The sequence below is a fragment of the Rhinolophus hipposideros genome (assembly GCF_964194185.1).
Source record: "Rhinolophus hipposideros genome assembly, chromosome: 14".
In the NCBI taxonomy this organism is placed as follows: domain Eukaryota; kingdom Metazoa; phylum Chordata; class Mammalia; order Chiroptera; family Rhinolophidae; genus Rhinolophus; species Rhinolophus hipposideros.
In genome coordinates, this window is record NC_138060.1 from 31954032 (window position 1) to 32014979 (window position 60948).

The 60948-nt window shown below is 42.2% G+C and overlaps 1 protein-coding gene across 1 annotated transcript; it reads right to left on the reverse strand.

Moving 5' to 3' along the window:
* Nucleotides 1-23864: 23864 nt before the first annotated feature.
* On the reverse strand, nt 23865-60038 carry IL20RB (interleukin 20 receptor subunit beta). Its single transcript, XM_081071822.1, has 7 exons — nt 59827-60038; nt 40671-40797; nt 38896-39086; nt 34886-35010; nt 32359-32509; nt 28865-29007; nt 23865-26100 (listed from the first exon to the last, which is right to left on the reverse strand). The coding sequence occupies exons 1-7, from the start codon at nt 59897-59899 to the stop codon at nt 26014-26016; spliced, it is 897 nt and encodes a 298-aa protein (XP_080927948.1). The 5' UTR covers nt 59900-60038; the 3' UTR covers nt 23865-26013.
* Between the last annotated feature and the right edge of the window lie 910 nt (nt 60039-60948).

The following is a 60948-nucleotide window of genomic DNA, read 5'->3' on the forward strand; positions in this document are numbered from 1 at the left end:
ATCGTTGCCAAAATTTATGGCTGGCAGGAGAATGAAGAGAAATAACAATGACCAGAAAAATACCAACAGAGCATAAAATGAGGCCCACTTAAATGCTAAAGAGCTCTGCTTAAGGTTTTTAGAACACAAGGGGAAGAGACTTTTAAGAAAGAGGCTCCCTGTCCAGAGGCAAGGCTGCGGTATAAAGTGTGGAGAACCATCCTCTGGAGGAGCAGAGAGAGGCAGTACCTGAGGGAGCCCTGCTGGGACATGCTTCATTAGAAGGGGACCCCACACTTTTGGCAAGTGGCCTACTCCCCATAGCTGCAACCTTCTTTTCTTCTGTCTGTCATTTAAGAGCATGGTCTAGGAACTTAAAAAGTCAACTTTGACTTTTGATGAGCCTAATAATACCCCCTCGAAAACAGCAAGACTCTAGATTTCTATACATACCTAAAGTGCACCCAGTTATTTCTGGGGGTCCTCAAAGGAGAGCCTGCCATGTATTCATAAATTGGTCTATGCAACTGCCACCAAGCATCAGCCCTCCCTTCCTCTCAAACCCATATCTCATTTGTCCATATCCTCTGCTCATAAAGCCACTTGCAGGAGCCTCAACTGCAGCACATGGATGAATGGCTCCATTGATGCCATGGGTGCTCTGAAGGGTGTGCTCAGAAAACCACCCTCAGGTGCCATCACAGTGCTGGGTCCCATGCAGAAGTGGGAAGTGGTCTCCTCCCCAGATCTGTGCTTCACCTCATCACCTAGGTCCCAAAGCAGCTCGGCCAGTACTCAGAGTCTCATCAAGTGTCCCCATCAACTCCTAGAACACTGCCCACCCCAGACCGGGGCAACCTGGAGAAACTTGGGTGCCAGTATCTCTGTGTCCTCCAGGGTCCCCCACCACCCAGCCCACAGGGCCTCACACCCAGTCCACTAAGCTGAACCTTGAGCCAATACCATACCACCTACCCAATTTCCTCCTCTTCTTCTTTACCCTCTTCTACAACCGAAAAATCCTTGATGCTCTTCCAATTGCAAAGCAAGAATTCCCACATATTGATGTGTCTGAGAGAGAAAAACAGAGTGCTGTCTACATCAGTACCCAACAGAAGACCTTAAGGGATGCTTGGCAGAAGGGGAAAAGGTCTCTCTTCATCAGGGGACAGCATATGAAGGGATTGTGCAGAGTTAAAGGAAATATTGGTGGAGTTGGCAGACACACTTACTGCCTCCTGTTTGACCTCCAGGCCTGTAGGTGGCACAGCAGCAATTTCCTGGAACCGTGGGAACCCTTGCCCATCCTGGAGAGGCAGACAGTCTCTATGTGGAGACAGGGGTTTGGGCCATCAGTACTGTCCCCTCTCTGCTCTCATCTCACCTTTCCTTCTCCCTCCTCCATTCCCTTCTCTTCATTTTCACCTGCCTCTCCCTCCTGCTCCTTAGCTTTTAATTCCTTATTTCTCCTCTACCTCTCCCCTTGTTCCTCTTTCTCTCCAATACCACTTGTAGATAGAGCATTTTTTCACATGCTATCAGAGGCGGGGAAAAAATGGGAGACACTGACCCCACCCTTAGAGTTTAGTGTGATAAAACAAAATACTTGCTTGCAGAGACAAGCAAAAGGGTAAGGCTGAGTCAAAGATGGCTTTGACCCTCCGAAATGTTTCTTCTACATTCACCTGTTAAGGCAGCCTTTGGAGAAGACGTAGCCCAAAGAGATAACCCCATGGGACCCATCTGGATCTGTTCAGAAGATAAAGGAAAGGTTTTGGAACCCTTGATGATGTCTGCTTAGTAATACAACTGAATTTATCTAATGAAAAATAAAAAGCAAGGAATTTTCTATGAAGAATTCACCTATTTCTTTTTTAAAATATTACGTTCTGTTTGACTATGTTTTTAAAGAAAAGTCTTTTTAAAAGCCTCACGCACATTATTGTGAAAAATCCTATCAGATACAAGGCCAGGAAACTGTAAGGAGAACCATAAATACCATAAATAGGAGTTTAAAAATTCATCCAACAAATGTGATCAACTCAATGTTTGTATTCAGATAGAAGGGAGTGAGGCAGAAGAAAATTACTCCTTTCTAACTGGGAAAAGCCCATCCAAAGGTTTCTGGGGTTGACATACAGGAATGTTTCCCTTTTGTGCCAGGAAAGACAGACTTGGGCCTGTGGAGCTTCATCATTTTCTCCCTTGTACAAAGACTCTTGGGGAAAGCTAACTGCTGTCTGAGAGCACAAAACTTCCCACGATGTCTTAAGTGCTACGGCAACCAATATTCTGGCACATTCCAGACAGGGCAAGTAAAAGTCAATATCATCTATTTCTGGGAGGAGGAACCAGTGGTGGGTAAGCAGAAGCTAGTTGGTTCTTCCTATGGTTTTCATGATTCTTTAAATCTTACCCAAAACACAGTAGTCTATCTAACATACATGATAATAATAAGAGTCGACTCTGTAGTGTTTGGGATTTTAATAGAGCTTTGGAAAAGGGAGCTAAATTCTCTTTCAGCTTCCCATGGTTATGGGAAGCCGAGTTGTGAACCCCTGTGACCCCTAACATACCTGAACTGCAAACACTCTGTTTAGGGGGACACCTAGAGATAAGTCAGCTAACCCGAGAAGAGGTAACATCAGATAGCACAACTCCTATCTAATCAAGGAATGGGGTAGGGGTCAAGAAAATAGCTATCTAATCAGACCAGTGACTTAGACAAAGAAAAGGGGAAGTGGAAAACACCGCACATTTTCCCATTGATATCCCATAGCTGCTTCCATCATGCCTTTGGATTAAGAATGATGGACAGGAGAACTACCTTCTGCCAATTAATTCCAGAGTATAATTTGTAGCCTGGGCCCATCCTGGAAGATCCTGGGCTGCTAACAAACCATGACACTGCTTTAATTTCTCCTTTGCCCCCACACTTTATTAAAACCTGGAGTGGGTGCCATCAAATATCCCTTCAAGGGAAAAACAGAGAGAGGCAGAGAAATGGAGCAACATTTGTCTCAATGCAATATGAAAGATTAGAGTTTGCTGGATAAAGAGGGAGAAAGGAGGGGGGTAGGAATTCTTGTGAAACACACACACGCACAGGGACACACACCCACACAATTTCTCTTTTGCAATGACCTCCTTATGCCCCATCCATCAGCCTGGGGTTGGCTTATTCTAACTAGCAGATTCCTTTATTCTGTATAACAGGCCCATCAGACACAATCTGCATGCCAATTACTGGCACAGACCCCTTGATACCAAAAAATGGAAATTAGCTGTCAAGGAAAGGCTTCAGCCAGCCAGGTCTCTTTCTCGCTCTCTATTTCCAGCTCATATCCACACTCACTCTGCTCAGCGCCTGGCTCTCACCAGGGAGTCCCCAGTGGAAAAAGTCATCTAAAAAATACAAACATATTTTATTGTTATTAGTATTAGTTGCTGACTTTCTCAGTACAATGTGAAATTCACCAGTGGGCAAAAGCTGCTTAGGGCAGAAACGGGTGAGAGAGGTTGATTTCTGATAATTGCATTTCTTTGGGAGCAGATCAAGGCGTCCCATGAAAGGACATTCAAAGAAATGTGAGGATAAGGGCAAAAGAAAACAGACAAGGAATGGGATTCTGTAACCAAGATAATAATCAGAACTTTCACACTTAGGAATGGGCCTAGCCAGAGTTGAGGGGACAGAGGTGAGACAAGCGCCATGAACAAGCCTGCATTACTGCTTTGCATCCTAATCAGCGTTCACAAAGCCAGGCTGCAGCCAACCTGGAGGGCTTCCTATGGACACAGAAACACTCTGGTGTGTTTTCAACCTAACCTAAGCATGCTACCCATGGGTTTCTATCCTGCTGCTCCCAGAATCTCCAAAGAGCACATTTTATTATGTAATTCCCCTCCGTTTTTTTTTCCCCAAAATGAGTCACAGAAGTAGGGAGTTTATTTTCCACTGTCAAAGGTCCAGGGGTCATGTTGAATCTCATTGGGTGGGACAAAGGAATCCATATGGATCAGTGTGACTTCAAAGTGCTGCCCTGGAAAATTCAGGACATCTCCTTCATGCAGAGACACATCCAACTCAACGCGAGAGAGGCCCTCATCCTTAAATTTTTTAGTGAGGGATATCGCTGTATTAACAATTTCAGTTACATGGATCCATCCAACAACAAATTTTTTTTCATTAAATATTTTCATGATCACATAATGCTCAAAATTTGGATTCCTTCATTGGCAAGTACAAAATATCTTTTCTTCTAAACAAACTGTTTCTTCTTCCCATGCATTCTGAGAGCTAAAATTGGTCAACAAAGCAAATCTGGAATTTTTTAGATGCGCAATTTTTGAAACATGATGTAAAAATAGCTTAATCATACAACTGAATGCCTGCTATGTTCCTGGCATTTAAATGTGAAACAAAGATTTGTGGGAAGAATAAATGAATGCCAGGAGCTACGCTAGGTACTACAAATAGCTTGGTGAATAAGACACACACCTTGACCTTGAGGAGCTCAAGGTCAGACCTAATTGTAATCACCCATCACTCATTTCTTGTCCCTGAATGTATTTTGTAGTTAGTGTTAACTGACAAGTCTCCTTGGCTTCCACTGGAGAGTGGCTTACATGTTCCCTCACCCAAATGCTCTTCCTCAAGCTCCCAGTCTTGACTTACTAGATTTTCAAAAAGATATTTACTTTCTCTTCACGCAGAATTGCTCCAGAGGTAAAAACAAAAGCAATTCGGTTTAGGATCTGATGACATTTCATGCTTCTAACCATTCCTCCCTTTGTTTTAGGGATGCTTCAGAATATATTCCTAGTTCTCCTCCTACTCCTCCAACTTCTCCTCATTTTCCTTTGAAGATTCTTCTTCTCCTTAAATATTGGTATTCCTCAATATCTGTCCCAGATTTCCCTCCTTCTTGCATATTCAGGCTCCAGAACAGCAGAGAAGACAAGGAGAGTCAAAGCTGACCATCAAGTTACTGGCTTAAGCAACTGGACAAAAATAGATCATTCCAGTTAGGCATCTGGTTGCAAGGAACAGAAGTCCACTCAAACTAGCTCAAGTCAAAAAGGAATTTTGTGATGACACAAAGTACCTCAGAGAAATTCAGAAAACTCCCAGACCTAGTGAAGGCAAAACCAAGGCCACTCCAAGACACAGAGAGTCTCCCCTCCTCCCCAGTGGCTCCTCAGCTTCTCTGGTTACCTTTGCTCCCTTCCCATCCTCTAATCAGCTACTTCTGAGTTTCCACTCTTCCTGAACTTCACCTAACCCTTAATGGCCATCCAGACACAACTCTATCACAGTCTTTCCACCCTAGTGCCTACCGTGAACTTAAACTTTCCTTGGTATCACTTAGACTCCCCAGAGAGGGCCTCTGATCAGCCCAGCTCACCTTTTCTGCACCAGGCCAGTGCAGCTCTCCTCAGTGAGCTCCCCTCAGATGAGGTACACACCCCTGTGCCAATCAGCTATGACTGGATTGGGATCAGATGGCCTGCTGTCTATGCAACAGGGTCTGTAGATGGAGGAAGATTCTGTAAGGAGAGAGTGTGGGTGAGAGTGCAGGTATCCCCAAATGTGCCACATACAGTGATATTATTAAACAGAGACTAATCCTACAAATATTCATAGTGAAAATGCTGAATACATGGCAAGAGAAGATGAGGCTTGTGGCGGCTGGTTAGCTCAGCTGGTTAGAGCACAGCACTCTCAGCAACAAGGTTGCCGGTTCGATCCCCACATGGGCCACTGTGAGCAGTGCCCTCCACAATTAGATTGAAACAATTACTTGACTTGGAGCTGATGGGTCCTGGAAAAAAACACTTAAAATAAATAAAAGTTTAAAAAAAAAAAAAAAACCACAGAGGTTGAGGCTTAAAGCTCCCCCATTTTGAAGGACACAGAAAGAAAAGGACCAGCAGAAGAAAAAGTTGCCATGACTTTGGAAGTGACAATCTAGGAAGAAGAGAGTTTTGAGAAGTGTATTAGTTTCCTATTGCTTTGGTCACAAATTATCACAAATCTAGTGGCTTAAAGCGAAAATGTGAATTTACTCTCTGTCCTAGAGGTCAGAAGCCTGAAATAGGTCTTATGGGGCTAAAATTAAGGTTTTGCAGAGCTGTATTCCTTGTGAAGTCTCTACAGGAAAATCCATGTCTTGCCTTTTCCAGCCTTAGAGACTGCCGGCATTCCTTGGCTCCTGGCCCCATGCCTCTCTGACCTCTGTTTCTGTCATCACAGCTCCTTCCCTGAATTAGAATCTCCTGTCACCCTCTTTACCTTGAAAAAAGATTTTTTTTATTACATTGGGCCCAGATAATCCAGGATAATCTTCCCATATCAAGATTCTTAACTTAATTACATCTGCAAAGTTGGGTTTTTTTCCATGTAAGGTAATATTAGGTCAGTGCAAATGTAATTGTGGTTGAAAAGGTTAAAAATAATTGCAAAAATTGCAATTACTTTTGCACCGACCTAATATATTCACAGGTTCCCAAGATCAGGACACGAGTATTTGGAGGGTCATTATTCTGTCTACAATAAGCAGGACGTGAGGGTCATCACAGGACAAACCTGCCACCAATCTGAGGAAAAACCACTCAGTCTAGACCCAGACTCACCTATGTCTTTCAAAATAACCATTTTCACAAAGGGGAAGGAGTGGAAATTGAGTGTCAGGAAATTAGAAATGTGCAGGTGATAAAGAAAAGGAAGCAGAAATGTTGATCATTCTTTGCAAACGTCCAGCAATGGAAGATGAGGAGAAGACTGTAGCCTGAAGAGGAATCAGGCTAATGAAAAATAAGGAATGACAGAGTCATTGAAGTATAAACATTGGAAGTGAAGACCCCCTGAGCCTTAGTGTTTATTCGTAAGTGAGGTTAGGTGTTAACTGCACTTCCCTGACTCTCCTGAGCAGACCTTGAGGATGTCATGAGGAGCAAGAAGACAAACAGTGGAGTCAGTTGGGTTGCAGGTTCAGGCAGTTGGTTTCATGGAGGCTCTGGGAAGTGAGCGAAGCCAGGCTGCTAGCGAGAGGAACAAGGTTGAGCAGGCAGACAAGCCAGGGAACACTGGGAACAGAGAATTGAAGCGGGGTGAGGCAGGGGGACATAGAAGCACGAAGAATGGACAGCCAGTCCGTGGTCACAGTGCTGCTGGCCTGCTGAGTGTGACGCAGGGTGTGGGGCTGAAGAGGAGGCAGTTGTGATCAGATGGCGGAGGCTGGAGATGAAGTGTCACATCACGAATCATGCCACACGCCTACAGCTCACAGAGTTGCAGAAAGTTACCAGCTTCCTTGGATGATCCATCTGGTTACCACAATCTAGTGAGCCTGTGGCCATCAGGAAGGAAAGGACTCAAGATTATTACAGCAGCTTCAACCAAGTGTTCTATCATTGTTTAGCCCTATAGCTTGTTGTTTTTTTGCGGGGAGGGAGGTTATAAAAGACATCTTGAATGGCTATACTCAAGTAAACCTTAAATACACTGAATCCACTTGCCATTCAAATGTTTCTCCAGATGGATACTGGAGATGTTTCTTTTCAGATGGATACTGGAAGAAAGCACACTTCTCCCCCAGAGAGAACAAAGATGTCACTGAAATTATCCTGGGTTCCATAGGTGACATTAGTACAGCCAGACTGCAAAGCATCAAGTGCCCATTTACATGCTAGCTTCTATTGGGCGAAATGGAAATCCTACCTTTATTGTGTCAATTATGTAGGTGAGAAAACCCCCCCTGCCATGGGTCCACGCTGGGCTGAACGTGGGCCCAGGGGCCACTTATCTGCTTGTGTAGGTGGATTCTTTGCTGCTTGGCTCTAGAGGAAAATGCATCTTACATAAGGTGCTGCTCCATAGATAAGTCTGTTGTTAACATGTCTCAGACTACCTTTGCCATGGCTATTATCACAGACACATGTGACGTACATCTTTTTTATCGGTGTGCATTGTACTTGTGGTAAAAAGAAAAATTAAAAAGGAAAAGAGACTACAGGATGTCATTTATTTTTTTAAAAATGAAAAATATATTTTTGCTACAGATTCAATCCATACCACATATTTTCTCCAATGAATAAAACTAGAACATCAAACTTGCATTAGTCAAATTTGTGAGTTTTCCAAATGGACTTTTCCATAGTTTAGTGTGACTCAGCAGCACTTCTCGGGCATTAGGCCTGAGCTGAATGAACTTGTTAAATACTGCCTGCTATGATTCTGCTTCATCATATAAAATATATTGAATTCCCCCCACTCCCCAAAAAGAAGAGGATTTGGTAATGAACTCTTTTAGCTGAGGTAATGGATGAAAAGTGGGGGCCCAGTGTGAACCCGGGCCATTTCTTCTTTAATATCCAGGAACTGATCAGTCTAGAAAAACTGAGGCTGCTCAACTTGATGTTTGTCCCAATAAAAGCCGACTATGCAACAGAGTGAGCCCTAGTTACATTACTGGGGAACTCCTGTCCTGCCTTTGAAGATACTCACCTGCCTGGGAGGTCCAGAGTTGTGGGAAACTACTTGGGGTGTTTAGGCAGTAATAGGACAAGAATATATTTCCCCATTTTCCTGGAACCTGGAAGGCAGAAACTTAAATGACCAGTGATGAAACTACCCAGGGCAGCCAGGTCTAGGCTCAGGAGTCCATGGGGTTGAAGAAACCCAGGTGTCTGTCTCTTGTCCTTGTGTCCCCATCTGTGAGAGACCTGGAGTAGACTAAATGACCAATGATGTCCTCCATGCTGACTATATGTATACACATCTAGTGGACAAGTTTCACCATCATGCTAGTCTGTGCTCTCTATACATTTCCAGCCTCCCTTCCTCATCAGGGAGCAACTGAGACACTCACTAGGTATCCCACTTGAGCCCTGGCTGAGCCCCCATCACTGAAAAAAGCCCAGATCCCAGGCTAGAGATGGTACTAGGAAGGGATTGTCCATGAGGCATAGAAAGGTGGGTCTGAGCACATAGATGGAGACTCCAAATGGAATGTGAATCTTCAGTCAAAGCCAGAGAGAGTTTTGTTCATCATCTGCCCCAAGAGGACATGTGCTGACAGCTCCAAATTCAAACAACATGTGTAAGGGCTGAGGGAAGACATGTGGCGAAGTCACTCTCAATATTCTACCAGACCCCTTGGATCTCTTTCATCATTTCTTTGTGCTCTTCTCCTGGCTTCTCTGTGCTTTTGCCCACTTCTGGAATTCAGACCCTTCAAAGGGAAGTCGGTTTATGAATCCTGAACAGGACTAGATGTTAAGAAAGAGTCTTAGATACTTCTAGAGCTTGATCCAGACCACCAAAATTCTCTCCCACCTGTAACATGTATTCCCATCATCACTCCTTAATCCCTCTCACTTTTTTTGCTGATCCTATGCCCCAAGTGACCACCTGCCAATCAGCAAACCATATTTATATTGCCTTCTACATGACCCTGAACAGCAAATGATCAAATCAGGAACCCCAATACTATCCTCCACCTCTAACCCCCCCCCCCAATACACACCTTCTTTCATATCCTCAGCCACTAGAGCCTGAAGGCAGGTGTCACACAGGAAGTGCCAGGGTGCCTGTGTTTTGTTCTAAACCCAAGAGAAGACTCTTCTACCCAACATAGTTTAAAATGCTCTCCTATTATAGATTGCAGTAGTCAAGAACACTAAGCAAGACAGGAAACTCAACATGTAGACCCCAGAAACAGGCTGAGTGCTCAGGTTTAGGGAGGGAGGAGAGACCAGGGAATGGGAGAGAGCCAGCATAGCACACATAGCCCCTTCATCCCCCCTGCCCCGTCAAGCTAACAGGCAGTCATTCCACAGAGGCCAGAAGCAAGAACCCTGTCTGTATTCACTCATTGAAAAATAGAGAATAATTGCCTATATGTTTATCCATAGAAATCAAGGAACAAAGAGTCAATATTTACAGATTTACTTTGAGTATCTACAGATACAAAGATGAAGAGCTCTCCGTCAACAATAAAAGTAGGTCCAAAGTGAATCCAAAATTGAACAAATTAGGCTGGCTGCCTCTTGGTCCATCGGATAAGGATAGCAAGTCATCTTGGGGCCCTTGGGGAATCCTGCTTAGTTATACAAATTAAGGCCTTATATTATATATGTTACATTTATATGTACTATGTAATGTGTATACTATATTTATATTTTCAGAGAGGCTAAGACCCTGTGAGGATATAATGTATCTAATACCTTATTGTTGATGCGTTGGAGGAATATAACAGGTTTGTGTGGTGCTATGAAGGCATGCCCCTGCCTGAGACTCTTAGATCTGCTGAGCTCAGAAGAAAGGTGCATAGTCTGCAGTGGGAACCAGGATCTTCTGGGAATAAGGGATCTGAGATCCAAACCTGAAGCTAAAAGAAGCCAACAGGTCTACGGAAAGGGAAGCGGAATCTGGAGTGGGGACTCACGCTCTAAGCAAAGGTCTGAGGTCTGGGGTCTGAGGGTTTGGGAGGGGAGAGCTGGATCTGGCAGAGTACTTGGCTGGGTAACAACTGAGCATATGAGCGAAAACTGAGTAAATAACTTTGAAGCCAGGTGAGAATTCACTCTGCTGAGGACAGACATCCATCTGTCTAGGACTAGACTTTGGCAGGGGTGCCCTGTGGCAGTGACCATAGTTTGGTGCCCATCTGTGGCCCTGGAACAGCATGGAGGTCAGATGTGGAGTCCTTAAGAGGGGATTCTCATCACCCTTAATAAGAAGCTGTGGGGACTCCCCAGGGTAAGTAGAAATATTGTAGCAAGCGCATAGAATTTCTATTTTAAGCTGATGATGTGTCTCAAACACAACAATTTTAAAGCAAAAGGAAAAACAATGTTCTAGTCTAAATAGAGTGGTCCCTGGATGGTGCTTGGCATAAGTTGGAAGAAGAGAAAAAAGGCTAGTGTCAACCACATCTAGGGGGCTACCAGCTCCCTAGGGAACCTCCTACCAGCGCCATCCCCATTGTCCACGAAGGTAACTGTGGAGGAATGTCTACCGAGACCTCACTGCAGAGCACCAGCCCAGTTTTTCATTTATTTACTCTTTTGTCACCTTCATAAAGTCCTGGATTGATGAGCTCCTCTACATAAGTTTAACACTGATTCAGTGAAGATTCTGGAGTCCAGAGGAACAACCACTGTGGCAGCCCCTCTGGCTGTCTCCCCAAGGCACTGACTGCCTGGGGGTGCCCTGTGCCTTCCACCACAGGACTGAGGGGAAATGCTCATCCACGTCTGGCCTCCTCTTGCACCCTGAGAAAGAGGCGCAACCAGCTGCTGCTGAGAACAAACAGAGACTGCCTGGCCCTCCGTGGCGGTCCCCATTGCACCTCTCCTGTCCCCTCCATTGTCGCTGTGAAGTGACCATCTCTGCGGCACCGAGCCTCACAATTCACACAGGAATCCACATACACAGCCTACCGTAGAGCGCCACTTGGCCTGCATTACCTCTCCATAATAATCTCATATATCAAAGCTGGGAGGGAGCTCTGCTCTGCCTGTGAGCGACACCGTTAGACGTTGAATATCATTATCAGAAGCCCCTCGCTCCCTCGGCTTCATATGCAAACTCCTGAGCTCCCTGGAGTCCTTCCTGAAGAAAGTGCCCTGCACGACGGGCATTTGTTATTTTGCAGGAGAGGACGCTAAGGCTCCGCAGGGACTGAACCAAATCAAAGGCGGCTCCGAGTTGGCACGAACCAAGACCTACATTGACACCTAGTGGTGTCTCTAGGAACTACAACTAGCTAGGCGGATTCCTTGGGAAGCCACACTCGGAAAAGCACGTGTAAAACAAGGCCAGTGACCGAATCATTTACAAATGTCCGGAAGAAGACAGAGTGGGAAATAAATGTTCACTTTTCAACACCGTTGGTGATAGACAAACCCACACCTCATGTTTAAATATCCTAATTTGGCAGGAAACTGGATAAATTGAAGCCATAACTCTTTCATCCCATTTCAGGATAAAGCCAGGTCATGGAGAAAGGAAAATAGGGGAATAGAATCAAAAGCCTAAGTGGAATCCAACTTTACAGCGTACACACCCTCTGACTTAAGAATATGTCCTATACGTATTGGCTATTGTTGCATAATTCAATTTTACTTTATTAGTCTCCATTCCTCCTGATGGCAGAAAATGTAATCGTGGTCAATCCTAAATAAAGCCAGGCATTTTTATATTTAAACTTAGCCAATGCCGAATTTTTCTCTCCTTACCTTGGCCCTTAAGTTTAGCACCCTACCTTGGATCACATTTTAAGGGGAAGTTATCTGCTCCCCAAATCTCCAAATGGATGTTTATTACTGACCCCTCTGCTCCTCTGATCCTGAGGCCCCAAACTTTATATGGAGAGGTCTATAACACCCTGATATGATGTATCTAATCCCCAGGGGACGGCGAGGAGCCTCCCTTTGGGAGACTCTGACTGTTTCTCCATTACTTCATCCCTATCTGCCCTCTTCCATCTATTCAGTTTGTTCTAGACTGGGGTTGGGAAAAGAGGAAAACACTGCCAGTATATAATCTACTCGATCTTTTTTATCTTATATCTAGGATGAAAGGTCAATAATTTGGCATATTTTTTCTCTGATTCCACTGTGACAGCTTCCTTACAGCAATGAGTATCTTCCGTCTACCTTCCAAAATCGAGAGCAGAGGAGTGACCCATGGTAAAGGGAGTGCGGGATGGGAGAACCATTACTGGTGATAATTCACATATTATCCCATCCCAGAGAGAGAGAGAGAGAGAGAAGGATCAGGAAGGAGACACGCCAATATTAACAGAGCTCACACTTCGGGTGAAGGAGGAAGGGAAAGAAGGCAGGAGCTTTTTGTTTCATATCCTTCCGCATCGCTTGAACTTTTTACATTAAGTATGTATTCCTAATTAGTCTAAAGATTAAGGGTTAAGAGGCTAGCGAGATCTTGTTATTTCCTTTTCTCTTCAGTACAGCCTTTGAAAACATTTCCTGTGGAATAGCAATTAGAATGTGTCACAGGAGATGAGGCACTGCTGTTTTCACACTTGCCAACCTTGTTCCCATCATCGCCTCTTCTAGAAGACCTGAATCAGATGGGACCCAATCACAGAGCCAACTTTCAACACTTAGAAAAACTCCTGGAGTAAGTCTCTACTGTGTGCTGTACCATGTTTCTGAGCCCTAAATAACACGTGCCTCGAGCTGCATGTGGACCAGAAGCAGCAGAAAGTTTTTTGTTTTTCATGATGAATCAAGAGTCTGTTTAATCAGTTTGTGGGGAAAGAAGTAAGTAAAATTGTGGCGACTCCAGACATGTCCTTTAGTCTCCTACCCTGGGTCCGGGTAAGGCAGGAGAAATTCATGACCCAGGTGTTTCCTTTATAGGAATGTGATTGGGTGTGACATTGGCTCACAACTTCACTGCTGCTGCATCTCCTTCTTCTGTCCCCAGTGAGGCATGGTGGTGTTCAGGAGGGATTTTTTGGTTTTTTATTATTTTACCCTCATCACAATCAGTGCACTTTTCTAAAATGGAATTTTATTCAATTATAGAAAATTTTCAACTATTCCCTCTCCTGTTCTCACTAGTTTTCTCATTCAGGAATTCCTGTTGGATGTAGTTGGAATTTCTCAATCTAACTTCCATGACTCTCAACTTCTTATTCATATTTTTCATTTCTTCATCCTTTGGTGCTGAATCATATGTAATTTCTTTTTTCTTTTAATTCACTCATCTCTCATCAGCTATTCTAGCCTGCTATTTCTCCTAGTTATTGTAGTCTTTATATTTCCAATAGCAATATTTTCCGTAACTACCTGTTCGTGCTTAATAATTTCCTGGTCTTGTTGCAATAATGCTATTTCCTCCTTACCTCTTCAACATTTAACATGTTAAACCTAAAAGTAATAAAGTACTTGTCACTCACTGACAGGGTATAGAAAGGACTGAGCTGTTGAACAGTTCAAAGGATTTGTGAAGAGGATGTATTTGGAGAGAGCTGTTGGAGTGCTCCGAGTTTCTTTGCCCCCAGGAAAAGGATGGAAGGGGGGTGATTTATCTCTAAATCCCAACCTTAGGATTCCATGCAGAGAGCTTGATGTGTGTTCCTTACTGTTGGGAAACAAAGAGGGTAGGTGCCTGGCTCACTTGGCAGATGCCAAAATGACCGTGAATGCAGAATAAACAGCAGTGTCTGAGAAACCCAGACACTAAGAAGGAAAGCTACTGCTGTGTACTGATCTGGGTTCTCCAGAGAAATAGAACCAGATATATATATCGGGAGGAGGGCAGGTGGAGGGGTTATAAGGAATTGGTTCACATGATTTTGCAGACTAAGAATTCCCAAATCTGCAGTCATCCTGGAGACCCAGGAAGAAGAACAAGTGGGTCCTAGAGCAAATGAAGCCTGAAACATTTCTAGAGGTGAAAATGACAAACTGAAGCGGTCCTATTTCAGAGACATCATGAGAAGGCGGGGTTCTTTGGAAAAAAACAATAATGCTGGGGAAAATAGAAGGAAGCAGGAAAAGAGGAAGCCCAAATATGAGATGGATTGACTCTATAAAATAAGCCACAGGCATGAGTCGACAGGAGCCGAGCAGGGCTGTTGAAGACAGGACATTGTGGACGTCACTCATTCATAGGGTCACCAGGAGTTGGAGCTGAATCAATGGCATGAAACACACACACACACCAGCGTCCTTCCTGAAGGGGACTTAGCTTCCTTTCATTCAAGGGGTTCTGGGTCTGTAAACTAGCTCAAGTCTGGGAATTGATTGAAGGGCCATGACTGTCTGTTTTTATGATTCAAGTTAGACTTTTGTTCACTTGATCTAGAACTTTTCTGCCTACACAGAGTAAAAATTTAGCAGGCTTCTAGGAACACCATGACCTACTAGCCAATGCCATGTGTCTGCATGAGTCAGACTATGCTGACCACTGCTTTGACTTGGCCATCCATTACGCTACCCATGTCTACCTTGCCTTTGGAGGTCGAATACCACCACTAGATCCCTGTCACTCCAGAGTCAATTACTCCCATTGCATTTGGGTTTCTCAATTCAATGACTGCATCTCCCACTCTACGGTCTGGACTGCAGAGAAGAGTGATCACAGAGTTCTTCAGAGATGTTGGGACTCCCCTCACAAATTTATTTTTCACAGTATTGGTGAAAGGTATGCCTTGTGGACCCTCCCATTGTGGGTGAGTAGGTCTTAAATGACACATCCACTCTGACATTCCAATCTCCCTAAGCCTTTGAATCCCTTCCTACATATTAAACCAAGGCAGGTCATTTTTAATTTGCTCACTGTGGGCTTCCTTTTTGTGCATGTTTAAGTCAACCAAACAAACTTTTAGAACCCTTCCGGACTCTTGAGCTGCAACATAAATGCAGAATCTCTGCTTGGTATCAACATCAATAAATTTGACTCGATCTAACTTTATGTTTCTCCTACCATCATCTCACACCCTCAAGATCCGTTCCCACACATGTTCCCCAGATTTCTGTCTGTATAAATTAGAAAATTCTTTTGGAATTTTCTAATAAAATTAGTATTTCTTTTAGTAGTTCTTTTGGAGTATAGCATAGCTATACTTAGTATAGTAGTGTACTATACTATACTAATAGTATACTACGTTAGTAGTTCTTTTGGAGTATAGCATAGCTCCTCATGGGCAACACTTCTGTAGTTCAGCTTTAGGGGCCTCCTGGGACTTGAGTCTAGTTATCGGTCTAGAAGCCCAGAGGGGCATTAGGGGTGGGTCCTGAGGAGAATCAGCATTGTCTTGCATAACAACAGCCTCAGAGGAAGCTATTACAGTTTCCTCAGTCAATGCAGGGTTAATTCCTTCACTGGGAATTGCTACTACTGAGGGTGGGAAGATTGCTTCCAAAGAGAATGGGGAGGTCTTACACTAACAAAAAGGACTCCTCAGAATTTAGGGCCTCAATGACCCCAGCTCCATCAGGGTCCTCCCAGACATCCCCACTCCAACTTACAAGATCCCATTCTTTTCCAATCAGTGCCCTCTCTTTAACAGTAGATACCCTGCAAGATGGGGAGTTCAATCTGTATTGTGTTTCAGTAATCACAGGATGAGATTCTGCATCTGATTTTCAGCAATCTCAGCCCTACAAGCTACAGAAGATGAAAGTTCTCACCAGGACACATAGGAGTTTTCAGGTCATTTAGGCAGTATTTGAGCTGAGAATTTAAATCCTGAACCCATCCTTTCCTTTTGCCACTTTATCCAGCAACATTAGTAGCAACCAGCCAACGTTATATTCATTCGTTTTCCAAAAATGTTTGAAAGTATCATATACACAGTCACCCAGCCAGCTCCTTGCTTCTTATAAGTAAGGAGATTGATTAGGAGTATCTAATGTCAGTTTGGCTCAAATAAACTCTTATAAAAATTCAAAACCAGGAGTATATAATGGAGATATTTTGCATATCTATATTGCCAAATCATGCCATGGACTATTAGTGCTCTCTTTACTGCAGGAAATCGAGTCATCAGCATCTTTAAATCTAATCAGATTAGAGAACCAATTCCAGAAACCCCAGAACCAATTCAGAAACTTCATTCTTAAAATTCTGTTCCTCTAGAACCACTCTCAATACTAAAATCAGTATTAGTCTGATTTAGGTAGGATATGTGTATATATACAGAGGGTGCCAAAAAAATGTATACACATTTTAAGAAAGGAAAACTGTATTAAAATTGTAATACTCAACATATACCAATAACAAAAGATGAATACAAGTCATGTTTGACTTCTGCAATTACAAGAGGTGCTCAAAGTGGTTACCATCAGCATCCAGACACTTTCAATTACAGCGAACTACTGCTTGAGCAACATTGACCAAAGTATCCATTTGAATACATTTTTTGGCACCCCCAGTATATTCTGTTTCTCTGGAGAAACAGAATAAACAGAAAGCAAGATTTATTATAAGGAATTGGCTCACGTGATTACAGAGACATTTCTGGAGTGGTTTTAGTCCCAAGACTTGCAGTTGGCAACCTGGAAACAGGAGAGTTAATGACATAGTTCCAGTCTGAGCCTAAAGGCCTGAGAATCAGAAGAGTTAATAGTGTAAATCTAGTCCAAGGCCAGTCTGAAGGCAGGAGAAGACTGATGTCCCAGCTCGAAGACAGTCTTGCGGAGAGAAAGAATTCTTTCTTACTCAGCCTTTTTATTCTATTCAGGTCTTCATGGAATTGGATGAGGTCCACTCATACCGGGGAGGGCAATCTGCTTTACTCATTCTACCAACTCAAATATTAAGCTCATTTAGAAACACCCTCTTAGGCACACCCAGAATAACGTTTATCCAAATATCTGGGCATTCATGGCCCAGTCAAGTAGACACACAAAGTTAACCATCACAAGCTGGAAAAATAAAATTTGTTGCCTACATGGGAGGTACAGTCTGAGAGTTTCAGCAGGAAAACTTACAGAGAACTCACAGGAGTGCGCATAGGAAAAAGGATCAGCTTTAAACCTCAGCCCATGCCAGGGGGCCTGAAACCAGCTTTCACCTGTTCCAATCAAGTAAGACCTTTCATGATGCCCTCCTTCCCTTTTCCTTTCTTACTCCAATCTCAGGTGTGTCTACAATGGCAGCAAGTGAAGAGGGAGGAGGTTAGAAAAAGAGAGAGAGAGAGAGTGGAAACTGACTGCACCCTTCCTTGAAGAAAGGAAGCCCACCTGCTAAAGAAAAAAAGCTTTTTCTCTTATAAGAGTTCAAAATTTTTATTACTATCTTGGAGTAGGCAATTTTAATTATGAATTGAAACCTTGAGTTAAAGTGACTATAGAACTTTCTACTACCCAGACATGGCAAAAGAAAAGTCATCCATTGGTAGAAATAAAAAAAAAAATTGCCCCTACTAGGTAAATTTTAAGGGAAGGTGAGAGACATTTTATCAGTCAGTAGATTTTCAAATTATCTATTATTTCCATCTCTTCTGTTATGAATTTTTCTGTTTGTTAAGTCTGTGAAATGGGCCTCCTGGTGAATTTTGTCATGTTGTTTGTCACTTTTGTTTTACAACTCATTATGCATGTGAGTGTTTTCCGTGAACAAGTCCTTCCACGGTAGGAACTTTTGCACCTGCCTTACCCTATTCTTCCTGTTTTGCACATCCTGGACCACGTCTTACATTATGGAGTTTGAAGTGTTTGCATTCAGACAACAAAACTCCTGACGCTGCACCCCCGCGTAGGACCAGCCTAGTTTCCATTTTTTATAAAGATGTCCCTTTTTCTTTGTGCACCATTGGCAAACAGCACATTTCTAGAGTGTTTTCAGCCCCATTCACAAGACAACCAGCCCCAACCGCAGCTTCATGTAGTGAGAATGAGTCCACTCTCATGCCAGGCATGGGGTATCTTCATTTCCATTCCCTGAGCTTTGAAGCCCAACCAGGGTATATGCAGCTCCTTTCATGCCTGGGTTACACTCCATCAGCTTACTCTGTAGGCTTATTCTTCATTATTGATCCACAAAAGATTGTGTGTGTGTGTGTGTTTCATCTATCATTCCTCTGCATTTGGAGGAGGTTACAAAGAGGGTTTCATGTGTGCTCATTCTACCATCCTGATCAGATGTCTTCTAGTCATTTCTCAGACACTATTGAGCTAGACAAGCAAGAAGCACACCCTAGCCCCAGGTCATTTTACTCAGCCTTCCAATAGAGCGGACAAGCTCATTGCCAAAGTGACAACATTTAGAGGTCTAAAATGGCTGCAGCATAGGATGCTGAACTAGCCCCCTCATGAACAAACTCAAATATACACATAGAGAGAGAGCAATTACTCCTGTGAGACAACTGAGGGCTAAATTAACAGCTTCTGAACAAATAAGAGAAAGAAACAGAAGAGAGAATGCTGGGAAGCCGCAGGAGCCCTCCAGAAGCTGTAGGAACTCTCCAGGCAGAGCTGTCAGGCACCATTGCTCCCGTCCCCCTCCACTTCTATAGGGCACGTGGGAGCTCCATTCAGGTGCCGACCTGCAAGTTCATCATAGCATGTTCGTAGCTACATTGCCTGAAGCCTTTTGCCTTCAACACGGAGCAAGCCAGCACTACAAGGCATCACCGCACCCACCTGGCCTCCCTGCTGGGAGCTGCTCTAGCCCAGCAAGCCAGTGCCACCGGCGCCAGAAAACTGTGCAGCTCCACCCAGCTTCCCAAAACTACCGGGCGCCTAAAGCCTACGCAGAGGTCATTTCTTCACAAGACCACTTTCTGAACAATAAACAAAAGAGACACTGTGGAGAGACTGCAGGGATTCTCCAGGGTCAGAGGTGGCAGTGAGCACCATTTACAACACCCTCTACCTCCACAGGTTGAGAAGGCGCTCTGATCCAGGTGCTATGACCTACCTGCAAAGTCACTGCAGCACGCATTCCCAGACACATGGCCCAAAACCGTTTCAGCACCGAACAAAGACTGCAAGCAGGATCAACAAGGCTTTGCTATATGCACCTGCCTCTCCACCTGAGGCTTCTCCAGCTTGATAGACCAGTGCCCCAGATGCCTTCGGCACCCACCCCATTCCTACCAGACTACCAAAACTACCAGCACTCACAGCCTGCTGTCAATATAAGAAATGTCCACACCTGCAGAGAATTTTTATAAGAGTGTATTTGAGCCAAAATTGATGGCATATGCCAGACAGCAAGATTTCAAATGCTCTAGGGCAGGGGTGTCCAAACTTTTTTCAACGTTTTTCAGCAAGGGCCATATGCGGTAAAATACACAAACAGCCGGGCCACTCACTCGAGGTGAAGTACGTATTGCCTCCATCTGGTTTATTTAAGTAAACTAAATATATTTTTGGACTTTGCTGCGGGCAAATTAACAATGGATTGCGGGCCGCAGTTAGCCCACGCGCTGCCGTTTGGACACCTTTGGTCTAGAAAATAACAATTTGCAGTTTCTTTTATGCATTTGAGATTACGGAGGAAATGTAGGAAAGATTACATGAAGGTGAGAGAAAGAAAGTGAGATATGGGATTACAGCGTAGTTAAAACTATGTGTTCTCTTGAGGGTGATTACCCTTTAGAAGGAGGGATATGAAGAGTGGTCATATATAGGAAGGAGGAGTCTTAAATAAGGCATTTCAAAATTGTATTAACCTACATGCACACGTACCATGACAGAGCTCGCTTAAGGCAAAGGTAAGCCTTTTAGTAAAGAAGTTATATGCCTGGGGTGTGACTACCCATCATGACCTGCCCAGTTAGGAATTTATGATCAGATCACCCTGTGAGGTTACTTTCCATAGAACCCCTTTTTTCATCCACACTACGTAGAGGCCACTTCAATATAAGGCTACTTTTCTAAGACTGGGAGAGATAACTATTTTGCCCAATTCATACAAACAAGCTGTCGTGTGGGAGACCCTGCTCGCTGTGCCATGTGTCGTGCGGGGTCTCTGTTCCCGCTCCCCACATAAGAAAGCAGGACATGGTGAGGCCAAAAAGGAACACCCATGGAGCCATAAGTAGGGGAGTCATATCACTATATTCTCACCGGCGGCATCCACCTCTCTGCAATCCGCTCTTGCTAGCCCCCATTTCTTCTGCTAGCGTAGCCACAGCAGTTATATTAGTGGCCAATGGCTTACAGGTTACAGCTGACGGCCAACTAGCCACAGCTGCTGGCCATCTGATCACAGTTGATGGCCATTTACTACCCGAGCCAGCACCTTTCTATGTGAGGCCGAGAGCCTGGAAACTGCTTTTTGGGGCTTTGTCCCCACGCAAGCATAGAAAGTCAAACAAAATGAAAAGACAGAAGAATATGTCTCAAATGAATGAACAAGAAAAATCTCCACAAAAAAAAAAAAAAACCCAGAACCCTAAGGAAATGGAGATAAGTGATTTGCCTGATAAAGACTTCAAAGGAATGGCCATAGAATGCTCACCAACCTTGGGAGTGCAATAGAGGAACATGGGAGAACTTTAATGAAGAGTTATAAATTATAATAAAGGAAAGGAGGGAGGGAGAAAAAGAGAAGAAAAAGAGAGAGAAGGAGGAGGAGGAGAGGGAGGAAGGGAAGGAAGGAAGGGAGGAGACAAATCCTTTTATCTGACAAAGCAAGCATCTCATAAATTAAAACTGAGTTGCTTACAGTTGCACATATTTAAATTCCAGCATCTATTTGCTACCATCTGCTAAATTAAAAGTCTTTATTTAAAATACAGCACTTCTTCCACCCCACTGGCCCTCCATAATCTTGGCTTAATCTGAGAAGAGGGGCTATTCCATTTTTAACTATTTTCAATTGCGAGACTCAAAAGGAGAGATGTGGTGAGTTAATTTCAATGAAAAGGCCTCACCTGTGAAAGCCCTTCAATGTGGTTAAGACAGGTGGGATGACGTCAGAGGACCCTAATTCTGGGGTATGATCTCTTAAGGCTAGAAACCTAAGTTGATATTTGTAGGCTTCATCTTATACTGCAGCAGTTTGGTGGAAGACTTACTGGCACCTCCAGAAAATTTGGAGGTGTGTGGCCACATTGTAGATAGTGGTTTTAAGTAGGGGGGGGGGGAATGTAGAAGTTACTGTGGTTTGTAGAGGCACTCATTTTTCCAACAACCAGGTTTTTTTAAAGTAGTTTCTGCTTAAAGAAGACCCCTTCACACTTTTTATAAAGCTGGTTTAAGGTGATGAGAGACCAATGACATGTACCTCCGCCACAGTAAGAAGGTTTGTGCTTTTGCTCTTGGGCCATTTTGCAGGTACCTGAGCAGACTCCTGCTCAGTCTTTCCTCCAAGGTCCTTAATGGGGTTTTACAGTCTCTGCTGGGCTTTCAGCCTCTCACTGAGGGAGGAAGGAATGCCTGTCTTTTTGCGAGCCTCCTGCTCCCACTTGTAGGTTTTTTTGTTAGGTGGTTGAGGACCTGAGGGTCCCAGAAGCCAGCAAGAGAAAACTGTAATGTGGGATCACTCTTGTATTCCAGTTCCAAATTTCACAGACTGGGCACCACAGTGTTTTCACATGAATCCCCATCTTGATCCGTATCCTGAGGAACACACCCAGAAAGTCAGTCTAGCCCAGGGATAGGCTATACATAGGACACATGGAGGGGGGAGGGAAAGGTGGGGAGGGGAACAGACAGGAGACTGAGGCAGAGGCCAAGGGCCCAACAGGGAGGAAGAGCCATGTGCGCAGAGTGAGCCCCCGACTATGTGCTGGGGACCTATAGAGCACGAGTGAGGAGATGGTGGTTACTAAACTCTAAATCCACTAATGACAGTGAAGGTTTGTGAGGGGCCAAGCCCATGGAAATTTTTAATGGAGTTCTTATTCTAGGAAACTTGTCTGAGCTGTCCTATCTTTATCCAGGAACCCCCAGGGGGTTCTCTGAGAGTGGAAACAGAAGAAGGAATTTTCCAGTACTCAACACAAGGTGGCGCCAGACACCCATGGACGTAATGAGATCCTCCCCTCCAGGTGGCTCCAGAGCTGGCGAAAGTTTCCTGAAAGGAGTGAGTCAGGCCAGATTCAAAGGAAACTGAGAGATCTGCACCCACAGAAAGTTAGCCTAAGGGAAAATAGGGCACACAGAAAATGAGAGGGGGGAAAATGTAAGAAATGGGAGGAGAAGCACAGAGACTAGACAGAGTCTGCAATCTCTTTGTAGAAGGATCTTGAAAGAACTTTGCTGCCAAATCCTTGGCAGGACAGAAGATAGGCAAGTGCGGAAAGATTGCAAGTGGAGAAGCCCATGAGTAGGCTCTGCAGGCCTTCAGAGGGAACGGGGTCGTGGCTTAGGCCAAGGAATGGTGTTGGTAGAGAAAAAGGATTTTTGACTGGTGTATTTACAGTAAATAACTTACACTTACTAGTATTCTTCATTGATATAGGGAGTCAATAAGCCCAACACTATCACATAACAAGACTCAATAGAAATGAATTCTACTTACCTTCTTTGAGAACTTGTTGTACTAGCATTTGCTCTTTTTATGTATTGTAATGGGCTCATGACTTCAAATTTATTGTGTCAATTGATGTCAGCCAAGATTCTCCCTTTGGATGCTCACGTTGTCCCAATTTTGGCCAGTGGGAGCCCTTTTAGATTGATCATTGTGTAATTTTGACCAATTATTTAAAGCTTTGCTTCTGGCCCAACAGGTGTGTATGTTCGGAGATTGCCTTGTACTCTTTAGCCCCAGAGCAGACATGGAATCAGGTATCGCTCCAAGAAACCTTAACTCCTTTTGGAAGAAAAATAGCATTAGAAACCAAAATCTGGGCATTAGAGTACATTATGAGGTAACATTGCTACTGGGCCATTTTGGGGGGGGGGCAAAAATAAACCTTTTAATTTAACATTTTATAAAGGCACAACTTCATATTGATATGTTCAAGTCCGTTCTAACAGTACTCTGCTCCTACCCAAATTTTTCACTATTTTGGCATTCCCTTTCATTAATCTTGAAATTTAGGCTCCTATCAAAATAAACATAATTATTTAGTTGTTCTGACAGCTTAAGAGAATAGCTCCAAAAATATACACACCATCAATTCAAACAGTATTAATACTGAATAAGTTTTTCTTTTAAACTTTCTATTCCTAAGGACTTGTTGTGAAATTACTTTGTTCTAGAGTCACTCAAAATCACCTAAACTGTGTAGATACGCGTATGTAAGGACATGTCTGACAGACAGTTGTGCTTTACTTGTTCCCATTCACTTTCATTTTGAGAAGGCTGCAACCTGCCCCCACCTCCACCCCCATTTTCCGCTCTTCCTTTTCATTTTTTATTAAGACTTACAAATTACCAATATACTAGATAATTTACTTAATAATAACAACTACTTTTATTATTTTAGTTTGTATTTTTTAATTAGTTTCAGGAGTACAAAGCAACATAATAGACATTTAAATCCCTCATAAAGTGATGACCCACCCCCCAAGCCACCACCCCTCTGACATCTTATATAGCTGTTACAATACCATCGACTGTCTTCCCTATGATGTACTCCACATCCCGTGACTATATATACCTATATGTTTAGTTATAGTTGACATTCAGTGTTATTCTACTTCAGCTTCGGGTGTATAGCACAGTGGTCAGGCATCTACACAGTCTATGATGTGATCACCTTGGTAAGTCCAGTGCCCATCTGGCACCTTACATGATCTTTACGACATTGTTGGTTATATTCCCCATGCTGTATTAACTATCAATTTGTGTTTCTTAATGCCTTCACCTGTTTCACCCTGTCCCCATATTTTGTAGTTTTATTATTTCCTCTTTTCCCTGATTGGAATGCAAGCCTCCTGGAGCAGCAGTTTCTGTTCATTGGACCCTGGCAGTTGTTCCCTGAACGCTGGACTAAGAAAGCTGGCCTTCATTATGGAGTCAGGGGCACTCTATTGGGTTGAGCAATAGCAAGAACTGCAAGACATGGTCAGTTTTCATTGTTGCCCTGTTGCAGTTATTAACCACACCTCTTTGTACTGTGAAAGTATCCCAGAGGAGAGGAGAGGAGGCCTGGGGAGTCAGGACATAAGTGCTCCAGGAGAGAGGAGGCCATAACCAGCTACGGAGGTGGCAGCCCCTCTCCTACTGGGGACTGGCTTCATGTCTGGTAGGTGATTGGGCCTCAGTGAATGCATGAGGACATGAGAAGATAATGGAATAATCAAGAGAACTTTCTCTATACCAGCAAGAATGGATGGACACTGGGACTAACTGTGCGAGACTCGGGCAGAGTGAAGTCATTGGTCATTTCTGGGTGCTGGACTTGGACAGGTGACAGAGGGACAGTGCCCCCAGGTGGACAGGCCAGGAAGACAGAAGAGGGAGAGGGATGATCAGTGTAGTAGTACAGGCTTTCGTTTTTTAAAAACTGAAAATATGTTTCCAGTTTAGGTCAACTATAAAATTAATAAATACTCTTCGTGAGGCTTTGGCCTGCTGCTTCAGTTGGGGTTCTCATGTGGCCAGAGCCTGTCCCCCACTCTTCCCCTGCCCCTTCCCACATCTCCTGACCAAAGGTTGTCTTCAGGGGCCCCTTGGACTCATAGTTTTTGATATAACGAGAACCCCAAAGACCATTTTCTTGGAAGAAACCAAAAAGATTACCCAAGATTACCCCTTTTATTATTAATTCTATACTTTAACAACTCTACATGAAAAAGGAATACAGCAAACATCACACTTATTATTGACATCTTTCAGCATTGTCATCTCATCATACACATACATTTCAGCTGCTGTCCTCAGTATGCACACACTATTTACCCTTTATAATAGTTCATGTATCCACAGTGTTCATGCACGTCCCATTTTCAGTGGGGCTGTGGCCTCCATCCAGGTCATTGGAGAGCAGGCTAAGCCATCCACCCCTGTGCAGGCATTTGGCTTGAAATGAAATCAACGCCAATGTACCCATCCTTTCTTTCCTCTTCAAATTTTCTTCTGGGAAAATGGAATCTCCCAGCCAGCTGGTATATAGAGTCTCTGATCATTCCTGTTATATATTTATATACTGCTCTTCAGAAAAGCTGAACCAATCGCAGTGTACAGTGTCACCAATTTCTCTATAGCTCTGCCAGCACTGGAGATAGGAGATAGATAGATAGATAGATAGATAGATAGATAGATAGATAGATAGATGTATCGAGTTAGAAATAGAGAGATATATGTGATGTTGTATTGTTAATCCCATTTTATAGATGAGAATACTGAGGGCCAAAGAGACAGAATCATTTTCCCTGGCATCATTCAGCTAGTGGATAGCAGATAGACCCAGTTCTAGAGGCACATCTCTTGACGCCACTCAGTGCTTTGCCTGCCAAACCACTCTGCCTCTGACAGTTACTTCTACACATGGGCACAGCAGGCTCTTCTGACTTCTCTTGTCCTTTGTCCATGGAGGAGAGCAGAACACAGCCTTTCGCCTCGTGGCTCCTGTGTCATGCAGACCAGGTTTCTCAGCTTCAGCTGGGCTCTTCCTTACTCCTGCTAGATCCAGGCCTGAAGAGTTACTCAGAAGACAGCATGCTCATGGTACAGACTTCCATTTCTTCCTTTCTGCAGCTGGTTAACTTCTGGGGTGAATTGGTGATTTTCTGAAAAATAAGTTTCATTAATATTCATTAGATGAATAGTAGTAGTAAAGTAGTAGTAGTTGTAGAGATTATCACAAAAGTCCCAATTACTTGATTAATTAATTTTCAAGCAGCAAAAAAAGCCCAAAGCAATTGTAACTCCTAGATCAGAGGCTTCCAATACTTACTGAGGTCAACTCCCAGTTCACTGAGCAGATGATCTGTTGGGACTCTGCTTTGTCAATGCTCCTCTCTGTGGGACTCTGCCCCACAAAAGCCCAGAATGTAATTTTGGTCACAAAATGTAACATTCTTCCAGCGGAGAGCTCTGAGAATAATGACCTGGTCTTAGATGCTCTACGTACAGCACCTAGCAGGGTGCCCAGTCCAGAGATGGCGCTTCAGAAACACAAGTCCCTTCGCTACTCATATTTTATGTTCTTGACATCTTCTCCCAGTGACACCAATACCTAATCATAACTGGTTGTAAAAATGCTGGTACCGACTTTTTAGAGGGATACCCCCCTCCAACCATTGTTAGCCTGCTCACCTCCACCAATAGGCTCTTCTTCAGTTATCTCCCATGACCCTTCCCATCATCACTCTGAAGAGTGACACATAATATGCACAGATTAATAGATATAATGGTTTCCTCCACCTCAGTCCCCAGGAGACATCAGCTTCATTGAATCAGTTGCCCTTAATCCTTGTTTGTAAAGAGGGAGCTTCGGGGTCTCACCCTTAGTGTTCTCAGGCAAATAATGGGAAAGGACACTGTACAAGTGGGGCTCACTGAGTGGGGGTGTCTGTGGAACCCACCACCAATTCACTGTTACTGGTCCAGTCAGATTCCCAGGACACTGGCTACCTAAATCTGCAATGGTGATGCTTGATTATTGTTTTTAATTCTGTAGCAGTGCTGTCCAATAGAAATATAATATGAGCTACATATACGATTTAAAATTCTCTAGTAGCACATTCTAAAAAGTAAAAAGAAACAGGTAAAATTAATTTTAATAATATATTTTATTAAAAAATAAATATTTCAAGCTGTAATCAATATAAAATATTAATAAAATATTTTACTTTCTTTTTTGGTACTGAGTCTTCCAAATCCATTGTGTATTTTATATTTACAGCACATCTGAATTGGCACTAGCCACATTTCAAGTTCCCAACAGTCACCAATGGTTAATGCCTACTGCATTGGACAATACAGTCCTAGAAGATTAATGTAAAACAGCATAATTTCAGAAGTTCAGAAGGTGCAAAACTGTTGTCCCCTAGTTTAGAACAAGCTTTCCAGCAAGGTTCAGCTGATATATATATTTTAGTCTGAATTTGTTTTCAACATTTAAAAATCAGGAGATTTCCCATGGAAGTCTGGATTTTTTGGTTTCTCATTTAAAAGTTGAAGGTCTGGTAGCACAGGCTCACATGCATTCCCTCTTGGCAGCAACCTCCTGGAACTGACAGGCAGATGCCTTCTTTAACTAGAATATGTTCGCCCTGGTCCCCACCATCTATTCCCACTGAATTACATTCGTGGCACTGCACACTTTTTTGTTGTTGTTGTTCCATTCTGGACCCCAGAGGCATCTGAGCTCACAAATTCTACTTTCTATGAAGCACACAAAATCATACTTGAGATGGTCCATTGACGAATGCCTGACTTGGGGCCATCTTTATGCTGGCTACCCACATTACAGTGGAATGTGACAGCGAGAAAGAATAAAGTGAGTCATGGAAAGGAAAGGAAGACTCTTTAGCACCAAAGTCTCCATCTCCATGAAGCAATTATGGATGAAAGACAAGAAAAAGAAATTGTATTTTAAAAATAGAGAATGTACACTGAGCAGTCTTAATATAATTTTTGTTGCATATATATTTCTGCTTTAGACTATATTTAGACTTGGTGATATTGACTTGAATGGAAAGACATTCTCCAAAGTCCAGGTCTAGTTGCTTCTGAGAAGCTGACTGCTAACTCCCTCCTCCCAGGAGAGAACTGTGAGAAATCCCTACGGGAACAAGGATGGCTTTGTTTTCATTGTTGTTATTTTGTTTTGTTTTTGTGCTGCTTTGTGCGTTGGGGGGGTGGCTTACAGTACTGGAGGCAGCCAGATGGAACATGGGGAAAACTGCTGGAGGCCTGCTTTTCCTTCTCCCCCACCCTGGCATGAATACATAGGACCTATCCCCACAGGAAAGCTTCAGACCTGTGGTCCAGTGTCCTCAGAAATAAGATGTGAGCCCTAGGCTTGCAGGGAGCTGAGAAAACAGGGGGTAACCTAACCGTGGGTAGTCCGTGGACAGGTTCCGATTGTCCCCTGCCCACATTCACACACATGCACTTCTCCCTGAGAACCAGTGAGGCTCCTGGGCATGTGAATTGAATAGTTGTGTCAGAGCAAGTTACTGGACGTAGCTGCTGTTATAATCATGGGAAGGGGCCACGAATGCTTGGCAGGCCAGTCCAGGAGAGTAAGACTCTGCATGACTCCTAAAATGTCGAGCACCCTGGTCTGTGCAACACAACTGCTCTCTTGGCCTGCCAGGTCCTGGGGGCAGGCAACAGTGGCCTTATAGGACTAAGGAAGGTCCCCACTCCTTGGAAAAGGGAGGTCTCTCAGCCCCTCTCATTAGAAGAGAAATCCTGTTGTGCTCTTCTCCGCTCTTTCCCTCTTTGCGTAAATGCTTGTCAACCCAGGAAATGTGTGCCCATGTCCAACTAAAGCCCAGACTACATCTGGTCAGTGTCATGCTGAAAGGAAAGAAGTCTTACCAAAGTGTTGGGGAGTACCACCCCAGGGCAGCAGGAGTAGCGGAGCAGCTGGCCCATCTTCCAGATGGAGAGCGGCACAACCACAAGTATCAGCATGAAGCCAACAAATGCAAACAGGGCCAGCGCCAGAGGGAGGGTCTCTCCTGGGAATGGAAAGACAGGAACAGGCTTAGGAGATGCAGTGAAGAAGAAATCTCCAAGCCTGGGCCTCCCTCACTCTCCTGGAGTTGGCTCAGCACATTAGCCAACACGGCAGATGCCAACATCCTGAGATTTGATGTATGCCCTAGTGACTAAAATCACCACCAGTACAACCATTTTTTCTACAATCCAGATTAAGTCTTGGTTTCCAGAAAGCTCCAGGGAAGATTCAAATCTTTTTCTTGGGAAGGGAAAGGGAGGAGCATCAATGGTTACACCACTAACTGTGGCTGTGTTAGCACGTACCTTGGCGCCACTGCCAGGAGGAAGGCAGAGTGCCAGGCCCCGGGCAGGATAAGGGGAAAGTGCCAAAAGAGAACAGCACAGAAGGGAGCTGGGCGGTAACTGAAAACAAAGTGTGTTTCACAATTTGCTTTTGGCACAGATTCACATTATGGAGAAAAATACTGCGTTGAGAAAACAGCCACATAATAACTATGATATATCAAGCCCCTGCGATGGTGAAGTGACTTGGCCCAGGTCACACCGGTTGGGCTGGCTCCAAAGCCTATGGTCATTCTACTAAGTAAATGGATGAGGAAGTACCAGCTAGGAGCATCTGAAGGTGCAGAGAGAGGATGGGTTATTTTTCTCATCACTCTGTTCGATGTAACCTTTCAGCAACTCAGTTAGCCCCTCTGGGCTTACCCGAGACGTGAAGGGTGGCACAGCCAGTGAGGCGGCAGAGAAGCAGGTGGTCTCACATATGTGTCTGGGGACACCACACTTTGTTTCCATGCTTTTGGAAGATATTTTGGCAGTACATATCAGGAGATATACAAGTGTTCATACCCTTTCATCTCCTCCTGTGAGTGGATTCCAAAAAAAAAAAAAAAAAAAAATAGCTCCAAGAAAGGAAACAATTATATGCCAAAAGCAGTTTATAGCAACATCTGGACTTAGAGGAACAGCCTCACAATCAGTGATCCTCTCTGCCCAAAGTGGCATACCTACACCTCCCACCATCTCCGGGCATGCTCTTTGCCTTGTCTTTACAGCACATACCATCAAGGGAAACTGTCTCCTTCATTTATTTGTCTGGAGCCTGTCTCTCCAACTAGAAGGTAAGCTCCATGAGAGCAGGGAACCAGAACTCAGCACATAGCCAATGCTCAATAAATACTCATTGAATGAATGAATCCATCAGAGAACATCATCTTCAAAAGCAAATGGAAATGACCTAAATACCCCCAATAGGGGATGATTTAATTTATTTTGGGACATCAGCCTGGTAGGTTAGGAATTTAGCTATTAAAATGACAATTAGGATATATGCAAGCTTGTTCACTGCAGTATGGTTTGTAGAGGCAAAACACTGGAAAGCACAGAATATACCTATTAATAGGGTATAATTACATATATTTTGGCACATCTATATATTGGCTTATTATGCGTCTTCTTTAAAAATGAGGTAGATCCACAGTTTTTTAATCCAGTCATCTACCGATGGGCATTTCGGTTGTTTCCGTGTCTTCGCTATTGTGAATAGCATTGCAATAAACACAGGGGTGCATATATTTTTTCTAATGAGTGTCTGTACACCTGAAGCTGAAGCTGAATAATATTGAGTGCCAACTATAATTAAATATACATATACCGTAGTCACGGGATGTGGAGCACAGCACAGGGAATAGAGTCAGTGGAACTGTAACAGCTGTATACGATGTCAGAGGGGCAGCAGACTGGGAGAGGGGGTTATCACTTTGTGAGCGGTATAAATGTCTAACTATCACACTATTTTGTATACCTGAAACTAACCAAAAAAAAAATGAGGTAGATCCATGTGCACTGACAGGAAAAACGGTGCCAGTGTACTAGTAAGTGAAGACAAGCAAGTTACAGAACTTTGGGCCAGGGAGTACTGGCTGGTATTACACAACGCCTGGAAGAGTAAATGCCAAGCTCACCAAAACAAACCTCCTGAGGGCACAACATGTACATTTTACTATACTTCTCTGTTTGAATTTTTTAACAAGCTTGACTTCTATGGTTTTAACAAGTAGTATAAAATGGTAATCAGAAAATCTACATGGGAAATGTTTATGGACACTTGTGAAAAAGCAGGTGCAAAGCATATGTTCAATATGACTACAACATGTGTCTACACATGGGCAATGACAGGAGGATAATACCCCTTTGGAGGGCAATCTGGGATCAGTAGTCAAAATTCAAATGTGTGCACCTCTGACCAAGCAACTCTACTTCCAGCAATGTAACCTTCAACTATACTAGCAAAATGATCTATGTATAAAGAAACTAATTAAAGTATTGTCTGTAATAGCAAAATACTGGGGGGAAAACTAAATGCCCATAAATAGGGGCTAAAGTAGTTATATACGCAAACAATGGAATACTATGTAACTGTAAAAAGAATGAGGAAGTCCTTTATAGATATGGAAAAATCTACAAGACATGTAAAGGAAAAAAGACAAGATTCAGAACAGTGCATAGAGTATGCTATTATTTGTGCGAAAAAGAAGGGAAATATATATATATAAATATATTCTCATTTACTTTATATGCTTTTAAACGTCTTTAGGATATATTACCTATGGGGGCATAGGAATTATAAGGATGGAAAAGATGAGTAGAAAGGAGAGTTTCTACATGTATCTTATCATTTTTTGAACCTTACGAATATACTAAATATTCAAAATTGTAATTACTTTTTTAGAAGGCTAAAAAGTTATACACAAAAATGTCACTAGTAATATTTGAGTGACAGAATTATGGGATGTGTGTTTTCTTTTGTTTCTCTTTAAAGGTTTTTTAAACATTGTGGAGTTTTAGACCATAAAAAATTCAAGGGAAAAATATTAAGTCAAACAAGAGGAGTCTATAGGCTTCCCATAAAGTCCCTTCTAGCTGAAAGCAGCTGTGATATACAACGGGCTGCCTCCTCATAAAGTCTGAATCTCAAGCCCCCAGCTGCTTCCCCCGCAACCCAACTGATTCACAGGCAGATCCACCTGGTAAACCAGCCTTGTGACATCTGACCTCAGGCCTAGGGAGCTTTCAGGGGGAAAGTGTCCCAGTAACTGCTCAAGTGACCCCCACCCAGCCCCCAGGTGGACTCTCTCACCTCTAGGGGAATTAGAGTAAAGCACACTTTTCACTACAGGAACTCATCAAGCCTGGGGATTTGGGGGCGGGGGGGGGGGGGGGGGCGGGGGCGGCAGGTCAGTGAAACCAAGGGGAGACTCAGAACTGAAGGACCCAACAGGCGGCCGAGTGTCCACCAGGAGCGGCTGTCACCTGTGCAGGACTCCAGGGAACAGACAGGCCGTCCTTACCTTGCACCTTGACACATTCTGCCTGGCTGAAGGCACTCTGCCTCCCAATGACCTTCACGAACGTCTGGGCTTTCACACAGTACACAGCGCCTGACTCCATGGTTTCCAGGTGCACTGGAATGCCCCCGCTCCTTACAGTTTTGACGTGCTCCTTTAGGAGACCAGAAAACAGTTAACACGTTGAAGGAAACAAGACAGGAAAGGAAGAGAAGAGCCAGGGAAGGAAAGCTACAGATACTTCCTTTCCAGGATGCATACAGAATGTTCCTTCTCATTCATTCATTTATATTTGTTTATTTAGTAAGCACCTATTATGTGCCGAGCAGTGTTGTAAGCCCTGGAACATAGCATTGAACAAAACAAAGTCCCTGCTCTCATGGAACTTACATGGGGGAAGAGAGACAATATATAACATTTGTCAGGGGGAAATAAGAAAAATGAAGCAGGGCAAAAGGGTAGAGCAATAAGGAGGTACTAAACAGAATGGCTTAGGAAGACTTCTCTTATAGGATAACATGTGGGCAAAAACCTGAAGGTCGGAAATATGACTGAGCCAGGGGTCTGGCATGGCCACTGCTGCTAGCGGGAGCAGGAGGCAGTACCCAGGAACAATGGAACTAGTGGGAGTGCCTCTTCAAACAGCCATCCATCCACCCATCTGTTTATCCATTTATGCATTCCTCCCCAAAAGTAAGACCTAGCCAGACAATCGGCTCTAATGCATCTTTTGGAGCAAAAATTAATATAAGACCAGATATTATATTATATTATATTATATTATATTATATTATATTATATTATATTATATTATATTATATTACATTACATTACATTACATTATATTATATTATAGTAAGACCCGGTCTTATATCATAGTAAAATAAGACCAGGTCTTATATTAATTTTTGCTCCAAAAGATGCATTAGAGTTGATGGTCCAGCTAGGTCTTATTTTCGGGGAAACACAGTATACCCACCCGCTGAAGCCAGTGCTCCACATCTGAACCTGTGGAGGCTTGTCTGGGCCAAGCTCAGATGACTCGGTATATCCTCCTCTAGCAGCACTGGCCCTCCCAGTTTCCAACGGTAGGGAGTGGGCTCCATCCCAAAGAATCTAAGGGAGTTGCATGCTCCCTCCTGCCCAGGCCCTGACCTGTTCCCCATACCACTCCATCTGCCTGGCTGGCAATGCCATGTCCTACCACTGAGCCCTGACCCAGCAGGAATAAATACTGGAAACTATCGTTAATGTCCGTTCCACCTACCCATATCGCCTTTCAGGGGAAGCTACCCAACCTACAGCCACTGTTGCATGGGTACTGGGGCATGTGCCCTGCCCCCCAGACATCACTGTGAGGTCAGGGGTGCCCCTAACCTGCAAAGGGTCCATCAGAGGCTAGCTAGCAACATGTGACCCCTAAACTTGGCCTGATAAAATAAGCAGGACCAATCAGATTTCCTCTCCTGGGAATTGGTCTTGGCTACCTGAATACCTGGAGCTAGAAGTAGGGACAAAGGGAAGAGGACACAGTGAGGGGAGCTTGAGGAGTTGGTGACGCACAGCCACAGGAATGTGTAGCAAGAAGCGATGAGGAATCAGAGCCGCTTCAGAGTAAGCTGGGGAGACGGTCACAGAAAGAGTGCAATAGAGAGCACCCACCAGAGGGAAGCAAGGATTCCACACGCGAGGGTCCCTGGGTAAGGGAAGCTGTGCTACAGCCTGGCTCTGGGTCAGCTCTGGTCATAGTTCTGTGAGACCCCCTTATCGTACCATATAAATCCTCGTGATAAAGTCTATGTTTTTGTGTGCTGACTGCAGTGGGCATTGTCACCATAGCAGCTTGCATAGGGCTTGCACAGTCTGACTATCCCCTAGCTCCTGCTCAAGCTCCACTCCTTGTTCTGCTATGACTGCTGCTGTTTGACCATTCTTTCTGGGAGGCCTGACCTCCCACGCCCCCAGCCTACAGCAACCATCCCACAGGGAGGGGCAGTGCTCCATCTAGGCATTCTGGGTGACCCACCGGCTTATAATTAAACAGGTTTATCCATAAGCCAGCTGCTGGCTCTCTGCCCTGACTTCTGCACCCTGCCCAGATACACACCCTCAAGAGGCCTGTGCCAGCCTCTTTTAAAATCATCCAGTTGATCTGGAACACCCTGGTCTGCTGTCCCTCAACATACCAGAGAGAATGGCTGAGAAGACAAGCTGATGAAGAAGAAGAAATGCATTGAAAAAGTATTGTGAATCCAACTATGTTAGAGTTTAGAGCAAGGAGTCAGCCCCCATGCTTCAGCAAATCTGGCCTGAGAAGGTTCCCAGCCAAGGCCTGGTTTGGACCTAGGTAGTTCTTTGAAGAGGAGCCTACTGGGATTGTCAGCCTTTCCCACACTTCACTAAGGCCTGCTCATCCTCAGGCCACCCCAGTCAGTGAGCACTGCAGGGGCTAGCTTTTCACACCCACTTCTCAGGGGTCTGTGACACCTTCCCCAAAGCCTGACTCAAACACCACATTCAGAAATCTCACCTTGGCACCAGGCTCCCTCCTCCAGTAAACCACAAGGAACTCAAACTGGGGCCCCAGGTCTTCCAGGTTAATAACCAGGTGGAATCCATCTTTGATGACCTCCATTCCAGGTGGGGTTAGGATGGCTGTTGGCAAGACAAGAGGAAAATCAAAGCCAGCCCCAGAAAGGACTGATTTCTGTCCTAGGAGACCATGAACAAATCATCAGTGGAAACATGCCAGGCTTGTAGGAAGGGAAGGGGTGGATGTAGCTTCACAGCAAAAGCATGGATACTAATACTGTCCTGTACTCAGCAGGAGCTCAGTAAATGCTTTTTGAATGGTGAGCAAATAAAATTTAAAAAAAACTACAAAGACTTAAATACAATTCATATGGATTAGTGATATGTACTAGCTGCTGCTAATTTTCAAAACATTAGCAAATCAACAGCCTGTGGATGGTTTAGCCATTCTATTCTCGGCCGGATTCTTCATCTCATATCCTTAATGGGGGATGTTGGAAAATCAGGGTTTTACAAATTCCAATAATCAACTCTGGAAATTACAGCATAAGCATAAACACTGTCTTTCACATTGCTGGATCCCAAATAGGTTGGCCAGCAGCCTCATGGATACTTTCCCATCAGCAGACCAAGAGCAGAAGGGCCCACACAGGCAGTCTCTAGTCCCTGGCTAGTGGTGATAGATTCATGCTTGCCTCTCAGATCCAGACACTGCAGGACCAGAAGGGCCACCCTGATTGTTGGCCTTGGCTTGGGAAGTAGAATGGAGTGTGTTCTGGGCTAAATCCCTCCCCCACCTGCATTAGGGTCAGTGGACACTCAAAGAAAGTCGGTTCCTGTAGGGAGTTTGCTGACAGCAAAGCATTTCCTGGCATTTGAGGAGCTGCCTGGAGAGGACAGAAGGACTTAGAAAGTCAGGGACCAACTGTGCAAAACATACCCACTTCAGAGTCTTCATGTAAGCACAGAACACCACTAGAACTACCTCTGAAACATCTCCAGAAGGAAGGGAGATGTTTGACTCTTCCAGTTTTAGGTCAAACATTATTAGAATTGGATCCTCTGATCTCCATCTTTATTGAGAATAGAATTAGAAAAAATGGCCTAAAGTCATTTCAATTCAGAGAATATTTTGACAGTGTTGGGGCAGGAACCTTTGTGCTATGCACTCTGCGTACTCATTTAATCCAGCGGACAAGCTTAAGAAATTAAATACTATTCCTGTTGTGTAGATGATGGAGCCTCAGAGAGGTTAAGTGACTTGCCCAAAGTTACACAGTTAATGGCCAGAATTTGAGCCCATGTCTTTTCCAATCTTCTAGACTGCTGTGTGGGGTGTTTAGCCTCTGTACTAGTGGGTTTCAATTCTGGCTCTGCATGAGAATAACCTGGAGAGAATTTTAAACTCCCCATGAACAGAATGCTCATTTAAATCATTTAAATGCTCATTTAAATCATAATGCTCATTTAGATCATTTAAATCAAACCCTGGGGATGGGCCCCAGATGTAAGTAGTTCTAAAGATCCCCTGTGACTTGAATGTACACTCGAAGTTAAGCTCTGCTTTCAAAAAGTCTTCCGTGTAAGAGTAGGAGATCTTTTTCAGGATAGCCTTAAAACTAGACTTTTCATATGTTTGGGGAGAGTCAAGGTGGCCTTTTTCATAGAACAGACTTAATGCCCTTAACAGTCACAATTCCACCCCAGCTCTGTAGCTAACTCCACCTGTACAGGGGTCACACCGGCCTGCATCTTCCACTTTCCGGTGTAGGTACAGACACTCCTGTTCCTCAGCTCCTCCTGCAGCAAGACATTTTCCTGTTTACATCGGCTTTCTCAAGCACAAGTTGTTACTGTACACCTCACTCGCATAGTTTTGGAGGCGCTTTCTTATCTTCCTCTGACCCATGCCTTCCTTTCCAACAACAGCTGCCAGCCCCCAGCCATAGTCTTGGTTGGAGCCTCGTGCTCCCAGCAGCCAGAGGAAGGTGGTGCTGGGTGCTACTGGGCACTGCAGGCAGAGGCAGAGCTGCACCACCATCCAGTGCCCTTCAGCCTCCCCCAGTGCCTGGCACTGGGATCCCACTGCTTCCACTGTAACCTCCCAGTGCCTGGGCAAAACAGCCCACATTCTGAAATTCCCATTGGTTTCGCACTCCAATGGTCCCACCTGTTCTCAATAGCAGAGTGCTATGATAGGTTAGCACAGCACTGAGCACTTAAACATTTCATCTTCTGTGGTCCCTGCAACTACGGCGTGAGGCAAACTGTCGCCCTTCTTACAAATGAGGAGTCAGGGACCCAGCTATCGATGGCTGAGCTGGAAATTAACCACATCTGTCTGACTCTAGAGGGCCAACTTCCCCTTCGAATTTATCTTCGCCTGCCTCAGCCTCTTCTAGCTTGGGTTCATACACTCCTCAGTAACCTTTGACTCATCCCATTACTGTTGATGCTGCGCCTAACCTTCCGTTGTCTTCATTCACAGCAGAGGATCTTCTGCCACATCAAGAAAATAGGTCAGATTGTCACCCACACCTGTCTCAGAGCAGGAGCTGCCTTGCTCCTTCCCACCTCCACTCAACCCTCCACCTGGCAGCCTAACCACCATCCCCACTGTTCCATGAAGCCACTTTCTCAAGAAACCATTTAGGGACCTCCTTCAGGCCTACAGCAGCTCTTCTGTGCTCCTATCCATGACCCTCTACCTGCCGAGCCACCTACTAGTGCCCTTCCTTCCCTCTGCTTTTTAAACCCTGAGGTTTCCCCCCAGGATCCTGTTCTCTTTGTCCTCATATCTTGTACCTGGATAATCACATGTGCTCCCAAGCCTTTAGCTACTGACTTTATGTTGTGTGTCTGGCCTTGACCTGTCTGAGCCCAGGGCCTGATTTCCAGCTGCCTATCAGACATCTTGGCATGATATCTTGTAGGAATCTCAGTCTCAAAGAGCCCAAAGCCAGGAATCTTTCCTATTCCTTAAGAACTGTCATCCCTCCTGGGTTCTCTGCCTTGAATGACATTCTCACAATCGCAGTTGGAAGCTGGACACCATTGTTGTCTCCCCCAACTCCCTCTCTCAATAACTCATCCTTAAGCTCTGTCCCAATTCAGCCATGTCTCAAATTTGTCATCTCCTCCCTATCTCCTGCCCCACTCCTGGGAGCAGGACCCATCTTGGTTTAGCTGGCATGTTACAACCACCTCCTCACTCTTCCCCTGTCCTGCGGGCTTGTTCCTTTCCACACAGCTGCCAGAGTGATTGTTCTGTAAGACACACCTGGCCTAGAGCCTCTCTTCTTCCATGTCTTTCCTCTACTGAGTTGATCAAGCTTCATGTGAAAGCGCTTTACATGTGACCAGCTGCTTCCTGACCCCCTGGCCATTCAGTCAGTCCTTGCTCCTGCTGTTCCCAAATAAACACATCCTTTTTACATTGGCCATTGCTTGTGCTCTGCCATATTAGGCCACCTATCTGTATTCTTCCCTTACGTCTTTCTCAATCATTTTTTAGGTACTATTACTATAGAAAAGTTATTTCCCAGTGGCCTTGGAAGAGCAATTGTTCCTGGTGGCTTGTTAAATGTATAGATTCTATTGCCCATAGAAGCTGCTCCTACAGGCAACAAACATGGGTTAGCTAGGCACTAGATGAGAGTCAGTATAAGATTTATTGAGGCACTATCAGGGTGGACAGAAGCAGTCCTAAACCCATCTCCCCACTTCCAGAGCAGCTTTCCTTTCAGGTTCTCAATAGCAGTGTCTCCACTACCTGCAGACCCTGACCGAGATAAAGAATGACTCCAAAGCCTCTTGCAAAACAAGAAATAGGGCATGTAGGAAGCAGTTGGCAATTTTTTCATTTGACCGGTTAGTGTTTGTGTTCACAGTACTCTCTGGGTTTGCAAGACTAATTTGATGCTGCAAAGAATCCTGAAAGTCTCAGAGAAGCTATTTCCTGAAGGGAAGGCTGGTGGGGGTGGGGGAGTAAAGAGAGAAGTATCTTACTTGAGTTTCGATTAAAAGGGTGCTTCAGGGTGCTCCAGGCTGAGGTCTGTGAACCCAGGATGGCCCTGACACGAAGGTTGTATGGCACAGTGGCAGTGATGTCATCAGTGATGTCACACGCAGGATCTTTGGTGGATGAGCACCAGCTGCTAGGGATCCAGATGTGGCTCAGGTACAGGCTCTCATACTCTCTGGCCACGGAAAGAAAAGCACAGCCTCACAACAGCCCCTGCTGCACAGGCTCAATGATGGTTGCAAGTAACTGCCTCATTCACTCACATTTTATGAGTCAGCAAAATACAAGTAAGCATTTGTTCCACACTCCAGTTCCTCCACTCCGCTCCATGACCAGCCATTCATTCTTCCTTACTCCTTCTGTCACCAGGCAAGGGAAACCGAGGATGAACCCCAATGTATCCAGATCTCTCCATGTCCATGTTCACCACCCCAGTCTCAGCTACTGTCATCCCTTGCATTGCTATGGTCTCCTGACTGATTGTCCAGCTTCCACTCCTGCTATTCTTCAAACCATTCATCACTGAACAAATCATGACATTTCTATCTTTAGTGGCTTCCAAACCACTTAGAATGGAATCCAAACTCTTCCCTAGGGCCTACAAGACTCTTGAGCCTCTCTCTCACTCCACCCCCACACATGCTGTTTTTGCCACCCGGTCCTTGTTGAGCTCTTTTTACCTTAGGACCTCTGACTAGCTGTTCACTGTGTCTCAAATGCTCTGCCCCTGCTGTTCACATTGGCTAGCTCCTCCTGTCCTTCAGATATGAGCTTAAATATCACCTCCTCAGACAGGCCTTCCCTGACCACCTAATGAAAGGGAGCCATGGAGTCAGCTCTCTATTGCATCAGTCTTTTAGCTTCCTCCTAGCACTGATTACTACCTGAAATTAGAGCTGTGCTGCCCCATAAAACTTCCTGGGATGATGGAAATGTTCTGTATTGGTGGTTGGTGTTCATATGCTAGCCAGAGCCCCATGTGGCTAATTGGGAACTTGAAATGTGACTAGTGTGGCTGGGCAACAGACATTTTCATTTAATTTTAATTTACATTTGAATAGCTATCTATTTCTAGTGGCTACCACACTGGACAATGCAAACCTAGGTTTTAATTTCCTTTACTTTTTTACTGTGTGTCTCCTCCTCTAAATGTAAGCTCCCTGTATCCAGAAACCTTGTCAACTGTACCCTGCACGGAGAAGAATGTCTACATATGTAGGTCCTCAGTTTGTATTCATTGTTAATGAAATATATTGAGCACCTTCTCTGTCCCTATTGCTCTTCAATGGATCAAAGGCCTAAACACATGCAGAGGAGTAACAGCCTGCTTGGCGCCAGGGCCAGCTGACCATTAGGGTCAAAATTTTGGCTCCTAGGGACAAGCTCATAAACAGGAAAACTGAGGCCTCCTCCACCCTCCAACAATCTGAGTCTCCAACGACTTATCTACCTCAAGTCAGAGTCAAACTCATTTCTTAAGGTTTTCTTCAGCATTAGGAAGTGGACTCACTGTTGAAAAGAAGCTCCACCATAATATGTTTGTACACATTAGGGTTCCCAGAGAGTTCACTGTAAAATCCTCAGGACAATATCTCTTGCTTCTTCACTTCTCCCAGTGCTCATTCAGACAGAGAAGGCAGGTCACTAGAGCTAATCTACCCCTGGGCTCAAAAAGCCTCCTTCAGCTTTGAAATAAGGGCTGTCCCTCCAGCAATCAACTACTGATTAAGGCAGAAAAAATACAACCAAACAAACTCACCCTTGGTACTCAACAGAATAGTGTATTACTTCTCCAGGCACAATCACTGGGCTCCACATCAAGAGATGCTTCATGTTGGTTGATTGTACAGAGAGGTTCTGAGGGGCAGGCAGAACAGCAACTCCATCTGGGATCAAGGCAGATAGACAGGCTGACAGGTGGGCTCATGTAGGGGCAATGCCACAGCTTTAAATTAGTTTGTAATGAAAGGCTTCACATATTTATGAACCAGAAACACCTCTAATTTATTATACTTGTGATAATGCTAAATTTTTCCTATCATCATTTTAATTCTACCTTTGGTGATAAAATGGCATATTAATATTAATATTAAAAATGGCTAATATTGTCGAGCACTTACCATGTTCTATCTAGACCACATGTTAGGTTGTTACATGATTATCTCATTTAATCCTCATGACCATACTGGGAGTTAAGGACTATTAGTTTGTCCACTGTATAAATGACAAAACTGAGGCACATTGTTTACAACTCTTATGTCAGATCAACCTAGATGCCTTGTCTCTGCCACTTACTATGTGACCTTATGCAAGTTTCATAAACCTGAGCCTCCCATCGCTACTTGACACATGCATACAGGCTCCTGCCAGCCTCTCATCACCTCCCTCTCCTGCAACTGTCATCTAAAGCACATCCCTTCGCATCCCCCAACAAGGCCAAATGGGGCAACAGCTGACAGTTGGGAGGTGCAGGCTGTGGAGGGTGTCCAATCCAAAAAAGCACTGAGATAGCTGGGAGATTCTGCCCCAGACAGACTGCAGGCCCCTAAGCCAGCCTGGGACACAAGCGTCTACTCATACAGGTGTATGTGGTGTGTCTCGAGCATGTACATAGTGGGTCTACAGTTCACACACAGAAGAGGCCTGGAAAAATGAACCTGTGGGAGCAGCTGATTGGCTCAGTTGGTTAGAGCTCAGTGCTCATAACACTACGGTCACCAGTTTGAGTCCCACATGGGCCAGTGAGCTGCGCCCTCTACAACTAGATTGAAAACAATGACTTGGAGCTGAGCTGTGCCCTCCACAACTAGGTTAAAAACAACAATTTGACTTGGAGCTATGGATTCTGGAAAAACAGACTGTTCCCCAATAAAAAATTTAAATAAAAAAAAAAAATGAACCTGCACTCATAAGGACTTTGGACAGCCCTGGAGCTCATCCTTGTATGTAACCCAGGGTGCAATCTGGACCCTCTGCTATGGTCGTTCTCTTCCGAGTCAAACGCTATTCTTTTAATGCCCAACACCTGCCTCCCTTTGCTGTTATAATTGCAGTGATAACATCTGAGAGCACAGTGGGAGGGCTGGGGGGGTCTAGGCCCTTCGCCCAGGACTTTTCATCTCTGTGCCTGTCTCCAGACTGACACCTTTGTTCGTTATCATGTTCTGTGACCACAAGGGGATGGGGGTTGCCAGGAACACCCCACCTGCTCCCCTTGCTTCTTTAATGTAGAACCCTGGTGATATACCTCCATCCTACCCCCAGGATCCATGGCCTGCCCTGTGAGGAAACACCTGGGGTACCCACAAGGGGAGCTTCCTGTCCTCCCCAGCCCTAAACTTGCAATCACCAAAAGGATGAAAAGAAAAGAGCCAGCTGCAGTGGAGTGGCACAGGAGGGTGAGGCCTGGTCCTCTCTGACATCCTTCCTCTGGTAAAGTATACAAAACATTTCTCTAGTCAGCTATATAAAGCTATCATTCATAATTTAATAGTTCTGAAAATGAAATCTCCAGGCCCAGATGGCTTCACTGGAGAATGCTACCAAATACATATATATTTTTTAATTAACAGGAATTTTACACAATCTTTTCCAAAAAATAAAAGAGGAAAGAACATTTTCCAACTTATGTTATGAGGCCAGTATTACTCTGATACCAAAATCAGACAAAGGTAGTTGTATATGTTTTAAAAAACAAAACAAAAAAAACTATAGACCAATATATCTCAAGCACTTAGATGCAAAAATTGTCAACAAAATTTCAGCATTCCACATCCAATAATGCATAAAAAGAATTGTACACCATGACCAAGTGAGATTTTTTTCCAAGTATGCAAAGCTGGTTCAACATTTGAAAATCAATAATCTAATCCACCATATCAACAAACTAAAGAAGAAAAATCATACAATAATATCAATTGACACATAAAATGCATTTATAAAATTCAATACCCATTCATAATAAAAAGGTGTTTTTTTCCTTCAATTTAGGAACAGCAGGGAATTATCTCAACTCGATAAAGACCATCTACTAAAAATCTACAGCTAACATCTTACTTAATGGTGAAAGACTGAATGCTTTCCACCTTAAAATCAGGAATAAGGCAAGGACTTCCACTCTCACCACTTTTTGTCAACATAGTGCTAGAAGTTCTAGCAATTGCAATAAGGCAAACAAAATAAGCAAAAGCACACAGATTGGAATGGAATTAGTAAAACTTCCCCTATTTGCAGATGACATGATATGGCTATGTAAAAAAGCCCAAAGAACCTATACAAGAAAACTCCAAAAACTAATAAGTGAGTCCAGCAAGTTCACAGGATACAAGATAAACATAAAAAATTAATTGTATTTCTATATACTAGCAATGAACACTTATCCACTAAAAATAATAATACAATCGTCTGTTGGTATCTGTGGAGAATTGGTTCCAATAGCCCCTTTTTTGCCCCCCCCAGATACCAAATTCCTCGGATGCTCAAGTCCTTTATATAAAACAGCATACTATCTGCATACAGCCTACGCTCATCCTCCCATAAATTTTAAATCGTGTCTAGATTATTTATAATATCTAATACAATGTACATGTATATAAATAATTGTTATACTGTATTGTTTAGGTAAAAATGACAAGAAAAATAAGACTGTACATACATGTTCAGTAGAGGCACAACCATCATAGACCTAACTACATAGTACACATCAGCAACAATGTAATAGTGTTTTTGAATATTTTTGATTGGCAATTTATTGAATCCAAAGATGAGAAAACTGTGGATACAAAGGGCTGACTACGCTATTTACAACCACTCCAAGAAAAAAGAAATAGGTGAAAATCTAACAAAACATATATAGGATTTGTATGGGGGAAACTCCACAATGCTGGTGAAAGATATCAAAGAAAATCTAAATAAATGAAGAGACATACTGCATTCATGAATTGGAAGATTAAAAGGGTAATTCTCCTAAAATTGATATACAGGCTTAACACAATTTCTGTCAAAAGTTCAGCAAGGTTTTTTGTAGACATAGACAAACTTTTTCTAAAATTTATAAGAAAAGGCAACAGAACTAGAAAAACTAAAACATTTTTAAAAAATAAAGTGGGAGGAATCAATCTAGCCAATTTGAAGTAATTAAGTAATTGCTTCAGTAATTAAGATTGTATAGTACTGCAAAACAATAGACACATAGACTGATAGAATATAATAGAGATCTCAGAAATAGAACCATACCAACATGCTCAACTGATTTTTGGTAAAGGTATTAAAGCAATTCAATGAAGGAAGGATAGCCTTTTCAACAAATAATACTATAGCAATTGGACATCTGCAGGCAAAAAAAAAAAAAAAAGAACCTCAAGCTTAACCGCACACATTACATTATGCAAAAATTAACTCAGAATGGATCACAGACTTCATGTAAACTCTAAAACATAACAGAAAAGCTTCAGGGTTAGGCAAAGAGTTCTTAGACTTGACACTGAAAGCAAGATTTATAAAAGGAAAATTTTATAATTGGACATCATAAAAATTAAAATCTTTTGCTCTGCAAAAGACCAGATAAAGAAGATGAGAAGACAGGACATCAGACACATGGTGTTATGAGGGGTACCCCTTGAACTCTCCCCTTGAAGTTACAGGTTGAACAGCTATAATTCAACAAAGGATTGCCTATGCAACATACAAATATGTCTGAGAGATGTGCGCATTGAGATATCTAAAGGTGGGTGAATCAGGGTGAACAGGACAGGAGGGAAGGGAGAAGTGCAGAGATGGGACCATGAAATGCAGCCCGGAGCTCACTGGTCCCAGGAGAGAGGAGAATTGAGACTGCATGTGCTCTCTTTGTGGCCCCAGCAATCCTGCCTGAGGGATCAGCGTATAGTTCAGTTCCACCCACAGATCAGGCAGAGACCTGGGGCAAAGACCAAATACAGAACAGTGAATACAATGCGATGACTACAGTCTAACAGGCTTCACTGCCAGGCAGAAAACAAAGCCACAGAGCCTGGCCACCTCTCCCCCATGCCTTCTCAGTGTTAGCAGCAGGCTCCAGAAAGAAACTGTAGAAGCGTTGGATTAAAGAGCAGAATATTCACAGCCCTGAGAACTGGGGAGACTGTTCCTGAGCGGCAGACACATACTGCGGCTAATTCCAGTGACAAGGGAGGAGCTGTAGAGGCAAGGTAGCTGTAGTCTGGCAGTCACCATTACTCAGAGGAGAAGAAAGCCACAAACACACCAGCCACCTCTCCCAGCCCACCCCACCCCCACCTTTCCCAACTGTTCTCAGCAGGGGCACCCGGGGCTGCTGAGGCACACAGCTATGCATCTAGTTGCAGGGGAAGCACTGGGATTTCAGGGACTTAGAACCCTATCGAACCCCATCGAACCCCCACTCAGAACCACATCCTCCCACAGGGGTGGTGCCCTGAGACCAAGGCAACCTGGTCACAGAGGAGATGCCGACCTCCCCAGGAAATCTACCACCACAAGAAGCTGGAACAGGGCAAGGGAAAATAAAATGCTCCAGTGCTACCTACTGGAAAACAAAAGAAAGACCTCTTCATGTCAACCTGCTGCAGAATTCACTCCCATAGATGCCCAGGAAGAGAAATAACTCATTAACTACCAGGAATAACCAAGGTAACAAGGCAGCAAAAAGAAAATGAAATATCTCCAGAAAGTACACTTAAAGACATGGAAATATGTGACTTAAATGACAGAAAATTCAAGATTGCAGTTCTGAAAAAAACTCAATGAAATGGCAAGAAAACTCAGATAGGTAGTTAATGAACTCCAAAATAAAATCAATAAACAAAATGAATATTTTACCAAGGAGATTGAAATTTTTAAAAAGAACCAAATAGAAATTCTGGAGATGAAGAACTCAATAAAAGAGATGAAAATTGAAATAGTAAGCTTAGGAAATAGAGTTAACCAGATGGAAGAAAGAATTAGTGATATTGAAGACAGAAATCTGGAAATGACACAGATGGGAGAAGAGAGACACTTGAGAGTTTTAAAAAATTAAGAACTCTACAAGAACTATCTGACTCCATCAGAAATAGCACTATAAGAATAAAGGGTATACCAGAAGGAGAAGAGAGGGAGAAGGGCACAGAGAGCCTAGTCAAACAAATAGTCAAGAAGAACTTCCAAAACCTATGGAAAGAAATAGATCCTCGAATCAAAGAAGGAAACAGAACTTTATGATAGTTCTGTTTCAATCCTAATAGCCCTTCTCCATGGTACATTATATGGAAGCTGTCAAATATTAATGACAAAGAGGGGTGGGTGGTTGGCCCAGTTGGTTGGAACATGGTGCTGGTAACATGGTTTGATCCCCACATGGGCTACTATGAGCTGTGAGAAAAAGAAAAGAAAGGAAGGAAGGAAGGAAGGAAGGAAGGAAGGAAGGAAGGAAGGAAGGAAGGAAGGAAGGAAGGAAGGAAGGAAGGAAAGAAAGAAAGAAAGAAAGAAAGAAAGAAAGAAACGGAAGCCATTGTTTAAAAAAAAATTAATGACAAAGAAAGAATTCTCAAGGCAGCCAGGGAAAAGAAGATGGTAACCACAGAGAAAAGCCCATTAGATTACCATCAGAGTTTTTAAGAGAAACTCTACAAGCCAAGAGGGAGTGGAATCAAATATTGAAACTATTGAAAGAAAGAAATTACCAGCCAAGAATAATATATCCAACAAAGTTATCCTTTGATATGAATGAAAAATAAAAGACCTTTCCACATATACAGAAATTGAGGTGATTTTCCACTACAAGACCTTCATTACAGGAAATATTGAAAGAGGTTATTCTACCTGAAACAAAAAGACAGAAGGATACAAAACTATGAGTAAGAAGACTAACAGACAGACAGAAGCAGAAAATGGCAAACATAATATAAAGGACAGAGGAGATAAAAACATAAAAAAAGAAAAAGAGAAAAAGTCAATTTGCAACTCAGAAATGAACTTACAGCATAAATAGGGATAATTTGTGACAACAAAAACATAAAAGGGGAGGGAGCAAAGGTCTGAATTTGCAAAGGGGAATGGAGATAAGATGCATGCTGAAGAAAGAAGACTACTATATATATGAAACTTTCTTTTACATAAACTTAGTGGTAACTACTCAAAAAAAATTCAGAACTGAGATACATAACATAAAAAAGAGGGAACAGAGGGGAAAAAAATCAGAATATCACCAAACTAAAATAACAGACAGAAACACAAAAGCAAAGAAACAATGGAAACACCATGCAACAAGAAAACAAAAGATAAAATGGCTATAGGAAATCTTCACATATCAACAATCACCCTAAATGTAAATGAACTAAACTCACCAATAAAAAGGCAGAGAAGCAGATTGGATCAAAAAACAAATCCCAACCATATACTGTCTTCAAGAGACACATCCCAGCTGCAAGGACAAATATAGACTCAAAGTGAAAGGGTGGAAAACAATACTCCAAGCAAATGGCATCTAGAGAAAATCAGGTGTAGTTATACATAAATCTGACAAAACAGACCGCAGGATAACAAAGGTAACAAGGGACAAAGATGGACATACTTATCAATATATATGCTCACAATCAGGGAGCACCAAAATATATAAAGCAACTACTAACAGAACTAAAGGGAGAAACTGACAAAAAACATAATTATAATAGGGGATCTACATATTGACAGATATGGATAGATCATCCAAATATAAAATCAGTAAGGAAATAGTCTTAAATCACACATTAGATCAAATGAACAAAACAGACATTTAAAGAGCCTTTCATCCTAGAACACCAGAATATACATTCTTTTCTAGTGCCCATGAAACATTTCAAGGATAGACCATATTTTAGGACACAAAACTAGTCAACAAATTTAAGAAGATTGAAATCATACCAAGCATATTCTCCAACCACAATGCATTGAAATTGGAGATCAATTACAAAAAGAAAGAGATCAATTACAAAAATCTACATGTTGTGAAGATTAAACAACATGCTACTAAAGAATGACTGGGTCAAAGAAAAAATAAAAAGAGAGATCAAAAATACATAGAAACAAATTATAATGACTATACATCAAATCAAAATTATTGGGATACTGCAAAAGCAGTATTAAGAGGGAAATTTATATCATTACAGGCCTATCTCAAGAAACAATAAATATCCCAAATAAACAACTTAACATTACATCTTAAAGAACTAGAAAAAGCACACATGAAACCCAAAGTCAGAAGAAGGAAGGAAATAATAAAAATTAGAGCAGAATTAAATAAAATAGAGAAAACATAAAGAAAACAATAATGCAACAAAGAGCTGGTTCTTTGAAAAGATTAATAAAATGGACAAACCCTTAGCTCGACTCACTAAGGAAAAAAGGAAAGACACAAATAAACAAAATCAGAAATGAAAGAGAAGTTACAATGGATACAACAGAAATAGAAAGAATCATACAAGAATGCTATAAAGGACTATATGCCACCAAATTCAATAACCTACAAAAATTGGTCAAGTTCTTAGAAATATATAACCTTCCTAGACTGAATCATGAAGAACTGGAAAATCTAAATAGACAGATCAACAGTAAGGAAATTAAAACAATCATCCTCCTCAAAAGCAAAAGTCCAGTACCAGATGGCTTCACTAATTAATTTTACCAAAGAGTCAAAGATGATATAAGAACTGTCCTCCTCAAACTCTTAGAAGAATAGAAGAAGCAATATTTCGTAAGTCATTTTATGAGGCCAACAGTACCCTAATACCAAAACCTAGTAAGGATAACACACACAAAAGAAAATTACAGATCAATATCTCTGATGAATACAAATGCAAAAATCCTAAACAAAATACCAGCAAACCTAATACAACAATATATTAAAAAGACTATACATCACGATCAACTGAGGTTCACTCTAGGGGCACAAGGATGGCTCAACATAGGCAAATCGATCAATGTGATACACCATATAAACAAAATAAAGGATAAAAATGATATAATTATATCAATAGATGCAGAAAGAGAATTTGACAAGATACAGCATCCATTTATAATTAAAACACTTAATAAAATGGGTATAGAAGGAAAGTACCTCAACATAATAAAGCCCACATACGAAAAACCCTAAGCTAATATCGTACTTTATGGTGAAAAACTGAAAGCTTTTCCTCTAAGGTCAGGAACAAGACAGAGATGTCCACTCTCATCATTATTATTCAATATAGTGTTGGAAGTTCTAGCCAGAACAATCAGGCAAGAGAAAGAAATGAAAGGCATCCAAATTGGGAATAAAAAAGTTAAACTGTCACTTTTTGCAAATGATGTAATTCTTTATATAGAAAACTTTAAAGACTCCAACAAAAAACTATTACAAACAATAAAGAAATATAGTAAAGTTGCAGGCTAAAAAATCACAGCACAAAAATCCATTGTGTTTCTATATACTAACAATGAAATTTCAGAAAAAGAAATGAAAATGAAATTCCTTTTGCAACTTCCAAAAAAAAAAGAGTAAAATACCTAGGAATAAACTTAACAAAGGAAATGAAGGATCTGTACACTGAAAACTATAAGACATTATTAAAATAAGTTGAAGAAGACATAAAGAACTGATTCCATGTTCATGGATTGGAAGAACAAACATACTTAAAATGGCCATATTACCCAAAGTAATATACAGATTTAATGCAATCCCCATCAAAATCCCAATGGCATTTTTTAAAGAAATAGAACAAAAAATCATCAGATTTGTATGGAACCACAAAAGACCCCGAATAGTCAAAGTAATCTGGAGAAAAAAGAGCAAGATCTGACTTCAGTTTATACTACAAAGTGACAATAATCAAAACAGCACGGTATTGGCAGAAAAACAAACACCCAAACCAATGGAATAGTGTTGAGAACCCAGAAATAAACCCACATATATGTGGGCAAACAATTTTCAACAAAGGAGCCAAAAACATACAATGGAGAAAAGAAAGCCTCTTAAATAAATAGTGCTGGGAAAATTGGAAAGCCACATGCAAAATAATGAAACTAGACAGCTATCTGTCACCATACACCAAAATTAACTCAAAATGAATCAAAGACCTAAATATAAACCGGAAACAATAAAATACATAGAAGAAAGCATAGGTACTAAACTATGGATCTTGGGTTCAGAGGGGATTTTATTAATTTGACCTCAAAGGCAAGGGAAGTAAATGCAAAAATAAATGAATGGGACTATATCAAATTAAAAGGCTTCTGCACAGCAAAAGAAACTGTCAACAAAACAGATAATCAACCAAATGGGAGAAGATATTTGCAAACAACATCTCCAATAAGGGGCGAATATCCAAAATATATACAGAACTGATACAACTCAACAACAAAAAAACAAACAATCTTGCACTCCTCCCAAGAAGACATACAAATGGCCAACAGATATATGAAAAGATGCTCAACTTCACTAGCTATTAGGGAAATGCAAATCAAAACCACAGTGAAATACCATCTGTTAGAATGGTTATTGTCAACAAGATAAGGAATAATAAGTGTTGGATTGCTGGTGGAAATCCAAGTTGATACAGCTACTATGGGAAACAGTACAGAGGTTTCTCAAAATATTAAGAATAGGATTACCATATAGCCCAGCAATCCCTCTTCTGGGTACCTACCCCAAAAATCTGACAACATTTAGAAAGATATATGTACCCCCATGTTCATTGCATCATTATTCACAGTGGTCAAGACATGGAAACAACCATAGTGTCCTTTGATAGATGATTGGATAAAGAAGATGTGGTATATATACACAATGGAATACTATTCTGCCATAAGAAAAGATGAAATACTGCCATTTGCTACAACATAGATGGATCCTGAGATTATCACGCTAAGCAAAATAAGTCAGACAGAAAAAATCGAGTACTGAATTATTTCACTCACATGTGATAGAAAACTGAAAGCAACACACAAGACAAACAAACAAATAAAACTCATAGACACAGATGGGGGGGTGGTAGGAGATGGAAAAGGGGGTCAAATATATGGTAATGGAAGGAGAACTGACTCTGGGTGGTGAACACACAATGTGATATATAGATGATGTATTATAGAAATGTACACTTGAAACCCATATAATTTTACTAACCAAAGTCACCCAGCAATTTAATTAAAAAATAAATAAAATACATAAATAAAATATAGCCAAAAATATAAGTAATAAAATGTCAATAACTACATATCTGTCAACAATTTCTTTAAATTTAAATGGATTAAACTCTCCAATAAAAAAACATAGGGTGGCAAATGGATAAGAAAACAAGACCCTTACATATGCTGCCTTCAAGAGACTCACTTCAGATTGAAAGACACACACAGACTAAAAGTAAAGGGATGGAAAAAGATATTTCATGAAAATGAAAAAAAGCAAAAAAGCTGGGGCAGCAATACTTAAACCAGACAAAACAGACTTTAAAACAAAGGCTATAACCAGAGACAAAGAAGGAGCCAGTAATCGCACTTCTGAGTATTTATCTGAAGAAACCCAAAACGCTACTTCAAAGCAACACGTCTATCCATATATTCATTACATAGTATTTATAATAGCCAAGATATGGTGGCAATCTAGGTGTTCATCAATGGATGAATGGATAAAGAAGAGGTGGTACATACGAGTAAGATGCATTGTTATTTTTCATACCACCACGTGGATGGTATGGTAGTAACCGTGCTGCCAATTAAACTACAGCACAAAGTTACCTTACTGCTTATGATTCTTTAATATTTAGAATTATTTAGATATACAATTTTATAAACTTTCACTCATGAGCAAACATAAAAACGAAATATAAGTAAAATATAATCAGTCAAGATAGTCTTTATCCCCAAGAATGAAAATTTATTATCACTCAAGATCTGCGCACATATATCCGTAGCCAAACAGGAATCTTCTGCAAACTGGTCTCATCCCTTTAAAATGAAAACTGTTGCTTCTTTCTGAGACCTACAGGCAACATATTCAATATCCTTATGCTATTTGTATGCCCTTCAACAGTGAACGGTTAAACAAATTTTGCTATTTATATCCATGGAATAGTACTGAGCAATAAAAAGGAACAAACTCTTGATACACAAAACAACTTGGATGACTTTACAGGGAATTATGCTGAGTGAAAAAGACCAATCCCCAAAAGTTACATAGTGTGTGAAATTTACATAACATTTTTGAAATGACAAAGTTGTAGAAATTAAGAACAGATTCGTGTTTGCCAGGGGTTAGGAATGGTGGGGAAAAGGGTAGGAGGGAGGTAGGCATGGTTATAAACAGACAACAGAAAGTATTGTTGTGATGTTGAAACTTCAGTATCTTGACAGCGGTGAATACACAAACCTATACACACATGAGTAAAACTGGGGAAATCTTAATAAAATGGATGGATTGTATCAATGGTGTCCATATCTTAGGTGTGATACTCTACTATTGTTTGGCAAAATACCACTGAGGGGAAAAGTGGGCTCTCAGTATATCTCTTATAACTGCATGTAAATCTAGATAGAATTATTTCAATAAAATTTCAATTAAAACATGCAGCCACAATGTCATCACACCTACAAAAATAGCATTAATTCTGATTGACAGGATAACTTTTAAAAGATCACGATGGGATAAACTCAAACAGAATGAAATGTACCTAGGAAAAATGTAAAGTCTATAATTAGGTCCAGTTAATTAAATCAGCAAAGAAGACCTGTTTGGGAAGGGCACTCATCAAGGCTTTATGCAACACACTCTGAGATTGGATTACTGGGTATGTTTTTCTTCATGAGGGGACACACAGGCAGGAAAATAGCAAGGGATGTCCGAACATTTACATGGCTCCATTATGTTAATGCAATAATTTGTATGTATGATCCTCTTTTCCTACCTGTGAAGTTCCAAATCTAACTCCATCATGGGCAAAATACTCAGTCTCATCCCATTAAAATGAAAACTGCTGTTTCTTTCTGAGCTCTACAGGCAACAAATTCAATATCCTTATGCTATTTGTATAATGTATTCCAAACTCCGTTGTTGTTTTGCCCATGTTTAAGTAGCACACACACAATGGGTGTGAGATGGAAAACTTACGGATTTGAAAACTTACATGAACTACTTACTGATACCAGGAGACATTTAATAGGGTTATGCAGAAAGTGTCATGACACTGCACCAGAAGGAAGCTATTTTATGCGAGGACACTAAATAGGAAATGACTCTACAAGACGGGAACTATATTTCAGCTCAGACTCCCAGCTGAAAGTGACTCTTTCCACCTACAGAAAGTTTCAAAATCCTCTTCAATTGTCCGGGAAGGCTGACTGTGGTCTTGAAAACACAGTTAAAGGGAGAAAAACTTTGTTATCCACACAGCATTCTCATTAACAAGAAATGTCACCAATCAGCCAGGACAAGTCTCTGAAGAAACCAGTCAATAAAGACTCTACCAAATGTAAACGTCAAATGCAAAAACCAAGAATATACTCAAGGAAAAAGGGAGAGGAAGTACAGACGAGAAAGATGTATTGGTCACAGTGAGGAGGGAGCAAAATCTGGAAGAAGTTTTTCCTCAGCCACTCTGGATGCACACATGCTCACCAGAGCTAGAGAGGGAGACAGGAATCGCCTGTGTAATCTTTTGCTTCCTTGTGAATATTTATGCTTTTGTTACTATAGAGAATTGTGTTATTCTCATTCTAGCAGGTATCTCAAGAAGGCCCACTGGATGGAGTCTCTTTGGTGGTGTTTCCAATGGAGACTTGAGCTGGGTGACTGTGACGTGACTATTAAGATTCTGGTGCTCAGTGTGGGCAAAACTTGCTAAGCAATACTTTTGCATAGAGCTGCATTCACAATACTGATATCTCTCTCTCTCTCTCTCTGTCTCTCTCTCTCTCTCTGTCTCTGTCTCTCTGTCTCTCTGTCTCTCTCTCTCTCTCTCTCTCTCTCTCTCTCTCTCGGCCTCTTAGTTTCCTATTGCTGGTGTAATAAATTACTACAAATTTAACATCTTAAAACAACACAGATTTATTATTTTACAGTTCTGTAGGTCAGAAGTCTGACACCAGTCTCAGTGGGCTGAAATCAAGGCATTGATAGGTATTCTCAGCTTCCAGCGGCCACCCTCATTCTTTGTTCATGGCCGCTTCCTCCATCTTCAAAGCCAACAATGGCTAGTCGAATTCATCTCATGCTTCAAATTTCTCCTGCTTCTTTTTTTGTCCTCCCATCTCCCTCTCACTGCATCCAGGAAAGGTTCTCAGTTTAAAGACTCACGATTAGATTGGGCCCACCTTGATAATCCAGGATAATCTCCCAAACTCTAGGTTCCATAATATTCATCACAGCTTTAAAATCCCCTTTTCCATGGAAGGTAGCATATTCACAGGTTCCGGGGATTAGTGTATGCACATTTTAGGGAGCCATTATTTTGCCCACCACATGGGGCTTGCACTGCAGGGGACATTGGCTCTATGAACTGACACTATGCCCTACAATTTCTCCTTCAAATACAGTGAATTATTTCAAGAGGATTACCTTGAATATGACCAGAAGAAAAGAGCAAGGCTGACTTAGAACTTGGCTACTAGTAAGCAGGATGCTGGCATCACTCACTGCCTAGGGACCTAGTGTCCACATCCCAGTTTCAAAAGGTACGCAAATTCGTGCCTCAGAAAAGTGATAGATTACTTCATGATTTTAAAGTATAGTCTTAGGATCAGCAGCATCACATTCCCCAGGAGTGTATTAGACATGCAGACTCTCCGGCTGCACCCTATACCCTACTGAACCAGAATATGCATTTTAACAAGATTTCCCAGGTAATTCATAAGCATATTGAAACATGAGAAACACTGGTCTAGAGACTACAATAGTGGGGCTCACCATCCTTGGCTGCCCATTACAATCACTGGCGGGTGGAGCGGGGGGAGGAGTTGTTTGCTGCTGTTACATTTTAAAATTGTTTCAGACTTACAGAAGAGTTGCAAAAATACCGTGTTTCCCCGAAAATAAGACTGGATCTTATATTAATTTTTGCTCCAAAAGACGCATTAGGGATGTCATCCTGAAAAATCATGCTAGGGCTTATTTTCCGGTTAGGTCTTATTTTCAGGGAAACACGGTAGTGCAGAGAGCTCCCATATGAAACTGAGGATCCTCGTGATTTTGATTTGATTTGTAATTATAGCTTTAGAAATCATGTTTTTCTCCTCTCTCTCTACACCCCTCATAGACTTAGCATTTCCTCCTGATAATCATTAACCTCTGAGGCAGCAGAAGACAATGGCCCCGAACCTGACTAATGGTCACAAGGTCTGGACCTCCAGCAGGCTAAAGAGAGCATCTTGACCTAAGTTGTGTTACAGCTCCTGAGCCCTGAGGTGCAATGACCCCCTGGCTGCTTTTCCATGAAATCAGACAGAGGGTCGCTGGAGCAGACCTCAGTGCTGTCCTCAGGACCTGAAGAAATTGTTTATTACCATTACCTCACCTCCAACCAGTCAGCTCCTAACACAATCCCCAACCCCTAACACATGGTGTCTTATGATTTTGCCCTATGTCATCTATAACTTGCACACCATTGAGGAGACAGGTCTTTCAGAGCACAAGTTTGCATGTACTCTGGATTGGTCAATCCTATAATAATAAATTACTTCCTTTCTCCCCTGCAAATCTCTGCTCGTTCATTTCTTTCCGCCAGTACTCGCAGGCGGACTGACCACATATTGGGGTTCGATAACACATATACCCTTCACTCAGCCTTCCATATGTGTATAACCATAGTATAGTCTTGAAAAGTAAGATATCAACATCGGCACAATATCATTAATTAAGTTTGGGTTTATTTGAATTTAACCGGTTTTCCCCGTAGTGTCTTTTTTATTTTCCAGGAATCAATCCAGGATCCCACATTCAGTTGTCATATCTAGTAGGTCTCCTCCAGTCCATTCTCAGTGTTTCTTTATCTTTTATGATCTTGACATTTTTGAAAAGTACTGGTCAGTTGTTTTGTAGAATATTCCTCAGTTTGGGTTTGTCTGATGTTTTTGCATGATTTGATTGAGGTCATACATTTTGGGCATGTATTCACAGGGAGTGTATGATGTTCCTATGTCTCATCACTGGCAATCTTAGCATTGATCACTTGGTTAAGGCAGTGTTTCCACTGTTAAGCTACCATTTTCCCTTTATAATTAATAAATCACTTAGGAAGATACTTTGACACTATGCAAATATTCTGTTTCTCCTCAAACTTTCATCAATTACTTTCAGAATCTATTGGTGGATATTACTTGCAACAATTATTTCTGTGCTGTTCTAATAACAATATCTATTTATTAATTGGAATTCTGTAAGGAAGAACTGTTCCTTTTCTACCATTTATTTATTGAATTATTCATTTACATCACTATGGACTCATGAAAATTTATTTTAATCTATTGTTATTTATTTTGTTACTCAAAGTTTTCCAGCTTTGGCAATTGGAAGCTCTTTTAGATTGCCTCCTGTGTCCTTTTGACTTACTCTCATAAGTCTACAAAAACTAATACTTTATTTTTGTAATAATTCTATATTTACAGAATAAAATTGCAGACAGTACATAGAGTTCTTGTATACCCCTCACCCAGCTTCCCCTAATGCCAGCATCTTATATAGCCATGACATATTGGTCAAAACTAAGAGGCCAACGCTGGTATATTACTCTAAACTATTTGGATTTTGTCAATTTTTTCACTAATGTCCTTTTTCCATTCCAGGATTCAATCCAGGATACTTGTTGCATTTAGACCACCATCCTTTTTTAAATAGTCCCTTACTTACCACAACGTGCTCCCGACTTGTCTTGTATTTTTTCTATCCAGTCCTACAATAAACCACATCTCTAAGGAACTCCATCCAGGGAGTTTTGAAAAATCCCAATGACCAGGCAGCACCCAAGATTAATTAAGTCAGAATCTCTGGCTATGAAATCCTGGCATTTATAGTTTTAAAAGCTCCCAGGTGATTCCAGTGTGCATTTGTGACTGAGAACCACTGATCTACACCTTACTTCTGGTGGCCAAAGAATAGTTAAAACTGAATGGTAAATCCTCAAATGTCAAGTGTATTTCCCAGCAGGCTCTTACGTTCCCTGAAGACAAAGGACTCTGTTTTGTTCATTTCTAACCAGCACCTAGCCCAGAACCCAGCATATAGGAGGTGCTCAGAAATGCAAAATAAATGAAAACTAAACAAGTAAACTAAGTTTTTGTTCTCTTAGTGAAATTAGCCTTGGCCTGACTTCTATTTTTCTAATCCTTATCCATCTTAAATTAGACTATATTTTTGCTGCCTTGACGTTCATGCTGAACACCTCACAATTTCCTAAAATCTTGAGTCAGTGATAAAGAACCACATAAAGGCTGCCCACCACAAAGCCCTTGGGCAAACTCTCTGGGCAGAAATCTCCTCCATGGAATGAGAGGCCATGCTGGCTTCCCATCTCTGGGTCTGCTGTCCACTGCCCTCATTTGGGTCCTCTTCTGCCACCTTTACTTCCAACAGCCCTTATAGCAAATGCATCAGAAAAGGTAGCACCGTCTTCTTTATTCCCTTTACTTTGTCTCTCCTCCCTTTCTCTGGCTTACTTCAATGTCTCAGCTTCTTCTGCAGAGAAGTACAAAGAGAACAGGCTCTGGAGCCTGCCAAACCTGAGTCAGATAGATCCCAATTCTCACACTTACTAGATGTATATACTTGGGCAAATAACTGAACCTGAGTCTCTGTTTCATAGTGTATAAAATGGGGATTGATGTGAGAAATCAAGAGAATATTTTGCTGACCTATGAGCACTGCGTGTGCTCAGAAATGGCATTGTGATTGTGTCGTTGTTGTTGTTATTATTATTATTACTGGTAGTGGGGATCAGTTTTCTGAATCACACTCTATCATTTGGAAGGGACAGAGCAAGTCAAACGAATTCTATAAAAGAGAGAAAGAACTCTACCCATCTGTCCAGGGATCTAGAGTAACTAACAGAAGTCCATTTAGAATTTGGAGAATTCATCTACACAATCCAGAGGCAATGGTCAGAACTGCACAAAGCCATTATTTGCTGACAGCGTCATCTGTTTACATAACCAACACATAATAACTAACATGGGAAGGGCACACTGACACTGTCAAAGTGCTTTTGTTGGCATCACATCATTTAACCCCTCCCAACCTCAGCGTGGCTGTTTTAACCATTTCACAGATGCAGAAACTGAAATTATGTGCTATAGAGCTAGCAAGTGATAGAGTCAAAACATGCGCACAGAGCTTTCTGTCTCTGACATCCTTGTGGTTTCTATCATTGATGTTTTGTTCTAAGTGCATAGGTGTCAGAAGAACACACTCATCTCCAGGTCTATTTGAAACACAAGTTTTCAGGAAAAGGCTTAAAATAACTGGACTCCCTCATTGAAGAAAATGACAAATTAACCAATTCTGGCTTTTCTCCTCTAATTTGGCCTTGTCATCTTCTCCCTTTGGCTCTGTGGAGGAATGTTTCCCTGGTCTCTTGTTTGTCCCACCAACTAATCAGTCTACTAACTAACCAATCAGCTAACATGCTTGGCCGAGACTTGGGGCTGTGAGGACACCAGGAAAGATGCCCAGACCCTGCCCTCAGACCAATGCAGGAATCAGAACCCACCAAAGCAGAACACATGGGGTCAAGTGTCAAAGAAGAGAGAAATCAGGGAAGGATCTGTAGGAGGAGGAGCCACCTGGAACGATGATGGGAAGATGGGCTTGGGATGGGGAAAGGAATTGGAGATGGTGCTTCTGGTGGGAAATTATAACAATAAAGTCCAAGAGGAGGAAATGAGTGTGTAATATGCCAACTGTGAAGACAGCAGCCGCTTGGGGTCCATATTTGTTTTCCAATAGTGAGAAATAGAGTCGGGGCCTGAATATGCTGGATCGTGAAACAAACAGCAGATAGGAACACCACACGCTGAGCAATCGGGAGCTGTGAAGTTTTGTAAACTAGAAAGGGACAACATAAATTTGATGTTTAAGCCAATTATAAGCATTTGCCAAATTGCCTTAGCAGTGATTTGTTGCCTAATTTAAAACTAACCAGAATAATTAGTTCTTAATGTTAAAAAAAATAATAATAAAAAAGACAGAAAGTAGTCAAGGCTCCCAGTGACACTACAAAGTGCCTAGCACCTAGGAGTATTAAAAATAGAAATTTCTATTAAATGTGATTTGACATGATGAAACATCAAAGGCTACAGAGCTGTGATTTTGGAAAAGTAAAACATGTAGGGACAAGCATCCAAGAGTGGAGCAGAGAAAATTATGTAATCTTACTGGCAGGGAAAATGCCCCAAACCAAATATTGTTTCAAATGCTATGGAGTATCTGACTGCTACCTTTTCTGCAGTGACAAGGGGAGAAATCCAATTTTTATAAGCCTTGTACCCAATATTAAGGTTAAAAATTGTGTCGTTTTATTCATGTGTATTTTGTTAGCATCTTTATTTCTTGTCCTTAAAGTTAACATCCCTGACGCACACATAGAAAGACTGAAATAACTATGTTGCACCTTTTGAAACCAGATAATGAGATAAATAGCAAAATGCATAGAGTTTTGTTAACCTTTAGACTTATTCGTTTTGATGCTTTATCTTTCTAGATTATTCTGTGGATATTAGGAAAGATATTTCCAAACAGAATGCAGGCTTTTCCTTTCTTCAGGATGTGAGGATGGAGGTTTAGGAGGTGAGGAAACATTTTTAAAAACAGACATAAGATGTTCTATGTATATATATTGCAACCCCAAGCCCTGGGAAAGTATTTTTCACCTGCTTAACCTATATTCAAGTACCAGACTATTGGCCGTATTCTAATTCATACTTACCTGTGAGCAAGCATGAAATCAAGGCGCAGAAAAGCCACATAAGACTTGATGAGATTTCTTCTAGAATCATCATGAATGTTTGTGTTTGGCCGACTCAGCTTAACCCGGAACATTGTTTCCTTCCACTATGAAACATTCTGTCCATCCCAGCTATTCTTTCTTCTGAACGCAGACGTTGGAACTGAGGTCTGAGTTGTTGTGAAGCCTGACTTGTTCCTGAAAGAGGAGCCAGCCCAGACAGCTCAGAGGGGGCGGGCTGTGCAGCACCCTCCTTTCTGCCCAAACCCAGATATTGCATCAGGGGGTGTGGCCTGGGAAAGTTCTAGAGAAAAGATTAACTCTGGGAAGCTTGAGAATCAGCCTGGGGTAGATACCTGGACCATAGGCTCTGGCCTGGGGGACCCTGGATGTCCCTAAACACCTCATTGGCAGTGAGCAGGCAGGATTATCTTACCCTCTCATCAAACAGCTGTCCCCTTCCACGTCTTCACCTTGTGAGTTCATTCAAGCTGGGTACTGATTAGCTCTTTTTGCTAATACATATCCACTTCAGAAAAAAAGTAGAGACGTTAAAAAAAAGTTTTAATATCTTTTAAAAAGTCAGGAGGTGAAGAAGAATACGTAGCTTCATATTCGCTTGCATTTGCAAAAAGAAAACCTGGAAGGAGACACAGAAACTAACAAGTTTATTTACCTTGGGGCAGAGGGAGTGGGAACAGGAAAGATGAAATAGAAAAATGTGAATGAATGAGACTCTGCGGTACGTTTTTTCGTTTGTTTGGGGGTTTAAAAAAATTTATTGTGGTAAAATACACATAACATAAAATTTACCATCTTAACCATTTTTAAGCATACAGGTCAGTGATATTAAATGCATTCACATTGTTGTGCAACCATCACCACCATCCGTCCTCATAACTCTCTTCATTTTGTAAAACTGAAACTCAATGCCCATTAAACAATAACTCCCCATACTCCACTCCCCCCTACCCCTGGCAACCACCATTATACTTTTTGTTGCTATGAACTTGACTACTCTAAGTATCTCATATAAGTGGAATTATACAGTATTTGTCTTTCTGTGACTGGCTCATTTCATAATGTCCTCAAGGTTTAACCACG

Excerpts from the sequence above, each read along its gene's own strand:
- IL20RB (XM_081071822.1), bottom strand. The coding sequence starts at position 59,899 with ATGATGATTCTAGAAGAAATCTCATCAAGTCTTATGTGGCTTTTCTGC. Across the intron at positions 40,798-59,826 it reads GATTTCATGCTTGCTCACAG|ATGGAGTTGCTGTTCTGCCT; the intron begins GTAAGTATGAAT and ends CCTTGATCCCAG. Across the intron at positions 32,510-34,885 it reads GGAGGGAGCCTGGTGCCAAG|GAGCACGTCAAAACTGTAAG; the intron begins GTGAGATTTCTG and ends GGTCTCCTAAAG.